Raw genomic sequence first — 72,089 nt, forward strand, 5'->3', positions numbered from 1 at the left:
TTGGCACCAGGAAACTAAAGACCAGGCTGTTTTCATTGGCCATCAGTGCAGTACGGAAGGTTCCAGTTTTATGGTTTTGGTACTTGCTCAAGATCGGTCAACATGTTTTCATCCAAAAATACATTCTATTTGGTTGGGTTGTTTTGCCCTTACACTAGTATTAAGTCAAATTTATTAGTATTGTGCTTTTTACTATTGCTGTTGTCACAAAGCAGCTTTACAGAATCAGTAAGAGGACAAGAGATCAACAAAACATTAAAACCTAAAACCCCCGGTAATCAAGCCAAAAGTGACATTTGCAAGGAAAAACTCTCGCAGAGCTGGAGGAAGAAACCAAAGCTCACAAGGGGGACCCTCTGGTCAGAAAATTATATTTAAATGATTCATAAAAAGCACTGTACCACCAAGACTCTTCTACTGCTCAGATGTACTGATATAATAATAATACAATATAATTAATATAATCATAGTAGAGATGGTAAGAATAATGAATGTAATAGTGGTAATAATAATGATAGTGGCAGATAATTAGAGTCCATGTACATTTTAACATGCTCGTTAGGCAGTTAGAAGTGGCAGGAGGGTGGGCAGCTGGTCTGACACAGGTGCAGGGGAGCCAAGCAGTCCATCTTCCAACAGGTCAGGATGTTTAAATGGGCAGTCATTAACTCAGAAAGGGGTGGGGTGACTGCTCCAGTATCTCAGTTTACCACAATTACCTGTGTCCAAGAACCCCTGCATCTGCAATCTGTATCTAAAAGGGAAACATTAATTACTGAAAAGCTAAACTAAACATAGAATTTTTCAGCCTAGACTTGATGATTGAGACTTTTGTCTGAGCCCTGGAAGGTTATTCCAGAGTTAGAGGGCTAAGAAGCCAGTACCCTGTGATCTAAGTAATCATGGTGGTTCATAATAGGTAATGAGATCTTGCAGGTACTCAGGAGCGAGACCATGTAGGGTTTTCTCTGTAAATAGTAGAATTTAATAGTCAGTATGGAATTTAACTGGAAGCCAATGCAGTGCTGATAGAACTGGACTGATATGGTTATATGTTCTAGTTTTAGTAAGGATCATGGTTGCAGCAGTTTGAACCATAGAATAGTTGACATTTATTGAGGTTCCTGTAGGAACATCCTGAAAATAGTGCATTGCAATAGTCTAACCTTGAGGTAATATAAGCATGTACTAATTTTCCTGGATCATGCATGGATAAGAAGGCATTTCATAGCCTGGCAATGTTCTAAAGATGTATTTACTTTGTTTAAGCCACGGAAGGTCATTTCAGAGTTGGAGGGCTTTAAAAGAAATTTTAAAAACTACTAATAAACCAACACCCTGTGGCCCCATGGCTAGCAGCAGTATCCATTGCTATAACTGTGTATTTCTAGTTAGGTTGAGGTAAAACATGTCGCTGTCACACAAAAAATCTTGTAATTTTATATTTGACCAATTTTGCTTTTTTTTTTAGTAATTTGAATCTGACAGCTATACATTACTGTATAGACTAGTCTACTTTTTACACAAAATTTTGAAGCATTGCTGTGGAAATTAACATTCAGCTACAAGATCTTTTCACTTTTTGACATGATTCAAATCTGGTCATTGTTCTTGTACATTGTTTCAATTCCATTATAGAGTGACCAATAGGAATGGTCCACAAAACTTGGAAAGCAATCATTTTACATTAACTTCTATTGAAACTTATTTTGTTTTTCCATCTGTAAAACTGACATTTTGAAGATGCAAGGTTTTTGCATGACAGGTATATGAATAATAAAATAAAGCAGAACATATTTGGTATGTGTTTTATTAAAAATATGTTTGTATTAAAAAAATAGAGCAAAGGAGATACATACAAATCCAGTACTGCCCAAGAACATAAAAAAGCCTTAGGCAGCCAAGCAAACATTCTTTTTCAGCAGCAAGTGTGTTTTTGACTAACAGAGTGTGTGATCTTGATATGCCGGCCTTCAAATGTCACACAAGTTCTTTGTTTTGTCCAGAACTCTCTGCATAATTATTTTTATAAAAGCACAAATTCATTTAGAGTATGACACTGCCTAGAGAGTGATGCTGGAATTATAAAAGACGTTGTCAGAGTTAGAGCCACGTTTGCGGTAATGGGCGATTTGGCGGCTTGGTCTTAAGGGGAGTTAAATATTGAAAATGTTTGACATTGACAAGGCTTAGTCATTTCAAAGATAAATCCACTGGTGTTGCATTTTATGACAGATCATTGACAGTAGATGTTGTGGTGCTCTGCATGCATTTTAGAATAGTGCTTTTCAATGCAGTGTCATTTTCATTGTGGTGCCACTGCTAGCTTTAACGAGCAGAGGACCAGGACTTTAATTCACTATCAATCATGTGTCTTATTAATCCTCTCAGCACTCGCTGGCTCTCCTCTACGTTTCCTCTAAAGACACAAATATGTTTGGATGCATTATCCCCACATTGCTGAGTGCTTCTCTCATTTACTAAAGCTTCTGTATCTCTTCATTGAATTCTCTTTCTCTATCTCTCTCTCTCTTTCTCTCTCTCTCTCTCTCTCTCTCTCTCTCTCTCTCTCTCTCTCTCTCTCTGTCTCTTGTAACTAACACCCACTCATGACTTGCAGCTGCTCCAATTCCCCATCCTCCTCGGCACTGCGTCAGAAACAGAGGGACAAAAACTGGGCTACTTCCCCTTGTGTGCTGCTCTTGCATAACATGGCAAGGCCATTTTTTTACCACAAATATTTGAGAAAAATGCAGCGCTGATCTTTAAGATACTTTAGGAGAAATGTTAAAAGCTGCTTTAGGTTGGCCTGCATAGCCTCATCTGTATATCCCTATCGCTGGTTTTATATATGGTGAAGAAAACAATTTAATCACATGGATCACAGAGAAAACAGTTCATTAATGTTAAGGATTTCTAAGGGCACAATTAAAACCCCTTACATCAGTGTCAGGTGCAATTGATTGTGCTTAACGAGAACAAATAAATTATTCAGGACTTTTATTTGTAAGTGCATGTATTCGTGCTTGTGCACAAAGGCACTTGGTAACCTTGAGTTCCTTGAAAGATACTGTGTTTTGTATTACAGTTCATTATTAGGGCCTGGATGATATCTATGAAAAACTATTGTCATTAAAAGAAGTGATTAAGCATTGCCTGAGTTAATTGCCTGATTTATCTCCCATGACATTTGGTAAGTCTTTATGCCACAAACTGTTATCGTCAAGGGTGAGTCAACCATCCCTGAGGATTCTGAGAGGCTATTCCCATTCCAAAGCATCAGGAATTCTAAACCAAATACAGATATGTTGTCAGTAGGGACACATGAAATATAATGAGTTATGAAAGTGTACAATAAACACAACCAGATGGACAGTATACAAGAGCGAGAACCAACTGGAGATAAAAAGAAAGAAAAAAACAAAAACAAAAACAAAATCATACCTTCTGATATATGACAAAATCATATTATATATAACCTGACCCCAGAATGACATTCACAACTGAAAGAGAAAATGGACTTTGAAAACAATGTCTACATAACAAAACCAAAAACATAGTGAAGTAAATCTTAAAATGTATGTATATGGAAATGTGAATACCTGCTTATGGTTATTAGTAGTCTATGTATGTCCAAATGTTTGTAGAAGCTCATGTACTCATCCAGTCTCTACAGTAGGAAGTTTGATCCTACTGTAGTTAAAGACTACTTTTTACAACAGATGTTTACATTAGAACATTGCTGTGAGGATATGATTGCATTCACCCACATGTCAGAACCAAATACTGAAGTTGGATGATTAGTTCAGGACACAAATTGCACTCCAATTCATCCCAGTGGTATTGAAAGGAGCTCCTTTATTCCAGATAACACAGTTGCATTGCTCCACAGCTCAATGCTGGGATCTTTATACCTCTCTAGTTAACTGCATGCATGGGGCATGATGACCTTAGTCTCACGTCCGACTGATCCAAAACAATAATGCTTTTCTATGGAGATTGTACACATTGTCATCAATGTATAATGAATATAGCATTTGCCAAGATCCCTGATGCAACATTCTGCTATCTGTGTAACTTGATTCAAATGTAAGTCACTGGATAAAAGTGTCAATCTAATGCTGTAAATGTAGTAAGTTCTCTTCCTCATAAAATAAAACATTTTACCTCACTGTAAGTCTTATCTCATATTTTCAGTACATCATAAAGCTGGCAGACAACAGAAACACTATTCATATTTGTTTTTCTGTCTTTCCCAATCATTTTGCTGGTGTTTGTGAAGAGAAGTTAATATCTCGGAGCCTAAACCATAGACTAGGCATATATTCTACAACAGATTAATAAACTTTTAAATCAAATCAATGAGTGCGCTGTTCTGATTTATTCATGCTGCAATATTCTAGTAGCTCATATCAGAACTGGAGGATAGCTGGAACCCCAGTCAAAGTGCCAGAGGATAGACTCTGCTCATTTCCACATAAATAAGCAAGTGATGTTGACCAAATTAACAAACAGAGACCCCGGAAATCACTTGCCGCCTCCACCCTGAAGTGAGCCACTCCACCCCTGGCTCCCGTTTCACACTCTGCCAATCTTCTGCCGTCCTCATTTTTCCTATTCCACTGATTACACAAAGCTGATGATGTCGGCACTTGCAAATATCAGATGTGAATTTCAAAGTGCCTTTTTCTGAATCCACAAATTTTCCACTGGATTCCACCGAATGCCAAAAGCTCTGCCTCAGTTGAACAGTATCAGAAGTGGAAAATCTGATTGAGATGTTGATTGAACGGAGGATGCTATTTCCATTGGAAGTATTGTTGCCATTGAAAAATGTTCTTTATTTCTCGTCATGTCATTTCCATTTTTTTAAAATAGAAAGAAGCTCAGTTTAAATGTGGTCGACTGGGATTGCGTTTTGTTTCAGTTTTTTTGTTCATGTAGTGACGCATGTAGATCCGTCATTCAGGCGTTGCTGTATGCCTCGGTGTGCGTCTGTGTGAGCTATCAGACACATGTAGGAAAAGGCAAGTTTTGTTCTACTTAAAAAATTTGAATTGAATTATCATTGGTTACCCCGGAAACTGGAAGCCTCTGCATGTTTCTCTTTAAGTGTCTTACAAAGGTCAGGACACAGTGTTCCTTTAAATAGTCGTTAATATAATAGCACAATTATCGCTTGCAATTTTGTGCATTATCTAATATTTCCAGTAGACAAAACATTAGGTTCAGTAAGAGAAACATGTCAAGAGGTGAATAGAGAAAAAGAATGTCACTGTGTTTATCAGGTTTTGTGCTTCTGCTCAAAAGCCTTGACAGCTCCAGTAGCTCACCCAGATAATTAGAGAATGTAGTTTGATAACACAACATGAGCTCTCAGTATACACTAGGTGAGGTTATTAATAACAGCCACCACTAAAATACACTTCTTTGCATGTAGAAATGTTAAGTCCTTATGGACAAGATGAGAACAATATTTGATCCTTTCTCTCAGACTTTGATGACTCTTTATTTTGGAATTTGAAACCTAAAGACTGATGAAACATTGTGAATTGAATACAAGACTAAAATTAAAGCCAGACTGGCATGTGCAGTTTTGTGTTGTCACAAGGTCTTCTGTATTTTTTACTGGTGATGGATATTTAACATTAACACGTTTAATGTTATGTTATGTTATGTTAAGTTTTTTAATCTTTCTTGCCAAGTTACATTAGCATAACTATGCTAAGAACATGTCATGGCAGGTATTATATGCTATTACGAGTTTTTGTGACATGATATTTCCAGTACTATAAGTGTTATTTGTTCGCATTGCTAGAAATTGTTCTGGCAGATGCTACAACATCCACAAATGATCACAACCACAAATTAGCATGTGACATAAACTGCCATTGCATCAAACATTTTGATGATGGTAACATGACACTGTTAAATTAATGGATATAATCTGTCATGACAATTCATGGCAGCATATCACATCTTTCAAAACATGGTAATGACCTGGTTACATCAATGTCATGTAGCTGAGTTCAAGTAAAGTGCATTTATCATTTGTTAGTTATTTGCATTATATTGGCTGATGTCTTATGCAAAACATGAGATAATTACTATAGTAAAAGCCCTTGAGATGGGTAAGTGTAGATGTTTAAACAACATTAAAGATGCAGTTGCAAAGCAATTTAATTATGTTTCACATCATTCTGAATGCACAGGGAAACATTTGGGGAGGCTTTATACACAAATGCTTAATTTTCCAGGTGTTAGTTGATAAACATCTTCTTTTCTTTTGCCAGAGCCATTTTAATATTTAGAAAGACTGAAGCAAAGACTGCAAATCAAAACATACATTCCTAATGAAAAGAAATGTAAGCAGGTTACTGAGTGGTTTCTAAGTCTCTGAATGGGCATACAGATCCATCACTGGCCAGCCAGGAAAGATGTTTCATTACATATCATTTCTTTTATTGACACTGTAGTACAAGCTGCCACATTGCTCCACAAAGCATCAATGAAAACCTCATGAAATCTTCACAGTTCAGCAGGCAGTCCATTCTGATTCACAACAAAGAATTCCCATGTCAGTAGGGAATTCCCAAATCAGAGGGATTAAATTTAGATCTTTTCTTCTCTTTTTTGAAAGAGAGGGAATATCCATGAGATTTTGAGATGTTGTTGTATGTTATTTGTAAAGTGCTGGGTTTGGGTTCTGTAGTTCAAAAGATGCTGAGTTCACCTATCAAGCTGACTGTGATCCAAACCGGTATATAAGCAAATCCATTAGGCATCTCCTATTACGAAACTCCAATCCATGGAATTTTCAGTGCTCAGCTGCTGCTGTGCATTTCCCAATGGAAAAACAGTATGGTGGGGGTGTCGCCGAAACATGAAATCCCAGAGATCATGGAGAAGATGTGAAGTCTCTGCAGCAAACATATCCATAAACCATTGACAACACTGTAGCGAAAACACATTTGAGTGTTTTGGAGAAATGAAAATAAGAGAATCATGCTGCTTGTTTAAATTACAGTGACATTTACACAGACAGTACACAGATGTTGGCACCAGTTGTACAGGTCTGAATCACATTCAAAATACCTGACTTCTCATTCAATAGAAACTTGGTGTGTTTATTAGTGAGCTATTGGTTTATAACAAACTCAACACAACTATTTTAAAGAAGAATGATGTAATACACCCAATACACAGTGATTGTGACCAATTTAATGTGTATTTCATGTTTATTTACAGGATACACATCATATAAATGGCTTGGAGTGCTGCTAATGATTAACATGAAACAATGGATAGACAGATCTCTGTTTCCTCTGCCTGATCAAAGACTCTGCTCACATAGACTACACCACATAATGATGGCTGTTTGAAAGGTCATATTCAGATGTGATTATGAAGTTTATTCCGAGGCATTAGCTGGTCTTAATGATTTGTTTACAACTTGTTAATTTATGATTGCGCACTACAGATACAAATTCTACCCTCCTCCTGACATTTCCCTAAACCTTCACATGTAGTTAAATTTCATATAGGATTCTTTGGAGCAATGCCATACAAGAACCACTTTTGGTTCCTTAAAGAAGGTTATTTAACATATCATCAAGCTTGGGATTTAAGTGGAGTGGAGAATTGGAAAGGTGCAGTGAGGGTTCTACACAGATTAACATTATTTTCTAGACATCCAAGCCAAGTATCAAAAGTGAATTTTTACTTGTAAGATACTTGTTTTTTATGCAGTTAAGTTTCATTCTACAAGGCAAGAGTTTCATCCTACAAACCTTTTGGTGATCGGGATCCTGACCCAGCATGTTGGTACACTGTAAATTATAACTAACTAAATAAGGGCAGGCCAATTTGAAATGAAATAGTAACTGATTACAGAACATCTTTAAGCTAACTCAAAAGTTCACATTTTTAATTCTGCCCTAAATTGTTTGGTGAGCAACACATTTTGAGTTGATCCATTATTAAAAGAGCCACAGCTGAATTTTTTTGTAAAATGGTAAGATTAAGCCAGTGTCCCTATGTAACACTGTGAGGTTGAAAAACACAGATTAAATATTGAAAATTTAAACCAGTTTAAACTACAGCTCATTTACTAATGTTTTACACTAAGTTGAGTTAACTCAAATATGATCTGTCATCAGTTACTTTATCATTTAAATGGCCTTTACAGTGTGCAAAGCTGCAGGTCTAAAAAGCATCTTACATGTAAAATGTGAAAAAAATAAATGGATCAAGCTAAATAGCCAAGTGATCATATTATACTCCAACTCATCTTGGCCTCATCTTAACATCTTTTCAGTGGCCCAGTGTAAATATAATTGATATTATATATTTGTAATATATTTGTAATGTAAATATATTTGTGGTGTCTTTTTTGTTTGTCTTTAAATGCTGGCTTTGGTGTTAAGTGACAGGGGTGCATACTGTATTATAAATTCAACAAATTAAAGAAAATGAATTTAAGAAAAAAATCTGTCTAGACAAAGAGAATTATCGATCAAATGTAATGTACTTTAAAGCAGGAGGTCACAAGACTTTGTAGAAATGAAGGTATGTGTGGAAGATCAAAAGGAAGCACTCAAGATGGTTGAAATAAGAGAAAATAACACTCCATGTGCTTAAGAGTCTCCTGTCTTCTATGATTGTAAAAGATGGGCCACAGAAGCTGACTTGAGGATTTCTTATTACATCTTTTCCTTCTGCTAAACAAATCATCTCTCATGGAATGAAGAAAGAGGTTGGTATTTATTGAGCGCTTAAATGGCATTGTTGTATGCAATTTAGTGCTCAGTAGGCTAATTAGTACATGTCCTGGCATTGTTTCTTAGACATGCTAAGTAGGCACAGTTATGGCACATGATGTGTGGAAACAGTTCTGTTTTCCTTGAATACACAACAAGACTAACAGAGGGATAACAGAAATAAGCTCACATTTATTAAGCAAAAATAAACCCAAAATCAAATCAAACCAAACAAGCAAAACAAAAACAAACCCTGCAACAACAAAGAATGGCATGTGCATTTAAGCAAGAAGGACAATCTGCATCAAATAAAGTCAAGGAACCTCAAAGCTTAGAACATCACACAGTTAAGCAGAACTCCATTACTTATCCAGCCACAATATTTACTTAAATGCCAGTGCTGTTATGCTCATGTTTTCAGTGTCCTTGCACACATAGTATTCCAGAATGAATGCAAGCTGTACAGAGTCCAAGAAGGTTTCAAATCAAATCATTATATATGCATCTGTATGTATATATTTATATATTACACAAATATAAATTCTTCCCGAACTTTAGAGCATGTCATATTAAATTCACAGCTGGATATAAACAGAAAAAAATACAACAAAATTCATAGTAACATATGGGTGAAAGGTAGCCCATAATTCTTTGCGTCCATGTTGTGTTTTTATCATCCGGAGCATGAAAAACACAAGTCCTAGAAGTCTTATCCTCCAAGGCTTTTGAAAGAAAGTGACTCTGGTGAAGATAATTATAACATTTGGGGTGCAAATATTGGTTTTATGTAAGAGACAACTGTGCCATCCACTCCATGGAAATAGCAAGTGATTCTTTTTTTTCTTTTCTCTTGGCTTTAAGAACTGGTGGAACTGGAAAAAGAGTCACCGACTATAGCAAAATTCCCCTCACGCAGCCGCTAGCAAAAAGCAGGATAGCAAGTCCATAGCTCGTAGCTATCCTGGTACCTGGGGAAGAAATTGCAGGCGCATCAATATCTTAAAGCTGACAGAGGCAAACAGCAAACAGTGAATCATGGGTTGGTCTATCAATCACATGCAATCCAGCTTTGATCACGAATCATTGACGACATGGATTTTTGCCAGGTTTAGGTCTTGTTATAGTAACAGTAATAAATTTATCACAATCTTGTGGAATGCTGGACAGACCTGAATACTCTTACATAATCTGACTAGTGCAAAGAGGGCTTATTTAAAGATGCACATATTTTGTGTGGAGTTAATCCTGAAGCAAAATGAATGAATGTTTCCATAGGCTAATGGCATTACAAATGTAAAAAGTCTTCTTTCACTCTTGCCGTGAAGTCTTACAATGCAAAAAAGCTAACTGTCACAAACAGGAATTTATGTGAATGCTCAACACTGACCTGACCTGTCAAGTTGCTGTCTTTATCTAAACGATTTTGTGATCTATTCAATGCATTCTATATGCAGAGAAAACCAGTGCTGAAAAATCTGTCAGTAAGTCCATGGGTTAGGAACTCATCTATCTGAGTATCTAGCAATGCCTGCGCTGTAGCGGAAGGGCTTTATCTGACCGCATGAGCACATCATGCTGAATAACTTATGGTTCATTTTTAAGAATGTTTTGAAGCACTAGCCGTACTTTGAGACAACTTCAAAGAAACAGTCTTTTACATAATCCCATACTCCATTTAAAATGTCACTCCTGGTTACTCCTGGTTTGTAAAGGGGACTGAATGGAACACCCTTTCATTTTGTGTCAGCTGAGCCAAGTCAATTTCTCTTTCTTACCAACAGAAAATGCAGGTTCTACGCTTTGCATTCAATTTCGTTTGATGGTCTGTATTGTGGTTTAGCTGTCATGATGCGCAGTGCACCCTGCATTTTCTCACTGCCTCAATTTAGAGCCGGCATACTTCCCAAGGGCGATCACTGAATGAGCAAGAGCCACTACCATGCACTGCACTCTGCACCCCTGCATGGCAAAAGGGCATCGCGGGTAAACTAAGAGAAGGTATTGGGATTTGACGAATGAGTAATTGTTCTGGGAAGGCGTATTTGTGCTGTTTTTTTTTTTTCCTCAACACATTACATAAAAAAAGATGATTTATAAATGATCATGACATTTTTACATATGAGTGGGTGATAGATTTCTTTTAATGGGGCTCATAAAGTAGAGCAACCAGCAATGAATTTGCATTGGAAGAACCATCGTGAAAGTATAGGCAATTAAATTTATGCATTTATTAAGGTAGAAAGCTTGTTGACTAAGAATGAGGCCATGTTCTTGTTGGGCAATGAGCACTCTTATTTTGATCTTTGTTTTTTGGGTTGTTTTTTTTGTTTTTGTTTTTGTTTTTTTTTTGCAGTTATTTCCTCAGATTATCCAGTCTTCTTTTGAACAGTGGAATTAAAATAGGTGGCCTAAAAACATCAAAGGAGATCTCACAAACTTGTTATGAACCTGTAAAAAAAAGTATAGAAGAGAAAGTGAGAGTCAGAGAAGGGAGAGAGAGGGAACAGGAGAGGGAGAGTAAAAGAGTCAGAAGGCTGTATATTTAGCCATAAAACCCCTAATAACAAGGCAACATTGAGGAAATGGAAAATGAAATTTTCAGTAAATCACTGTGACATTTACGGGATTCTTCCGTCAGACCAAGCACAGCAGTTCTTTGAGAGGAGGGGTGTCTGGGGAGTCTCTCTCTCAGCCAAGTTCAATATCAGGAAAGTGAAGAGAAGAGGGGGAAGAAAAAAGAAAGAGAGATGGAGGCTCATGACCCTCTGCTCCTCCCTGCCAGATTTCATTTAGCCCGCAGTGATCAAGTGAACAGGAGCATCATGGAGGAGAAGCAATCGCACTGGGCTCAAGCTTCCCTGCGTCTCCTCCTCCTCTTTGTAGAGAATAATTAATCATTCCTGCGGGCTGTTTTTACTCAGGGCTGAAATGCTCTCAGAGCCCCCAATTGCACATTGCATCTATACATTTATAACCAGCTCCATCCAATTAGCTATAAGGAGAGTCGGGAGTTGTGTCAGAATGTCATGATCTGTAATTAGAGCTCACTGATCTTGGAGATGGCTTACTGTGGAGGTGTTGTTAGGTAAGAGTGCTTAAGGCACTTCAGCTGAAGAAATAAGAGTGAGTGGTAATTATGAAAATAATCTCCATTTGTGTTTGCTTTATTAATGTCGTCATGAATCGTTTTAGCCAAGCTTACCCACATTAAAGTGTTTGGAGTTTTGTATTTTTCAAGTTTTAGCAGGAAATGCAGAGACCTGGCTATCTCTCAGTCTCTCTCTGGCCTCTCTTGCTCTGACTCTGAGAGGCTATGTGTGTGCGTGAGTGAGACAGCATAGGGCTCGTCTGCCATCCCCCCATGGGACTGAGTGGGCTATCAGCTATTCTGTTGATGCAGAACTTCTCACCATGTTAGAATACAGTTCCAACTGCCCAGCCATGCCTGACAACATACAAACCAGCCCTGGCCAATCTCCCTGGCTTGTCTGAGTATTGCATCTATTACTAACACACACCACTGAAACACAGAATAGCTTCATCTAAAATGCTAAGTCACTTCACATGTGGATCAAGACTGTCTTTTGTTTGGTTTATAAGGTCTATTTTTATTAAGGTCTATTGGTTTATTCATTTTAGGGCATTTGCTCTGACAGCATGCCTCTAATCATATCCTAATGCAGTGCAAGGTCCATAAGGTCCATTCAGTCATGATTTTTTAAAAAGACTCTAAAAAGTCACCTAATAAAACAAGCCTCTAGCAACTTACTTTTACATTATGGCCCACTTGTGGGAATGGGAATGCTCACGCAAACAAGTTTCTAAAAGATTCTAATAAATTTACTATTTAGAACAGCATTATCACCACTATGCAATGCCACCTTTATTGAATTGATGAGCAGAGTTATGACTTTTACTGGCAGCAGAAACGGCCCTGTAAAGTCATTTACAGGCACTCCTATAAATTCTATTATGAGTTCTGCTGCAGTTCATATAAAGCTTATTACAAAACCTATTAAATTTCAAAAGTTACTTTCAGAATTTGACTTCTAAATCTTGGAACTAATGCGGTCTGTCATGGAAGCTCCATCTGAGAGCTTTGGAATCACTAGCTTTGAGTTAGGTCCTGTAAGAAAAAATGGACCTTCACTTTGCACCACAAAGGAAAAACTATTTTAAAAACAATTTCAGCCACAGTTTCTCTTTCTCCATTAAGTGGTAAGTGAATATTTTAATGTTATGCAATGCACAATACTGTAACAGGATCTAGAATGGGTAGTATCTCCAAATGGAATAAAGTTAAAGATGAAACATCCTTTTCAACCTTTTAAGCAAGTTTAGTGTTTTATGTTTGCTTAGTGCAATTTTAGAGAGAGGAGGACTATGCAAATGTTTGGCCACATAATTTCATAAAAATAAACACCTCTCCAACTGTTAAGCACAGTGGTGGATTGATTGTGCTTTGGGCTTGTGTTGCAGCCAGTGACATGATAAATATTTCACAGATAAAGAATGAATACAATTAAATACCATAAAATTCAGGAGGCAAAATGTGCTGTAGTATATTTTGTTGTATAGTTTAATATGTTAGTACTTTTGTACTCTGAAGTTTTTTTTATTACTTTACTATTTGCTAGTTATTCTTTTCCTATAGTAACCTTTAATTGAGTTAAAGTAGTTAGGCTACTTTACCTGCCTGTGCTCTACACAATGCTGTCTGGTTTAAAACAGGCAATCCATGTTTTTACCCATTAATATTGGAAACCAGTGAACAACATGTTCTTTCTCAGTCTGTACAGTTCTTGAGTGTAGAACACAAAAAAGTTAGAGCTCATAAAATACTACATAAACTTTAGAATTCCTGTGACAGAACGTCATGGACTTCACCAACTGCACTGCAGAAGTAAGCTGCAAAAGGGCAGGCCTAACCACAGTGTGAGCATTTTATATCCATGCTCATGTAAACAAACAACCCCAACTGATGATAAAAGCTGCAGTACAGTCATTCTTACCTGACCCTGCGCTGTGTTTCACTGTTTTTGACTGTGATGATTGGGAGGTAGAGGTGGACTGGGAACGCTGGTCTGAACTCATGCCGGTGCTGTCCTGGCCCAAAGCCGAGCTGCTCTTACGGGGCTTCTTATCCGTCAGGTGCAGGGGTGATGTCTTCTTGATGAGTCCTCTGCGGACAGTGGCATTGACCTTCAGGTAGGCCTGGGCTTTGTACTCCTTAAGTTCTCCATAGTTGGCATCTGTGACTCGGCACTCATACAAACCCTCATCACTCTTGCTCACCCGTGAGATTTGTAGTTTGTGGGAAATGTCGTTGCCTTGGACCTTGACTGTCTGTGGAGGAAATGGAAGACAAGGTTTAAGTAACATTCAATCTGCCACTCACTCACAGTACTTTGACCTTTCATCTTACAATGATGTGAGAAAATAGCTATTGGTCTTGTAATATTTAGGCAGCCTTGTCTTTTCAGTATAATGCAGCTGCCTGAAGGTAGTAAACACATCAGCACTCCAAGATTGTGTTTGACAGACATGAGTAAAGCCTTCTGCAAAACAGAATTACTTCTCCAGGTACTGTCAAATAAAGTCCAAATAATCTACATCCAAAGTATCTATACAAACAACATTCTATACCATTGTATTTGTAACTCTATATGCAACTGACATTGCAGAAATAATAGTAGATAAAAAATATTCTTAAATATTTTGAGTATACTTACACTTATTTTAGTTCCTTCATCGTCCGGATCAGGCTCTGGTATCAGCTCCATCTAGAATTTAAGAGAAGCATAAAAAACATGAAAGACTGCCTTCAGGTTTTCATCATTTTGAAAGTTCACCACCCTTCATCTCTGGATAACTATGTTATTCTCACTTGCATGCCAACACAGCCTATAAATATTTTAAGCCCTCTATAACTTTTTTTTCATTTAAGGGAGAAGAAAAGATGGCAAGCACTTTTTCCAAGACTTTTTTTTATTTGACAGCTAAAGGAATATTACTGGTTCATTATAACAGTCAGAAGGACAGATGATACCTCAAAAGCCATTTTCTTCTGTTTAAGAAATGTAAAATATTCAGACAGTTCGACGTCAAAAAAGCATTATCAGAAAATCCATCAGACCAGAGAGGTACAAGGTATAGTGGAGCCAAAGGGCTCCTGATTTTGTACTTAGGTGGGGACTTATTGGTTAAGTTGTTCCTAAATGTGGCTGAGCTATGACATTCATTGTAGTGGAAAATTAAATGAATGCTACATGGATTGATGGCCAGTGAAGCCTTGCTGACTCCAGACTTTAACCAGGCTACGGTTGTTTTAGGGCAACTTTATGATATGAACACATTTCAAAACCAATGCAATCAGCTGCTTTGCAAAACCATGGAAATGTAAAGATGGGCTCTCTGACTGGTGGTGAACTTGATGCCATGGTTTGATTTTAAAGAAAATTGAGAATATAGAGAATTCAGCAAACAGTATTTACTGCATATTAAAGTCTGAAAGCTATAAGGTTGCATCACATACTGCAGTGAGGACAAAATCCAAATCTTACTCTCGTCCACTTCCTCTTACATGGTATACTTTATCTCCATTAGTGCCATGGAACATACCATCTACTTTCATACTATAAAATGCCACTCATTTAAACCAGGCTTCCAATAGCTGCCCACTCTGTGCAAATACAATTAACCTAATCGTGATCTAATGAATTTCCAATTGCAATCCTGATTCCAGGAATTCGACTGGGAGTTCAACACTCTCTTATTAGCCTCTCTTGTGCCGGGTTTAGAAAAAGGACTCTCCGTTCACCACTAAGCAAATTTGATTGTTTCACTTAGTGGGTATACCACAGCTTGTTACTGAAATTGTTGTTTTGTTGTTTATACATATATTGTTTATACATATATTCAGAATAAAATGATTTTTAATGCAATTTTATTGAAAAGAAATCTACCACACACTTCAGTGTAACATTACAGATGAAGTGGGAAGCAAAGCATAAGTTAAGACTCTAAGGTCTTTTTCAAACTGAAATATGCAACATCCAAATAATGACACCAAGTTTTGCTCACTAGAGAACCAATGGCCTGCATTGACATGCAAAAGCATCACAGCTCATGGAGCCAACAAACTTAAACTGAATGTCTTTAATGGAACCATTTCTGATCATTTCCTCTTTACAATAAACTCCATCATTCAGAACGCCCTGTCATTCCTTGTGCTCACTGAAATTGACTTCTTTTAAAAGCTTCCCCTGCGATTATTTTGCATAATGCATGAGGCTCAAGGGTCTCAGCACTAAATTAATGTCAAGGAAGGAGAATGGAATCATTTATGATAAAATATAGACATAGCTCCCGTGAATGGCCACGGTCATGTAGCATATGCACTTCATTATCATGAAATTTAGCTTTCCACTCTACCCGTTCTATGCTGTACTTTTAGCAAGGCCACAAAGCAGTTTGAGAAGCCTAGTATGGGCATGACCAGATGCAATGATGAATGTTAAGATATAGGCTGTGCAAAATCTGTTGAGTACGTTGTTTCATCTTTCTTAAGCTGGCTGAAGTTCAACACATTCTTCCATTGGTGCATTTCCGCCCTGTGTATGTGGAGTAGAACGTAGAGGCATTACAATGACAGTGCCAGGGGCTTAGCACTGAAACACAGCAGAAGCAGCACACAGCCGTTGCTTGAGTAGACATATGCTAAACATACTCTCCTTCCCTCTTAACGACCCTAGGGCTCTGTGTAATAAAAGAAATGTGTGTGCATCTGCAAAATTTCACAACACAAACTCGACTAATGGAAGAGGAGCAGGCTCTGGACTTACACTTTTGAGACCAGGGAGATAATAGCTAATTAAGTTCCTCCATGCACTAAAGCAGTTTTCCAAGTAATCACACATCAAGATGTATGGTTAATGACACTTATCTGGGCTGATTGCACCATAATTATCACTTGTGATCAGCATTGCACTGTTGGGCTGGTTTGTCAGCGTTAATACTTGTATCAGTATGTTTAGTCTTGTTGTGGGTTAGGTTTTGGTGTCTTAATAGGACATGATAACCCAGAATAGCTCTCCTTATTATATTTTAAAGATGCTACATGAATTACCCGTTCAATTCCCCTGCCCATGTAGCATCCAGAGACAACAGCACTAAGTAGCCTTACCCTGTTGCTGTATTCTGTTGTGCATTTTAGTTATTCCCATTCAAATGTGTTCAAGATTGTCCCAAATGACCCACAAATCAGAGGTTCCATTTACAGGAACTGAAATATTTTGCCTGAAGTTTTCTTTCACCATCTAAAATCTAAATTCTCCCCAGTTGCAAGCTTTCACTTTTTAGTAGGTCTTCAAACCATCAAACTTTTTTCGGCAGTCCTTCATAATGCTGCCAAGACCTCCACAGCAGACTGGTAAGGTTATAACTCAGAGTGTACTTCACTTTCTGAACATAATGAATTTTGTTCGGTGGCAGGCACATCCCCATTATTGTCAAGTAAGGTATGTTTTGTGTGTTTGCACAAAAAACGCTTTACTGCACTTTAGTATGTTGATGTATTGTCGAATTGTGTGAGGCAGTATACAAACAAACTCATAACGCTGAGGAAGCTTGATGAAGCTCAGAAGGATAGTGTCATATACTGCTGCACACAGACACATAGAAATGTGTCATGAATTGCAAGGTCAGGCCTTGCTGCGGCATTGCGCATATGTAGGCATAATGAAAGAAATTTCTTGTTAGCAGCAATCAGCTTGCCAAGAGACAGAACAACAACAAAAAAAAGCTAGACATATATTTTCACATATATCACATATTCAAACCACTGCAGATATGCTTACAGTATTGGAACATCTCATTCATTGTTTCTCCTGAAATTAAAAAAAGAGTTTATCCTGCATTTGTTGGAGTCACTGTCTCTACTTCCAGGGAATGTTTTCTACTAGATTTTGGAGCATTGCTGTAAGGATCTGATTGTTTTCAGTGACAAGAACGTTGTGAGGTCAGGACATTGAATGAACACCATCCCACATCATGTCCAACGCAACCCGAAAGTATTGGACATCATTCCTGAAAACACAGTTCCACTGCTCCACAACTCAATGCTGAGGGGCTTTATACCCCTCTATCCCATGTCCCATCCCCTTATGTGTGCATCTGCATGTCTGTGTCAGCAATGGGTGCAACTTAAAGTAGCTGCATGCATTTATTAGAAGAGGTTTCCACAAACGTTTGGACATATAACAGTGTAGCTGTTCATTTTTTGTTTCTTCCAAAAACTAAGGTAATAATAGGGATTAATAGTCCAACTGTTGCAGTAACAGCTCCTACTCTTCAGAGAAGACTACTACTGTAGATGTTGGAACATTGCTTTAAGGATTTTGGAGGTATGCAGTACAGTGGCATGCACAATTTCTGTAATATACATAAAATATATATAACATTAAAGAGGAAACATTTCTTTTATATTTTAAGCAATACTACTTTTTTTATTTTAATATTTTACAGTTCCAAGATAAGGAAAAAAAAGGTAATTACTTAGTAATACTCTCCTTGCTATCTTGGCAACTATCTTGGGCACAGCTTGTAAACACTAGCTTTATAGCCAGCTAAAGGTGTCTTTTTATTGTTGTTTGGGGGAGTTTCCTTGTTTTGTCAATTTCTTCTTGCAAAAGTCCTCTAGTTCTGTGAGATTCTTGGGCCATCTTACATACACTGCTCCTTTGAGATCTGTTGATCTATTGGATTTTTGTATATTTAAGATCATTATCCTCCTGTAAAAGATTTTATTTATCTTTAGCCTTTTTACAAGCAGTTTGGGGTTTGCTTCTGGATTTTGCTGTGAAATGTCCCCTCATAACATTGACAGCACTATTTACTTTTATGCCTTTTGGAGATTCTTTTGGAGATTCGTTCTTCTATTTACTTGACTATTCACAGTTCAAACTTTTGTATGCCACTGTAATCGCATTTCCTCCCAAAAGGGATTCAGTGGAGCTCCCTATATCACTACAGAAAACACAGTTTTACTGCTCTATAGATCAATGCTCAGGGACTTTATAAATGTTCTAAGTAATGTTTGACACTGGTCAAAAGAGCAACCCATTCTTTTAGAAATGCTTTTCACTGGAGATTACCCAAGGTGTATGCACAATTGAAAGCCTGTGTCAGCAATGGCTGCACCTTTTGAATTTAATTCAGTAATTACAATTCCAAGATGGCGCCGCAGAGGTGGCAGCCTGTTGCAGCAGCTCCTGCTCACTTCTGAGCTTTTTCCTAACTTTTTTTTAAGTTAAGTTTTTGGTAGTTTAGTGTTGCTCTTGACTCTGGGCACAATGGACAATACTATGTGCAATGACCCCCTGTAACCTGTAAATAATATTGTTATTGCTTTTTTTAATTCTTATTTATATTGTGTGTATTTAGTGTAAATTATTTATCGACATTTTTTTTGTAGCTGAGTGTCTTGCTATCCCTTTCTGCTGTGACACTGAGAATTTCCCCACTGTGGGACTAATAAAGGATTATCTTATCTTATCTTATCTTATCTTATCTTACAAGGAGTGTGTGGATGTTGCTGGACACATAGTGAACTTAACTTCTTAACATGGCCTGCAAATCTGAAATGCTTAGATCAATGTAATGAGCATCTTTTACTTTATTTTACCCCGTTTTCTACCTAATTTGGAAGGCCCACATTACTGAATTACCCAGTCATTAGCAAAGCCCCCAACACCAGGAAGACTAGCACACCTTCACATTCATACCCAAAACTTTGTTTGTTTGTTTGTTTTAACTTGATAATCTACATAATTTAATGTGCTGCGTTCTTCAGAAAGTTAGACCTTACATTTGGTCTGGGTATGAATCTAATCGGCTTTTCATAAACAATGGAGAGTTCAAAAGGAATGCAAGAGGAATACGCTTGACTGTGTGTATCCTCTGAGGCTATAATAAGCTGCAGGAAAAGCTTCATCCTGTGGAATTTTAATAGAGGAACACTCACTTTGAATGTTAAGGGTAAAAGTAGAAGAATGTTCTTAAATACACTTTTAAAAACCCACACTACATTAGATCACAGTTTCAATTTGGCAGTGTATGTAGAAATGCTGCTGACATGGAGTTGTTCAACCAGAGCTCTTCATAATACTTTTATTATGAAGAATATCAGTGGTTCCATTCCGTGTGCCAGATGAAATGCACTTAATTTAACAAATCAAACACATATCAAGCTAATATCTAAGTTGAAGAGTGGGAAGGTGTGGGCTCTCTAAGCTGGCAGAAGAAAATGAACAAAAAAAGAATGTACTGTGCCATGTGCTGCATGTGGATCATAGTTACCAAATATGTGGGCAGTAGGGTGATCCAGAGTGGAGCCTTGACAAAATTAACTTCATATTAACATACAGTACATAATAAACCCAATTTCTGACCTATGAGACATACTGTGTCTTTTAGTCAGTTGTGTAAGTACTACAAAACCATGTATCTTATTCAATATGGTGAAATATCTGTTACGTGTGACTTAACTAGTTAGCCTACAGGTGTTAACTGCACATGGTGCAGTGGGTGCATTGTTAGCTCTACATGAGGTTATTTAGGATCAGCAGATGAGACTCAGTTTGGCGAGAGAGACACCCCATGTGATTGATGGCTTTAGCCTTGAACTAGACATCCTGTCTGCCCATGACTGACAGCCTGAAATGAATTATTTCACTCAGATTCTGAGAGGATTCGGTCTACATCCTTCCCTCTAGCACACAGCACAGTTTTTTTTTCTTTTTTTTTTTTACTTCTTTTTTGTGGGCAGTATATATGTCTTCACTGATCCCTGACCTCACTGTCTGGTCTACAGAAGCAAGTCAATATGACACAGAGCAGGGTTTCTGTAGGCCTTTGTAAAAACAAGCAAGTCAAGTTCTTTTTTAGGTTTTCCCCCAATGCTAAGTGTGTGGATTGGAATTGCCCTCCCAAACACTTTGACAAATTGACCACATCAGGGAAACGTGTCAGTCAGATCGTATGTTATGAAATATGCATAATCTCATTTATACAAAGCTCCTCTTTGTCTGCTGTGCTTCTGGAAATGTACCCACCCCATCACATAACCACAGTATAACATTTCCACCATCAAATTCAGACCTTTGCAGTTTCTGACACTGCCAACACAACACCCACACATGAGGATGAAGTTATTCACTGGCTTCTTAATGACATTTTCTGTTCCACCTTAAAAGGTGCAGAAATGAATGAACCACATGCAAAGAAAATCAGTTCTAATAATAAAAATACCACAAGATTCTTGATCTGATCTTGTCATCTTACCCCCCTTACCCCCTTATTCTGCTTATGACGTACAGCTGAGTTGCTGTGTATCGGTCACAATCTAGAACTGAAGTGCAAATGTCAGACGAACCTACTCAGCCAGAACTTACTTGTGAAAAGGGTTAAGAACATATCAATGTTATGCAATAACCATGTATCTCTAATATGGCCATTTTACAAGAGAAGGGAAACCCTTCTTTACTTTCAATGGAAGGCAATGTAAAAATGTTATCCCAAATAATTTTGGAGCATTTTCTATTGGTCCATGCAATCTGTAATGATATAAAGAAAACAGCCAGATTCAAATTCAGATAAAAAAAACAAAAAAACATTTTTTGCATGACAGAGACTATATACAATGGAGTAAAAGTCAATATTGTGAATAATCCTGCACATATAAAAGCAGAAATATTTTGCTATAGATTTTGAGGCTCCTCGCCTCGTCCCTGCTGAGAACACTTATCAAGTTCTTCTGTTTTCTCTGTTTTCTGAGCTTCATTTTCTCTGAGGTTTCTCTGGCAACATAACTGGTTCAACTCAAGAGAAGCTTGACGATGACTAAAAAAGCTGAATGAGGTATGACACATTAGACTGCATTGGTGTAGCTCAGCGACGTAGTAGAAAACTATTTTGGTATCATGAAGAATCCTTTCAAAGAGGAACAGATTTACCTGTGACTAACTCATTAACTTTTCATCACAACAAGAAGACATGCCTTATTCATGAGTGCAATATCTCACAGTGGAGAGACGGGGATGTGTCAAGCCACCAAGCTCTAAAAGTTGATCTGCTTTCTTTCATATAACCTAAAGCTGGCATAGAATGCACTTACTCAGTATTAAATTCTTCTGTGTATAAATAGTAAGCAGGTGACTTTGGTTGGGGTGAGAAATATTCAGATGCGATTTTACAAGCCCATTAAAACCCTCATTTAAGCCCATTTTACCATAGAATGAAACTTTTTATGGTGGAAAAGCATACAACGTTGAGGGCTAGTTCTGAGCCTCAAAGTGGCATTATAAACATATAAATGTCTAAATATATAAATTGTTCCTCCAGTATATCTCCTGCTCTGTCTGCAGTGTACTGTTGAATCTTTAGAGCGCCACATCTGATTGGCCGACACTCATTTGTATAAAGGTCATCTAGTTCATAGAGTCATTTATAGATGTATATTATTGTTGTTTGGAGTGTTTTCTCTCATCACAAAATAGCATTTTATGATACATTCTTATTTGGTGTAAAACTTAAATCATACAGAAAATACCCCCCAAAAAATACCTTTTATTTTACACAATGGCAAAACATCTTCTTGTATCCTTGTAATACAGTCTACATTTTTTGTCATATTATATTATTTAGGCTGCCTAAACAAATTCACTTATAGCAAATAAAGCATATAAGAGTCAGCTGCCAATTTCAGACCAGAACATCTTAATCCTCTGTACAGAACTTCAAACTATCAAAATGGCAATCACAGTTTCCTGTTGATTCTGTCATTGGCTACTAATCAGAAAAAAATTGTATTACAATTTCTGCAGAGTCTCAAGAGTGCTTCTACAGTGGTCATTTTAATTGACAACTTAGCCATCTTTATTAGCAAAGTAATGCTGTTAGTAGGACAATCTTCATTTTCTTTTATTAAGTAGTTATTTGTGCTATGTGTTTATTGTGGTCTGGAAAATGCTTTTGTAATGGAAATATGCATTTTAATAAGCAGATAACCTAAACTTACTCCTGCATTTGTGGGAGTATATGCCATGTATAAAAAACATATCATGTATAGTGGTAGGATCACGAGTTATTTTTGTATGCAACATAAGTCTGTATATCGCAATTAGCATTTTTACTCTCCATATGGTAAGTCTATTCATTATATTTTGTGCATGACAATGAGGAATATCATTTATACACAGTACATAGAGCTTATCAATGATCATCAACACAGCTGTTCCAAACCCACAGACATACACAATGCATTTAATCAGCACTCAACGACTGCCACTCAGTACAATAAGCCGTTTCTATCCTCTGTAAATGACTTTCACACAATGAGACGCAGTGGCACTTAGAGCTCCAGATCGACATCCTTAATCAAAACAGTGTGGCAGTTCCATCTGAGCAGGATGTGTCAGCCGGAGCCCTCTTGAGTGACTGCATTTCATTTGGTGGCAGGAATGAAAGGAGATAGGCCCGTTGGCAGACCAGAGGGCAGAAGGCTAAACCCAGAAGGGGGTCAAAGTCATCCCACACATCAAGCGGACCCGTCTGTATTTAATCTAATCTGCCACTTTTATGTGTGGGCACTCATCTCCTTTACGGCCGCAGGCAGCCGTCCACAGGCCTCTGTTCCATAGAGTCACAACTGGCTCCTAATTCATTCCATTATAGGAGAAGGCTGAGGGCTACCCAGATACAGAGTGTGTGTTATGGTCTAGCATAGGAAACTGAGATGGCACAGATACTCTCATTGTTCCCAGGGTGGTCTCCGTATATGAGGTTGCAATGATTTAGGACTGAAAATAACAATGGAAGTTATCTATTTTGTGATCCTTGTAAAATGACACTCAAGAGCTTTTTTCAGCTAAATCAAACTTTAATAAATGCCTCTGGCATGACAGACATTGTGTCTAAGAGAAGATCTTTATTCAAAGCATATCATAATTAATATGGAATATAAGAGGAAAAAAGATCTTACAATCTCATAATGTATGCTATTTATTTCCTGCTATTTTCATAAAATATTAATTTGTGTTTATTAAAGGGGTAAATCTGCTAGCTAAGCTAATTTTCGTTATCCAAGATTCACTTAGCATGCACAGCTAGTGAGACAGGGTATAGCTTATTTAGCTTGTGTATGGAGAACAGTGAACAGTGAACAGTGAGAACAGTGGTTTGTACTTTATGAAAAAAATGTACATTATGACAGCCATAATTCTTTTATTGGAGCACATTTCCTACTTTGACTGGAGGTAAGAATGGGCCCATACACATGGCATGCAACGGTTTGGGCATCTTGATCAAATTGTTTGTGGCTCTATATAGTTAAGTGAGTAGAAGATGATTCATGTCCAAAAGACATTAAGTTGAAGATGAAATTATCTTAACATTAACATTTTAAACAAGATTAGAGTGTGATTTTGTTTCTGTATTATTTTAGCGTGAATAAAAAACACCATGCAAAAGTTTGGGCACCTTGGAAGGGCTATCACATAACTTCTATCAAGGTCTCAGACCCAGATTCTTACACTATGACTTTTTCTTAGTCATCATTAGAAAAGGCCAGGCTATTCAAATTCCACGGTCTTGTAAATACTTTTGACTCCTCAGACTTTGTCCCAACAATCAGCAGCCATGGGCTCGTCTAAGCACCTGCATAGCACTCACATAGTGGATCCACCATGCTTTGGGCTTCTTTTGCAGCCACTGGTAGAGAGAACATTTCACTGGTAGAGGGCAGAAAGGATTCAATTAAATGCCAGCATATTTTGGAAGCAAAGATCACACCATCTGTAAATAGCTCATGATGAATAGAGGATGGTTTCTACAGCAGGATAATGATCCTAAACATACCTCAAAATCCACCGTGAGAGGCACATATTAAAGGTTTTGCCATGGCCCTCACAGTCTCCTGACCTGAACATCATTAAAAAGGTCCTCAAAAGAGCAGTGTCCACTGCTGTGTGTACACATAGGCCAACATATGAAAGTTGTTATGTTGACTTCAAGTCTTTCCATTCAACATTTTGCAGGTTTTTAAGTTTCTAGAGAAAAAGGTCATCCAAAAGCAACTCTGGAATTTTACATACATTCCAAACCAATGGAAATGAATATTTTATCTATGATACAGAAGAGTGAATGAACATTTACAACAATGCATTCCACAAGGTGAGAGTCCAGCAGTGTAGGTGCATCATTGTGTCATATTCTTTTGTTAGCAAAAAAAAGTATTTCAAATAACTCAAATTAGAATTTAATAAAGTTTGACGCCTCAAATGGTCCTTCACGGGGCACATATATTTGCACCTGTTGCAAGAGCCTATTCAGACATGTTCCTGCAGGAGCTGGGGTGGATCAAATGTGAGTCATTCCCTAATTGGATGCCCTTGTGCCAAGTGTCTTCAAAGAGAACAACTTTTGTTTTGATCTAGTAAATTGAATTGGACTACGCTGCTGGCATCTTCACTGCATACTGCATGCACACTGAATCCCTCTCCCCCTCAATCGTTCTGCCCACTCATTCTCACTCTCTCTTTCTCGCTCTCTCTCTCTCTTTATCTACCAGGACCATGGGTGTTGCACAGAGCTTCCAAATTGTGTGAAGACACCAAATTCTCTTTCGGCCATAGTTTATTGGGTACCTGCCCATGAACTCTATAGACAATAATATAGAGCTGAGCAAAGCCTTCCAAGAGATTCCTGTTCTCGACAACCACCTAATTCAGGACTGCGCATGCACTCAGTTAATAAAGCACAGTTGATATTGATCCTTATTGGCTGCCTCTGGGGAAAAGTTGACTCATCAGCCATGAAATATGAGCTTCTCCACTGAGATTGCTTCCAAAACAAATCCTAGCCCTTTAGCAAACACCCCCTGCACGTCATGTTATAAAGATATCCCTGAAGGTTATTTTCCACACAGCTCAGAGAAATCTCTGAAAACTTCATGAGGTCTTCTTCATCCAATTGATTCAGGGTCTGTACTCTTACTCTTGAGTAAGACGCAGTTCCATTACCAACCCACATTTACCAAAATGGCATCCACTCAGTTACTGTAGCTCTTACATATTGTTTTAAAAAAGTGGTATTAGTCAGGAATCAAGACACTGATCTCTAGTGGTTAAGTAAGTGAAATCATCAGCACTCTTTGGATCCATCTTCCTGATGGTGAAATTATAGACCTATAAACACTTCAAATTCTGCTGTTGCAAGAAGAGTTGACTGCTTTCACTGTCTGATAGGTCTTTTTAACGAGCTCCCATGAGTTTATCAGTCACTGCCTGTTAGCTAGTTAGCACTGTTAGCTGCAGTCATCCAGCATTGCTAATATTTTTTTAACCCAAAGTTTTACTTTACTCATCTCTCTAAGAGACAAATATTTGTCATCTTGATTGATTATTTATAGTCTTTCACAAACAGTTGCATTTGCATTTGTGTTTACGTACCTGCCCAGAAGAAACATCACTAATTCTGTATCGATATTCATCCCCCTCACATGTCATCATTTTCTGCATTTTAAAAAGCTCATCCAGTATTAACTCTTATTATAGATTCAGAGTGCTTGCCACTTGCCACTGATTCTGGCATGTATTTCTAGCAAAATAGAGGGAGATGGGGGTGGAGTAATGGGAGGTTGAAAAGATACGGGTGGAGTAATGGGGCGGTGAGGAGATGGGGTTAGGAAATGGGGCGTTAAAGAGTGTCTAATAAAGTGACAGGAGGTCAGTGTAAACAGAGACAAGGCTCCAGTCCTTACGTTTCAGGCACCTTATACACATGTGCGGATGCCATTGATAATCTTTTTTATGTTCTACATATTTCACAGCTTATTTGAATTGGTAACAAAAAGGATGAAAACATTGACTAATGGGCCTTTAATGAGCATCTAATGGTTAGATAGTAATAGATTTCTGCCATTTTGTAGCTCATGAGAGACAGCAGAGCTTTATCTGTTATTATGGGTGCCATGTTGTCTGTGAAAATGACGCTTTAATGTCAGTGCTCTTTTTGACGTGCAGACATGCACCAGCACGTGTTTGACAGGCAGGACAAACATTTGCTCTGTCATGCTGGCACAGTCTCTGATTACTAAGGCCAAACGTCATGACATTTTGGAGGTGTCTGCAATGCCTCATAATCTACATCTATTTTGACTGCCGAAACCCAATCAGTCATGCAGAATGCTTTAGCAATGCAGAACAAGAGTTCAGTAGAATGGGTCAGCATAGAAACAGCAAAATAATACACCACCCCTGGCACCTGCACAATGGGCCAGATGTGCGGCAATGTATTTATTTCCACTGTAACCTCACCATGGCGGTGCTCTGTGCAGGGCCCTCTTTCTCTCTGCTCAGTGCCTGTTTGGATGCCAAAAACAAAACTAAATCAACTAAAAGCTCATAGAATCCACTCATCAGAGCAGTGGATCCTAATGGTATATTAATACAGATTGTATCAGCTTGGTATCAAATGTAACAATAACTACCTGCTGCAGATATACTGTTTTACATGGACTCAATTTACATGGACTGCATGTTTACTGAGTTGACAAGCTATTATTCTTTTAACCCATAAATGCAGAAAGGCTTAACACACAATAATATTCAGTAACTACAGGGACTTCTGTAAAAACTGTTGGGGCCATTCTTTGGTATAGAAGTTTGTAATAACACTTCGGGCCCTTCTGTGGGCAATAGACTTTTTATAGGTGGTAGAATTGCATCTTTTCTCAATCAATATCTGTTTTTCTATCTATTTAAATAAACCATGTTCAAAATTTTTACATTATTGGGCTTTAAAATAATTCACAAAAAGGACAGACTTAACCCTTTAAGCATACTAAGATTTAAAAAAGGAAATATAGAAAATATTAAATGCCCATAAGCCTCAAACAGGATTTGCCACTGTGGTAGGCTTATTTTGTAGGCAAATTTGCCAGTGTTAAATCAACACTGTTAGTGTTAGATTCACACTATGAATGTTACATTTTAACACCCATAATGTTTATTTATCTCTAACAGTGTTGCTTTAACACTGGCAAATTTGCTGTATAATAATATATGCAAATGAGGCAAAAGAGCAGTAATGCCTGGTTTCACACAAACAGTAAAACACATCAGTAATCAAGTATGAATAAGCAAAAGTGTTACCGTGACATTATTGGCTCTTAATATTACGGTAAATCTGATTGCATTTTATGACTTTGACCCCATCAAAAAGTCTAAAAGTTTGTACATCCATTCTTATCCAACGTTTCTTCCTAAATCAAGGACATTAATATAGTATATAATACTCCCCCGCCCTTTTTTTGCTGCAATAACAGCCTCTACTCTTCTGGGAAGGCTTCACATTTGATGTAAGAACATTGCTGTGAGGATGTGCATTCAGCCGCAAGAGCTGTAGTGAGGTCAGGTACTGATGCTGAATGATCACAAACACCTCTCCAACACATCTCGAAGGCTTTAGATGCACCTTCAATAGAGAAATGCAATTCCCCTGTTACACATCCCAAAGCTGAGGGGCTTTAAACTCTTCTAGTCAACATTTTGCATTGGGAATGGTTATCTTACGCTCATGGGCAGCTGCTCCAGAGCCTCCCATTCTACTGGTAATGCCTCTCTATAGAGATTACACAAGATTTGTGTGTGAAATTGAAAAGTTTAAAGAACCTCACTGTCAATATTTAAATACATGCTATTAACAAATGTCCAATTGCCAGTTTTTTAAGGTGTTGATAAACCATAAATATTAAGTGTGTTACTTCTGTTGGGGTGAAAAATGCTGGAATATGGTTTCACAAGCATATTCTACTAGGTAAAGCAGCCTATAATGAAATAGGCTTCCAGAAGACACTAGGACTATCCTAGCCTAGCCTGGCCTAGCCTAAAATAGCTTTTAATAGATTTATTAATAATTATTACCAAGTCTGGTTAGTATGTTGTAACTGGGGGGCCTCAAGGTAGCCCATGACATGTGTATTTGTGATGGTAGGAGGAAGTTAAATATCTCTACAATCATGCAACATTAATAAAATAATAAAATCAGGTAAAGTCAAACTGATTTATTTTTAATTAACATTTCTGTTCAGGTTGTGGTGGGGAGCAGTTTGACCAATGATTGCTAGATTCAGGTACATGTAGAACAATAGTGGCAGTAAAATGGTGGGACTTAAGAAGATGTATTTAAAATTGTAAAAATGTGTGGCAACTATAGAAGCAAATGCTGAAGTGAAATCAAGGCAAAATCACAGACATTTCATACAATTAAGAAATCCTGGCCTGGTGCATTTTCCAAATCCCAAAAAGAGGACATGTTGCTGTCCTCTCTGGAACCACTCTGTGTCCAGTTGGCATGGTGTGCAATTAGCTAGCAAAAATATGTAGTATGGTCTGATAGGGTTAGCTTTTAGTCTAATATTGCCCTTCTAGCTTCTTCCTCCATCAATGTGTGAATACCTGCAGCAGAGATTTCTCCCGTCAGCCCTTCTCTGAGAGGCACTTCACTGTGTTGTTAGCTTTTAGAATTTGTAATTCATTCGTTTTACAGCTCTGTTTTACTTGAATGGGTTTTTGCTTTTGAAAGAGGTGACAACAGTGTATGGGGATCATGGTATGCTACTTTTCACTTCTATGTTTAACATACAATAACAATTTTCTCTACACATTTCAGAGCACAAATTTATATATATTTTTTGGAATTGAACAGTTAAAAAAAATGCCATTACTTTTTACATGCCACGATCAAACATTTTTCATAAAATATCAAATTAAGTAGATAAACAGTAATTAAGTCTAGGAAAAATAATTGGAAGACTTATTTACACAAAATCTGACTTCACATAAAACTGTGTATGCTAGTCCAACTTTTCCAAAAATGTAAACATGCTAAAAGGAAACACATAGGTCCTAATCAATGGCTCCTTACTGTCTTTTTGCCTTCCCTTACTTTTATGTATTCCAGAGTTATAAGCTGAATCATATCTGTGTCTGCAAATCACCGCTCCTACTAAGAGCAGTCCTTAGTTCAAATTCTGTTAACAGCCATTTTTAAAGAGCATGACATCCATTCCATTACAAATGTCCATTGGGAACAAAGAACACTCCAAGTATTTATAACTAATGGAAAACTGAGCTTGAGCCAATACCAACGTATCCTATTCGTGTAGTCGTAAAGTCTCCAGTGGCTGCATGCATTATATGAATGAATATCAGTTAGTTCAAACAGGATTAGAATGGGTTTGTGTGGAATATAAAGATGAAACGCTAAGTGGAAAAATCATAAACAGCTACCATTACTATTCTATTCTATTTTTTAGATATGTTTGCAAACTGAATTAGTTTCCAAATGTTTGTTTGTTACCCGCTTAAAACTGGTTCTTCAGTAGTAGTAAAGGCAGTGGTTCTGTAAGGAACTACGACAACTCAAAGAATATTAGAATGCTTTAATGTTTCTTTGCCTGGTTAAAGGTTCTTCACATTAGTGAAAAATCATTTGTAGATGTTTTTTTTTTTTTTTTTATAGTATATAGAACCTTTTATAAAATGGTTGTATATAGCACCAAAAAGGGTCCACTGTTGGTATTAACTGCAGTCAATATGTAAATAATATTAGCTCTGCGTTTTTAAAAGATTGAAAGCTTGATGAATACATATTTAAGTACTAGTTTAGCAGTTAGTGTATTCATTTTAATTTCTGAATACTACGCTTTAGAAACAATGAGTCTTAATTTCTGTTCAAATCAATGTATAGAACTGAATTGCTTATTTTTCTTTTTTGCAGCATTTTCACAAAGGCATTTATTCTGCAAAACATTTTGGTGACTGTAGTTGAATTGCTTCACTATTGTCATTGAAACCACAGAAAGACAGAAGTAGATCTATGCTCAGCTAAGATTGGTTGTATGGTTTCTACTGTAATGCTCTGGATTGCAATTACAGAAGACAAAACTGGTCCTAGATCAGCTTTAAAGGCCAATTTCTATCCAGACCCAATACTCGTCCTCAGGTAACAGAATGATCAGGGTAATGTCACACTGATTGTCAATGTGTCTTCTTAATGAGGAGCTGGTCGATGGAAGCAGTTATCAGAGCCAAGTGTTTTCATTGAGCTCCTATCCTTTTTGTCTTCAGCTGTCCGGTGGAGGGAACTTGTTCGAAAATTGGGCAGTGACTAGGCTGAATGAGAAAGCTAGAAAGATGGATTTTGCATTTACTTGTGATTGTGAAGGTCTTGCCGGCTAAATCAAATGGCCACGATCTTGGTAAATGGGGAATATTAAAATGTCATTTTCAATCATTTTCCATTATGTAACTTAGTTCATCTTCAGTAGCTTGAGGCTGGCACAGTGCTCCTTTCATGGGCAAATTACAACAATGTCTGACAAATAGCAACACAACATTGAACACCTTTTCACGATTATTCATCCACAAACTAGAACACGACACTTTCAATTTCAACCCATACACAATATGTTCATATGTTTGTGGACACCCTTTCTAACGAATGCATTCAGGTATACATTAAGTCACACCCATTGCTGACACAGATGTGCAGATGCACACACAGCTTGTCTAGTCCCTGGGGGAAGTATTGCCAATGGAATAGGACTCTCCGGAACAGATCAACATGAACCTATTGGCACCATGCCTAATGTCAGGCGTGGATTAGAAGGGTATAAAGCCAACCGGCATTGAGCTGTGGAGCAGTGGAACTGTGCCTCTGGAATGATGGATCTCCATCCAGTACTTTTGGGATTAACTAGGGAGTTGGGGATGAGGTGGGGTGGCGATCAACCAGCATTCTAACCTTACTTTTGTCTTTTGTCGCTGAAACCAATCAAATCCCATATCCTCAGAGATATGTAGGAAATCTAGCCTTTGCTGGGCAGTAGAGACAGTTACTTCAACAAAAGCAGGATAAACGGTTTTAATACCCTCAAATTCAGAAGAAACAATGAAGGAGCATGTGTCCATATAGTATAGTATAGTGTAGTATAATACTTTTGTCAATATAGTGTACCTTTATGCATGCTGGTGTAAGACTGATTACATTTACCTTAGAATAAACATATTACCTTGGGAAGAATTCACTTCAAGTATAATTCAAATTCCATCTTTTTCAAATTATTCTGGTTAACCACACACTGCAGTTACAATTCCTAGATACCAGCTTTTTCTCTTCTCTCAAACCCACTGCTTATAAAAATTTCCAGCCCATTTTAATGATTGACCACATGGCATCGTCTAGTGGTAGAACATGCTTGGAGGGCAATTGCGCAAGTTTGTAGATGCCCGGCTGCATGGTGTGTCATCTGCTTTGCCCTTTCCAAGAATGAACCTACATTCCTGCCCATTTGGCACCATGGAGAGCATGAACCTGAATCTCACTACTGTAATACAGTTGGGACTATAAGCCTAAGGCTTGCTTGCACTGCTACACTGAGCTTTATACTGTACAGGTACTCTACTCAATCACAACACTACAATCAGTGTTTTCCAACTGCTATCGTTCTAGTAGTACAATCCAACTATTACATCCTTCCGACTTGGGCTTGATCGAGGTCGGTCCTACATGATCTAATTAAAAATGAGATTCCTCTGGATTCCCCAGTATTGTTAATTTTTAAACTTTAAATACTTTACGAAGCAGCTTTGAAAAAATGCATGCTTAATTTGTATTTGTTTCCTGAAAAGCTTTATACCTGCTAAACATCCAAAGGGAGTTAACTCTGCCCTGAAGATGAGTCTGTGCCTATATATCTCACAGAAAAAGAAAGAAAAGAAACTGTCTACTGATAAGTAATCTTAAGGCAGGATTCACAATGCGCTTGGTTCTATAATGCTTCTGGGAACCTTAGTCCTTATCTATAATGCGAGGCTTCTGCTGTATAATCTTACCATGTGAATAGTGCCCAAGCAGCATGTTCAAATTAATGTGCTGTTCACTTAGCGTGGTTCACTGGGATTACTCCTGTTTCTTGGTCTGACCTTTGGCTATAATGTGTATTAATGCATGTCATGAATACACTGATGGGCCATTCCTGCCCAAGTAACCGGGAGAGCAGCTTTGTGTCAAAACATTTTACTACTAAGGAAAAATAAAAAAAAAATAATAGAAATGAATAAAAGAAAAAGGGTGTAGGGGAGTATTTAAATAAATACTGGCTCAAATGAAGAAGTACTCTCTGGTGTGTTCTTCTAGATGGATGAAAACTAACTTCTTGAGACAACAGTCGCCTCAATGGTATTCTCCATGAGGTTCCATAAGCATTGTAGCAGAGGCATTATCTAGAGACACTAGAGTGGGTTTTCCTTTGAACATATATGAATAATCTAAGGGGCAGAGCCGACACTGCTTATATACACTAGCATTTAAGATGAACTTAACACTAAGACGCTTTAGGGAATCATCTCGCCCAGTTCTGCTGGGTGGATCTGCAATTATCTGGGTGGATCTGCTGCTACATACATACATGGGTAGCATTTTAGTTAAGCCTTAGATGTTTTCTCCAGAGTTAATAACAGCTGTGAAGGTCATTGTATGGAACAAGTGATTTGACCAAAGATGATGGAAGAAATTATCTGAGACGTAGCAAACAGATCCTTTGCTTGAAGGTGAGTGAATACTTTATGTTCATGGTTAGAAAGACTAATATGTGAATATTTCATTGTTCATAATTATAAATAGCACTGAGAGGCCAGAGGGGTCTCCACTTCTATTTTAGACATAATGATCAGCAATAGTGCTGGTTGAAATAAATCGATGACTGCAGAATCTGGGTGTATGGATGAGACCCATTACACATTATGTCATGACACATCGACGCTAGCACTGCAGTCCACCTCTCCTTTTCCCACTGTGCTCAACAGAAATTCATATTCCTGTATTCTTAATGGGTACCCTTCAGAGGTGAGTGCCTTTGGTGTAACGTATCAGAGCCCATTTGAAATAGTCACCCATCTTATTACGCTGACTTGTCAAGGATGTATCTTTTTATAGGATATCTCTTCAATCCTTGTTTTTGTCAGACCCCCAGTTCACCAGGGACCCAGCTGCCTGTCATCCGAAGCGTGCTACTCAGGAAAGAATGAGTTTCAATGAACGCCGCCACACGCTGCACAGCAGCCATTGTCATTCCACATTCGAAATTGATAGAAGCTGTGGATCAAAGGCTTGGCAATATGTGCATGATGAGTGACAACAATAGTGCAGTAATAGTGGTATTAAACCCAAGCAGATTTTTCTAGGGGCTGTGGGGGGGGGAGGGGGGGGGGGGCATCGGGCCTCCTTCTCCTTATTGTGCCGACTGGATGAAGGAAAACACATCAAAGGAAAGATGTCTGCATTTAATGTCAGCAATGACAAACTGCCAAATGCCCCCAAAAGCATACCAATTGACTGAGCGCTTATCATGGGCAAGTGCTTGTATAACTGTAGTGCCACCGACTGCAATTTTCACCGTCATAAAAAAAGTCTTTGATGACTTAAAGGAATGTCACAACAAGCCACGGCATTCACTCAAAGTGATTATGCGGCAATGTGACAAGGTTAAGTACCTCCGTGCCTTGCTAGGAAAGATGCATGCTATGACTCAGTCTCAGACATGATGTGGCATAACTCTGACAACAGATTCAAAATCGCCTTATTAATAAACATGTAACATGTCGCACGCTACATCACTCGAGCGCCTAGGCTTGCTGTTCCGTTGTCACCAGTGTGTCAGAAGCGACTTCTTCGAGAAGAACACCATGATGCAGGCGGTCAGATACAAACTTGTTGTCATTCAGTCAATGCCATCACTAATAAGCATGCTCCGAGTCTAAGATGCCATCTCCAGATATGCCTCTGTCCAACGTCCTGTCCTTCAAAATCAGACCAGCAGCCTCAGAGCTGGTGTGTCACAGCAATTCTCAAGACCAGGCAAGTCCTAAATCCCAAGATGCATGGATGTTGTCACAGTGTTATTATATATATATATATATATATATATATATATATATATATATATATATAGGTGTGATTGGGTTTTCCAGCAATACAGAATGCAGCAGGCTAGTAGAGCAGGCACTGCCAACCAGAAGATAGATAATAAAATAAAGCAATAAGACATGGTTCAGCATAAAAGATGCCAAGCTTATTTATATGTTTAGGAGCATTTCCTTACAACGGATGTACAAGTGAAATTCTACAAACCTGGGTACCAAGCTAACCAGTAACTCCCTTTAAACAAATCGGTCAATTACTGCAACTCTATATGTGAACAAGCACCTAATCTGCCTGATTTATTGATTCATCAGCAGGCTAATATCCTGTGAAAAGCCTTACAACCACTTCATTACAGCACTCTGCAAAATTAAATACAGGTTTAATAAGAGGCAGGCAATTTTAGTCACTAGAGGTATAGGCTGTGTATATAGATGTCCATTTATTCCATATATTGGCTCAATAATTCCAATAAAGAAATATATATATATATATATATATATATATATATATATATATATATATATATATAGTTAGATTAGCTCTTATATAGCACAGCATATTCAGCACTGCTGCAGTACAGAACTCTGTGGGTTGGGTTATGGACAGGAACACACTGACCACCAATAGAGCTCTTTTTTTTTTCTTTACTGAAAACGTAATTACCTCCGTTTCTTCCTCGTCCTCCTCGCTCGTACTCGGTTCCTCAGCAGCTCGTATGAACCACCACTGAATCTCCAAGTAAACAGAAGATGTCCCACTTTGAAAGGCACAAGCCATTTCAATGTTTTGTCCCTCTCTCGCAGTAATGTTGGAAGGCAGATCCGTAAACTTTCCTGTGAAGCAGAGGTGGGTGATAAATTACCAGCTATCCAAAGTGTGGAGCACAAACTACACTTTAACATGCTGTTGCGCCGGTGCTCTTCTCTGATCAGTTAAAAAAGCAGACACATAACCTACAGTTAGATATTCACCGACACAAAACCCAGAATTTAAAACACTTAGAGAGTCGATGGGAAATGATTAATTGTGGTTTGCTTTCTGGGGAAGGACGGGTTGATTTTTGAATATTTTGCGTTTGAGCTCTCTGAGATCTCAGAGCTTATCGTGGAGAGCTTGGCGTGTACGACCATCGTGATTGTGCTGAGGCTTGGTGGGTTGGTGCTGTCCGCGGTGCTGAACAAAAAGCCCTGCAGTAGCATCGAGCCCGAGCGAAGCCCCGATTCTGCAGCTCCGCCACTTGAAATGCAGGTCGCGCAGCTCGTCCCCTTCAAAGTTATCCCCTTACGTTTAATGTCGAGGAGTTGGGCAAGGGGGAAAAAAACAAGCAAGCCTCACGCGCGTTTATTAACGAAACGAGGGGACGACATCAAGTCTGACTGACCCAAGTTCTCCTAGATCAACAGTTGTATCCTAATTCTTGATTACGGAGGCAGGCAAAGAAAAGTGCGGCTACAATCACCGTGCGTAAAAATGCTATAGCTTCTGCACCCCAGATCACAGCGTCATAACATCATTAGAGCTCGTGAGGGAGGACTTGCACCGGCTCGTTGTGTAGAAGGGAAAAGCTCCGTTTCAAACGTCGCACTTACCTTGCAGAGAAAATCCGATCTGGATGGACAAACAGGAAAAGAAAACCAATCCAGCACTGTCGTGTAAGGTCCACATCGTTCCACAGAGCGCGAGGATCTCGCATTAGCTGAGAAACGGCGTTTTTCCAATCAAAGGAACCCCCCAAAAACCTGCTCAACGCATTTAATTCAAAGCCGAGCAAAAGGGATTGGAGCGCAATTGCCAAACGCGGAGCATGCTGTAAGTCTGGCACGCGCACACGCACACAAACGCACGCACACACACACACGCACGCACGCACGCGCGCAAAACACGCTGAGAGACTCCAGTGAAAGTTGTGCACAGGTGCTACAGGCACGCGGTGAGCTGGACTCGACGCTGGGCTGCGTCTGCGAGCTGCTGTGATGGATGTAATAGCAGGCTCCGTTCCTCTCCCCCCTCTCTCTCTCTCTCTCTCTCTCTCTCTCTCTCTCTCTCTCTCTCTTTCTCTCCCCCTCTCTCTTTTGCGCTCTCTCTCTCTCTCTCTCTCTCTCTCTCTTTCTCTCTCTCTCTCTTTCTCTCCCCCTCTCTCTTTTGCGCGCTCTCTCTCTCTCTCTCTCTCTCTCTCTCTCTCTCTCTCTTTCTCTCCCCCTCTCTCTCTCACTCTCGCGCGCTCTCTCTCTCTCTCTTCCTGTCTCCTCTCGACGCGTGGCTTCTGCTGCTGCTGCTGCTGAAACGTCAATGCGTGGCTCCTTCAGACCAGTCTGCATTTCTGCGCTCAGCGAACAGACCCCCTCAAAAAGCCCACGAGGCTTGCTGTAATTGGCCCGGACACGAGCACTAGTTGCAGGTCATACCTGTGTCCGTTGTGCAACTTTGGCCAAGATGTATTTGGGCCAGATGATCCACTGCAGCACTGAAGCATACATGTTTTTTTTTTTTTTTTTTTTTTTTTTTTTGTGTGTGTGTGTGTGTGTGTGTGTGCGTTTAAAATATGCTGTGCACGCGGTAGCCGACTTAACGCGCGTGCTTAACGACTTTCCGTGATAAATGCGTGTGTGTATGTGTGTGTTGGGGGGTAAGCAGGGGGGGCTTGCAGATTTATGCGCACTGACAGGGGCTTCTGTACACAACTATGTGGCGTTACGGGGGCCAAACGGGCACGTGGACACATGTTTGTGTGTGTGTGTGTGTGTGTGTGTGTGGATGGCTGTCGTGCTTAACTACACTGCAGAAATGAAGCTGCTCAGTGGATGCTTGTGCCCACCTTCTCAAACGAGCTTGCTAACACATCTGTCACTGCTTGAAAAGATTAGACTGTCTAAAGGACATGACGCCATATATTTGTGTTGCGTAGGTAAGCAGCTACACAATGAGCAGTGTGGCCTACCCACAGGCAGTGCAGGTCTTTATTTACCAGTTTCATATCACACATTACACACTTTTACACCCAAGACTCATGAACGCTCTAAACCTAACGGTGCTGCAAATGGTTTTTTGAGCAATGCTATAGAAGGGCCTCGTTCTCCAATATCTTGCCAAGATTTTTCTCACATTTGTTCATTTAAGGAGAGTCCTGGTTAAAAGTCTTTGTCAGATTCATTATGTATTTAAATGCAGAATTGTTCACTGCTCTGCTCTTATAATGATAATGGATCCCATTGTTCTCGTAAACTGAATCTAACCGAATGTCAGAATCTTGGGTTTCTGGGGTTTTAATAAGAACTTCCTACCTAAGGGTTGGTGAATGAGGCCCCATGTTTGTAATAGAGCTGTGTAAGTGTGACGAACCAATCAAGTGAAGGCTATTTAGACTTTCGAAATGTTCTTCACACACCTCTATTACAAACATGGTTCTTAATGGAGCCAAGAGTGACTCTTCTATGGGTATCTCATGAGCCCGCAGAATCATGTCCATGTTTGTAGACACCTTGTGCGACATTGTTTCCTATGTTAGACCATAAAAGAGCCACGTTTGGCTCCATTAAGAACCATTAAGAACAAGCGTCCAGGCTTTTTTCTGTCCTGCACCAAAGTGGTGGAACGAGCTTCCCCTGGGTGTCTGAATGGCCGAGTCGCTCGCTGTCTTCAAACGCAGACTGAAGACCCACCTCTTCTGAGAGTACTTGGGCGAATAGCAGAGTGGTCTCCTTACTGACTTGTGTTTAGTAGAGTCTAAACTTAGAGGTATCTTTAAATTATTAGTCTGTTTAAACTAGCTGAGGTCTTTCTTGAGTAAATAGCAAAGCACTTTGTGGATAAGAGCGTCTGCTAAATGCCTTAAAGGTAAATGTAAATGTAAATGTTTCTTCTAAATCTCCTGAAACCAAGAGAATTAATCAGAATTTTGTCCCACATTTGCTGCAGCCACAGCCTCAACTCCTCTGGAAAGACTTTTTTTTTAGTAGATGTTGGAAATTTGCTGTGAGGACATGATTGCATTGCGCTGCAAAAGATTTGATGAGGTGAGGTACCTTGCTGTGATGGCTAAGAGGACTCAAGATCCAGTGGGAGTTTTCAATCCATCTCTTATGCGGTGTAACACCTCCACAAATAATCCCCTCACAGCAATCATTGTAGGTTGCTGTGGCACAGTGGGTAGCAACACTGCCTTCCCTGTGGCTGACTATGGTTTAATTCCCAAGCTGGGCAAGCACACTACACTACACCAAAAAGAGTCCTTGGGCAAGACTCTTAACACTACGTTCTCCTACCTGTGTGACATGATTCACATGTAGTTCACTCTGGATGAGAGCATCAGCCACATGTAATAACTGTTCTGTGCCGTTAACACCACTACGACTCACAACAAAGGGATTGGATTGAGATCTATTACCAGGGTACACAGTTCCACTTGTCTACCCCTTTTGCCATTGGGCATGGTGACCTTTCGCCTTATATGTGACTGCTTCAGAGAATCACATTCCATTGGTAATGGTTTACTATGCAGATTATGCAAATTGTGATGTGTCAGCACTGTAGTATACCCTAAAATAGCCAATGAGCTAATTAGAAGCAATGTCTGGAAACTTTAGTGGATAGAAAAGCTAACTGGTTTATGCTGACACCTAAAAGTCTTATATCTCCAAAATGGCAAATTTACAGAATGAGGAAAACACCTTTATTAATTAATAATATTCCAAGTCATTTTGGAGTATTTTCTATTGGTCAATTCATCATTCAATTATCATACAGCATAAAAAACTATTCACATTACGTCCAACAGTGAAAAACAGCAGATTTTTGCTGTTTTTGCAAATAAATAAATAAATAAACTGGCATATAAGTAATATATATATATATATAACAATTGCATGACTAAAATGATGATGATGATGATGATGATATACATGTGCTTAACCTCCTTTATGTGTACTACAGATAGAGCAAACCATCCTACTACTGCATCCACTCACGCTCAGCACATTTTGTATGACCCATTCTGTTGGCATGCTGAGCTGTAGATTGCTTTTCAGCTACATTTTGCTGTGAATAGATCTTAGGGTGATCACAGAGGGCAGCAGATGATTGCAGTGGCGTTATGGGAATGATATTATAATGAGTGGTAGTTTTTTCATTTGAAAAAATTGAACTTGTGGCTCTGTTTCTCATTTCATTGAATGAGAAAATACATACGCTGTTTTATTTATTTTTCAACTGCGGCCAAACCAGTTGGCTTTCCACTTCTTAATAAGACACCCTAATCTAATCAGTAGTGTTTTACAGTATGCCAGTTACATGCTTCCTTTTCTCAGCACAAGGGCGCTGAGATCAAGCTCTTATTTGCATACAGGCCTGAGGGCAGAGGAAGGAGTTGACAGAGAGTACATTCCTTGGGGTTAAGCGCTTTGCTAAAGGGCACAGCTTCACTGGTCATAGGACAGAGACCTTACAGCCTGTATTCATGTAGCAATATAGTATCAGTCTTGACTTTCTGCTTGTTGCACAGATGAAGTTTAGTGTTAAAGCATTTAGCATCATGCTGTTAATGACTTGTGCTGCTTGACTTGTGCTGCGTGGCAGTTCAAAAGCTGGTTTTGAGTTGTTCTGACCTGGTCAAGGGTCAAGCCGTAACAGAATGAGTGTAGTGTATATGAGTGAAGTGGATGTAACAAAGACGTGTATTGATATTATTATTGAATTATTCAAAATTAAACAGATGTACAGAGGGCCTAATAGATTTTTTCATTCTGAAACTGAAATGTACACTAGATACAGTACATTTACAACCATTCATCTCTGCAGTAGGAGTGCTTTTGCTTCCAGAATCACCACACCACTACAAGAGATTCAAGTCAACATAAGTACAGTAACAAGAAACAAAAGTTATTCATTTTGCGGAAAGTAGTTGAGATTTTGTGAGGTAGTTTGAGGAACAAAGCTTGGTTCCAGTTTTCTCCTGGACGCCTCCAGCCAGGGCGTGGATAATTAAATTCCATCATAAGCCCATCTGATTTAACATCATTAAGCACTGATTTACTAAACCAGGTGTCGGATGATAATTATAAATAATACTAGGAGAGGAGAGCTTTAGAGATGTTCTAATGAACATAGGGATGTAGAATCTCTGCTTTCTATATAAGTGTTATTAGTATTTATTATAAAATCAGTGTTTACTGAGTAAATAAACACATACCGCCCAAAGAAGAAGCTTCGTGTTTCTAAATTAGTAAAATGAATTCAATTAAGATTCTGAAAATGTGTGACATTGACCGTGTTGCCTTTCTGCCAAAAGTCAGATTGTTTTTTTAAGTCTTACCCCTTCCAGTCAACTCTCAGGAGAATCTGATCTGCTCATCAGAGGCTTAAGCACAAACTTGTGGAGTCCATGCAGCTCGAGTGCAAGCTGTCATTAAAGCAAAAGGGGGCACCCTACCAAATACTTAGAATTTAAAAAATTCATGATACAATTTCAAATACTCTTTCAAATTGTTATGCTAATAATATTATTTGTAGTGCAAAAAAATGCATTGAATTAGTGTGACATGGAGGCTTAGCAGGTCGTATGTGTGTGAGTATGTGAGTGTGTGTGTCTGTGTGTGTCACACAGCTCCAGGGACCTAAAGTTGTGAGTTTGATCCTTGCTCTGGTCTCTGTCTGTGAGGTGTTTGGTGAACTGGCTATGGTAAATTACCTCCTAGGTGTGAGTATAGGTGTGTGTGGTACCCTGTGATGGGCTGGCACTCTCTCCAGGGGGTATTCCTGCCTTGTTTTGATTCTGTGTAGGCTTCAGACCCACTGCAACCCTGACTAAGCTAAGAAGTGAATAAGAAACCCTATGGATGTATTAAATAAATATATTCCCATAAAATATTCCAAAATGGAAGCATTTCCCTAGTGGTCTCTGACATTTGGACCATACTGTATAATATACAAATGAACATGCTAAACTGATATCCTTACAAACTAAACACAGAAACCAAACCACAATCTCAACCAATTGGCCAACTACACCCACTGAGGCTGTGTTAATAAAATATTTGAAGGGGAATAGAATTTTCAAGGTCAACTAATGACGCAATGTTAGCAACAGGCCAAACAGTGAATGAGAATATCAATGGGGAAGCACAAGCAAACGTAAAAGGATCGAGATGAAGCTGTTGGTCTAGCCTTGGCAGCATTAGTTGTTTTTTTTTTTTCTACTTGGTGAATCAACAGTAGGATAGTTGAATTTACTGGAAGATGTGAAAGAGATTCTATACCAGAGTTCATAGAAGACCAGGATGAGTAGCTGGAACACAATATAGACTAGAAAACCTCACCGAACAGTTTGAACATATTAAGGAAGGAGGAGGGAGACTGAAAACTGCTCTCACTGACAACTACATTTTAGTGTGCAGCTTTATGAACCACCTGGAATCTAATTTGTCAGATATTTTATTTGCCTGCAGACCAAACATAGTTATCACAATTTTCAGTGCCATTTCATTTAGCCTCATCCTTGTTGGACAATGAATATAGATTTGCCAAATATGCAGGCATCGCTAATAACACATGCTTTAGGCAAATGAGAGAAATGAGCCAGAGGAAACTTACTTAATCTATCATACCTTAGAAATTTAATTATAACCCATGGTGCAGCGTTTAATGCCCAGTGTCCCCTGCCCAAGAGGGCATTCAAGTAATTCCCCCTCTGTGAGAAATGTAAGGGCTTTGATAGCAATTTTAACACACACACACACACACACACACATATATATATATATATATATATATATATATATACATACATATATATATATATATATATATATATATATATATATATATATATATATATATATAAGAATATGGTATATTTTTACAATATTGTGATAAAAAAATAATAAATCATTGGGTGTGCTGAAATACATTATCTTCTATGTGCAAACTATGGACTTAAACGGGTTAATTTCACTTTGTTAATTGCTATGTTGCATCATGGCAGAACACTTAACATAGTTCTCATAATTTTCTATACATGAACACTATGTTTCTATTTTTTTTTATAGCATAGCCCAGCGTAAGGGTTGGTCTGTCAAGAGAACATATGGGCACTTGGGATTGGCTGGTTAGGCCAGCTCTTGCTTAAATACTCTACCAGGTAATATGCAGACAGTGTTTGGGTGGTATTCATACAGTGGGGAGAACAAGTATTTGATACACTGCTGATTTTTCAGGTTTTCCCACTTGCAAAGCATGTAGAAGACTGTAATTTTTATCATAGGTACTCTTCAACTGTGAGTGATGGAATCTAAAACAAAAATCCAGAAAAATACATTGTATGATTTTTAAATAATTAATTTCCATTTTATTGTGGGAAATAAGTATTTGATACACCAGAAAAAGAAACTAATATTTGGTACAGAAACCTTTGTTTGCAATTACAGAGATGAGACGTTTCCTGTAGTTCTTGACAAGGTTTGCACACACTGCAGCAGGGATTTTGGCCCACTCCTCCATACAGATCTCCTCCAGAGCCTTCAGGTTTCGTGGCTGTCGCTGGGCCACACGGACTTTAAGCTCCCTCCAAAGATTTTCTATTGGATTCAGGTCTGGAGACTGGCTAGGCCACTCCAGGACCTTAAGATGTTTCCTACGGAGCCACTCTTTAGTTGCCCTGGCTGTGTGTTTTGGGTCGTTATCATGCTGGAAAACCCAGCCACGACCCATCTTCAGTGCTCTTACTGAGGGAAGGAGGTTGTTGGCCAAAATCTCACAATACATGGCCCCATCCATCCTTCCCACAATACGGTGCAGTCGTCCTGTCCCCTTTGCAGAAAAGCATCCCCAAAGAATGATGTTTCCACCGCCATGCTTCACGGTTGGGATGGTGTTCTTGGGGTTGTACACATCATTCTTCTTCCTCCAAACATGACGAGTGGAGTTTAAACCAAAAAGTTCTATTTTTGTCTCATCAGACCACATGACCTTCTCCCATTCCTCCTCTGGATCATTCAGATGGTCATTTGCAAACTTCAGACGGGCTTTGACATGCGTTGGCTTGAGGAAGGGCACCTTGCGTGCACTGCAGGATTTTAATCCTTGACGGCGTAGAGTGTTACTGATTGTTTTCTTTGAGACTGTGGTCCCAGCTCTATTCAGGTCATTGACCAGGTCCTGCCGTGTAATTCTGGGCTCATTCCTCACCTTCCTCAAGATCATTGATGCTCCACGAGGTGAGATCTTGCATGGCGCCCCAGACCGAGGGAGATTATCCGTTATTTTGCATTTCTTCCATTTTCTAATAATTGCACCAACAGTTGTTGCCTTCTCACCAAGCTGCTTGCCTATTGTCCTGTAGCCCATCCCAGCCTTGTGCAGGTCTACAATTTTATCCCTGATGTCCTTACAAAGCTCTCTGGTCTTGGGCATTGTGGAGCTGCTGGAGTCTGACTGATTGAGTGTGTGGACAGGTGTCTTTTATACAGGTAACGAGTTCAAACAGGTGCAGTTAATACAGGTAATGAGTGGAGAACAGGAGGGCTTCTTAAAGAAGAAGTAACATGTCTGTGAGAGCCAAAATTCTTACTGGTTGATAGATGATCAAATACTTATTTCCCACAATAAAATGGAAATTAATTATTTAAAAATCATACAATGTATTTTTCTGGATTTTTGTTTTAGATTCCATCACTCACAGTTGAAGAGTACCTATGATAAAAATTACAGTCTTCTACATGCTTTGCAAGTGGGAAAACCTGAAAAATCAGCAGTGTATCAAATACTTGTTCTCCCCACTGTATGTGATGACTGAATGAACATGTACCCACTTAACTGCATTGTTTATTAACTGTAGTGATTAAAAGCACTGCTAATAATGCTCTCCTACCTAATATTTATTAATATTATTAACATATTTATTTTCTTGGTATGTAGCCTGGAAAACACCATACTGTTTGGACACTCAAAACCCAACTAAACTAAACTAATCTGTTTAGTTTGTGCATCTTGTCAAAAATCCTTTCAGTGCTCATTTTACTTTTTCTCTCGGCCTTCCCTTTTCTTTCTATCTACCTGTATTCAACAACCGCCAAAATGATGGTAAACAGGTTCCAATTTTGCTGACTGTTCGGAGTGTAATTGCAGAGCATGCAATTCCCATTATGCTTGACAAGTGAGTCATGAAGCCCCTTGTTGCATAGGACAAAATGACAGAGGATTTGCATGGCTTTTGAATATTGGCTCATCTCAAAGCTAAATATTTGGCTGAAAAGCATGGCAGACAAAAGTGTGATAAAGTGGGTAGATTTCATAAACTTAGTTGTACATTGTAATCATAAAAAATGTGCTTGTGGCAAGAGGAAAGGGATCTGGAAATCAGTGTTTTTTTTTAAAAAAAGCAAAGAGAACACTAAACTGATAGACAACATCCAGCTAGCAAATAAATTACAAAACAGATCAATGAGAATCTTATATAACTAGTCCTTAATTACAGAAAGCACTGAATTATTGAATATATTTCCTAATAACTCACTTACTATCTTAACCAGAGCAAATTCTTCTTCAAGTTGTAAAAAATTCCATAAATGCTGATTAGATGATGTGAAAATCATATATTAAAGCCATCAAGAAACCCCTGCTCTGGGCTATCTTTTTTTGAGATATTGATTTGTGAATGTGGAGCGAATGCCTTTAACATATGGCAAAACCTCCATGAGAAATGTTCTATAAAGGTTTACCTTTTCCAATTTCCAGATTTGTGAATGGTAATATTCTTAAATGTAGAGATGAATAAATAAATTCATTGTTTATTTGAAAGTGTTGCTTAAGTTTTAGATATGTGACTTCTCATTTGAAAAGCTTGTATTACAGTAGGTAACAGTAGGTACAGTAAGTGTTACGTTTATACAGTGCATTTAAGGCTATTAGATACATTCTAGAGAGTCCCAGAGTACCACTCGATCAACATATTTTTTATATGGAAACTGATAACCTTCAGATCTGGAGCCTGTCAATGCTTGTGCTGTATAGTAGCAGCCCTAGTTTCCGCTTGTTGTCATGCATTATGCACCATTCTGAACATATTTATTTATTATTTGTCTTTTAGGATCAAAATGAATACCAAAAAATTCCCAGCATGAGTATTGTGGTGTAGACACCAGGATAAAAGCATGTGAAGCTTAACAAGAAGTGCATCTTTCTGTTTCCTTAAAAATGGGAACAGATAAAAAAATTATTAAAAATGAAGCACATGCAACGTTAGGGCTGAGTGAGTGTGTTTTTGCTTAAGCATGACCAGCACACAATTCTAAGCCTGTGACTAAGCCAATGTTGAACTGCAGCAATGGCCTATATTTCAGTTCTTTTTATTTGAGGTTAGAGGTTTTCTAAGGGGTTTAACATTAGAACTCTTTATTTCATCACCACTTTTATGTTTGAATTCCTGTTGAGATACAGATGTGTTTGTTGCAGTATCTTCACTGGAAAGTCACTTAAAAAGGAAACTTTTGATGAATCATCAAAGCATGGCTTAGTACTTTTGAAGCACTGTGCAAAACATTTTTTCCAGTGATGCAGTCCTCAGAAAACTTATTTATAAAGCCTATTAGTTGCAATCCTCTCCAAGTGATTCACTTGATCTTTTACTTGTTTGTGAAACACAGTCATCCTGTACAAGTAGATGTTTGGGGATATTTGGAAGTAGTTATTAATTTTTTAGAATTGATGCCAATGTATATTACCTTTGAATTTAATCCAGCAGTGCAAGTAAGGATTAATCCTGATACAGTGTTTTGAGCTCTACAAAGATGACTTCTTGTCATTTTAATGAGATATCGGAAGGCCAAGTGCAGTTAAAACTACAGATAATCAAAGGCTATATGATACTGTTGACCTGGCGGGGTGCTAAAAACAGGGGACCTTACAGGGGCCTTAGACTGTGATATCACATAGAAATATCTGTATTGATTTAATTCCACAAATACAACCTGTTTGGTAGTTTTTACCCACTCATGATAGCACGGTTGAGCAAAAAACCTGTTTGTGATGTACTTAAAGAAGAATTGAAAAACCAGCACTGATAGATAATGTTGTAGGTCACAATCCTGCTGTTTACAAACTATTTAAAGAAATAGATTAATGGATATCAATGGAGAAAGTACAACCTGTGAACTGACGACAGAACTGTCACAAAATAAACATTTTTTAATTCCATAAAGAATCATTTCTGTAAACGTGATATATGTGTAAAAAAGTAAGTAAATGGGAAGGTTTTTCTTAAAGTAATTTAAAGGTTATTTACACTCACATCTCATACACTCACAAAAATGGTTCTACATGGAATCAAAAATGGTTCTACTCTGACATTGCTTATTGCAAATAACCTTTTGTTTCATCATTATGGTTTAAGAGTGTATTTCCAAAATTGCAAAATGTTGCCTGCAAGTCAGTGTAAACAAAAAAAGATTCTGGAGCTTTTCTATTGGACCATTTATCATGAAATCCTGACACAAGGTAAAGGTCAGAATGACATAATGCCAAAAAGTGAAAAAAGAACAAAAATGGACATAAAAGTTTTTTGCTCAATAGCAATGATGATGTAGATGTGTGAGTATATATGTAAACTATATAGCACAACTAATAGTGCAGTAGCAAAATCATTACATTTCTAAGAAATGTTTAAATGCAATTTACAGGGTCAGTTAGAAAAATGCACTTATAACAAAATGCAGACATGTACCTATGTCAAGACAAAAGCTTTCCCTAAAATGTGGTGGTTGTTGCTCAAAAGGTCAACGAGTAAAAAAAAAAAAAAAAAAAAGTCAATTGGTTTCTTTGGGAGGATAAAGGGGTGGAAGAATGCGTGTTTAGATAGACAAGTACATCAATATGATATTAAGCCAAGAGCTCTGGGTAAACACCATAATCTTGAGCATTTTTTGCTCAAAACATCGGTAAGCAGGGGGTTTGATGGGTTTCTGTGGGATGATGGTGGGATGAAAGGAGTTCAGAATTGATAGATAAGTGTTATCATTATGAACTGCATCTTTGGTGCTTTGGAGCCACAGATCAATCTTTAGACTAAGCATAATGTTATATAATAATTCTAGCTCCGAAATATTAGGGTCATGGCAACAACAAAGTATAAGGTTGTCATGTTGTCAGCTACATGTGGATTGGGTCAACAGAATATTTCTAAGATCAAAAATGTGGTCAAATCACTGTGATGGTGGCAGAATCAAAGGACTGCTGGACCAATTTTAACTTGCTGTTAAGTGCCTTGTGGCCACAGAAAAAACATTGAACCAAGCATGATGGTTCCAGCTAAAAAAGTAAAGGATTCTGAAAGTCTATGTTTTTAGAATGATGAAAAAAATGCAGGGACAATTATCTGAATCAAGTCATATCTGAATGATTTTCAGTTCAATCTTGTTTGAGTGTGTGTCTCACAATGACTTAAGGACTTGCAGGAACAACACTTTATGTGGTGTTGGAGAGTACAGGGACATCAGTTAGACCTTAGTCTGGTAGCTCTGGCTTGACAATAGTTTCAAGCACGGATGGAACAATGCAAGAAACAACTTTAGAAAAATGAATGCTAATAAGGTCCTGCATGTGCTTTTTTAAAAAAACAAAACGTTTAATGGCTCCAGGTTGATAAATGAAGGATTAAGAAAACCAAAGGTTTCTGTTAAAGAACAGAAGGATTCAATTGAGGATATCAGAGTTAAATAGATGAGATGTTGATGTCAAAAGCAGTAATTTCCTGCGGGTCTAGATGTCTAGATAGATATATTTTGTCCTTCTATCATTTTGAAATATTTTTTTGCACAGAATTGCATAATACCTGATAAACAAATTCCACTGCATTCCATTTATATTTTGTACCGATAGCAGTATGTACTTTCAACTTTTTCTGTTTGTTTCAAAGCCATGAAATGGCAAAAATGCAGAAGTTGTTTTTTTTTTGTCCTTTCAGAAAAATAAGACTACAAGCAACAGTTACTTTTCATGAGAATTTAAATTGTAATCAAATATTCATTATTTTACACTATAAAATACATGTGCTTCCAAGGATCCTTGGAGGGATGCCATGGAAGAACCAATTTTGCTTCCATAAAGATGTGTTAGTAGTAGGGCTGTATGAGTGTGAAGAACCTTTATACAGACTAAACATTCTTCACTTGATTAAAGAATTTTATTCAGTTTAAATGTTCACACACATCTCTAATACTGGTGTTATGAGGAACAACGTGTTACCCGGCATGTTCAGCAGAATTTGGCAGAAGCAGAAGAACATCAACAACATGGAAATGTTTGTTTTGCCAAACCATCCTAGCATTCAAATAATTTTCATTCATTTCAATAATTTAGAGAATATCTATCAGTGAAAAAACATGAATGTAAACTTAAGAAGACTATTCACACTGTAGCAGGGAGACCACACACAATAAATGAAATCTACAAGTTAAAAAGCTACATGATAAAAGCATTACACACCAAACCATCACACCATGGATAGATCAATTTTATTGCAAAACGATTCCATTTATTTTTCCTTGTTATCACCATGGGGAAAAGCGTTAACTCAAATAGAAATCTGATAATCTAAAAATGATCATCTAAAGCTAGATGTTGTAAAGGGCATGGCAGTGTAATAAACATGGAAATGCTTCTACTCAAATTCAGATTGTATCGTGACATTAACAACCAATATGTTTTACATTTGATTTCAAAGCAGAAGCGTCGCCAGAAGGGTGATTTGGCACCCTGTGTCATATTCTGAAAGATCCCAAAACACTGAGCTACAAATCAATACTCAATGCAGTGTCACACAACCTGTTAGGAGAACTGTATAATAGGGTCAAATTAGATGTTTCTTCATTTTATGAATGTTGTATACATATTTATATTGACATAAAAATATTAATGAACTGAGATTATTTGGCCTTTTATGCTAATATGGCTATTTATTAGTCTTGGTAAGTGATTAAATTTTGTAGGTATCCATGAACATTATGAATATTCACCCTCACACATACACTATGCCATAGTTCTACAAGTGTTCTCTTTTTTGGGTGAAACAGAGAGTGCATGATCACAGGCTCACAGACCATGATGAGGATGACTTCTTATTTGAGGGTTATGTAAATAGAATGTAAATGTTGCATCATTTAAGGTGGGATAGAAAACTCTTTTTTTTTTTTTTTTTTTTTTAATTAGACCATACAGTGTGTGCATTTTGTGTGTAGCTATGTGTTTGGTGTTGTTTGAAATGGTCATAGTCAACATAATGCACTCTAGTTATGTAGTTATACTAACGTCAATGTATAAAAGTCAATGTATATCATTTTGGACCATTGTAAGTCTTAGTGACTTTGCTAAGATTTTGCTACAGACACATTATAGGTTTTATGGACTTAAATTCTCATTCTCATTATCATAAATTCATAATTCTATGTATGCAGTCCTAGAATCACCAATGGTGACAAAAGATGTCATGTAAATATCAATTCACTCATAGGAGGAGGTCTGTAAACATAAAAAACATAAGATGTGTATTGCTCTATATTTATGTATATTTAGTCCACAAGGTTTCTCCACTTGTTTCAATAAGCTATTTGCGGGAAATAATCAGTGCACTATGTTTTTTATAGCTAAAAACGCCATAATTTCTTAATTTCATGAAATTTGTGGAAATAACAAGGCTTCTTATTTTTGGCATTTTAAGATGAACAGAACACAATATTAATAAACAGTACAAGTTATATGATGAAATGAATACATATGGCATAAATAATGTCCATACATAGTTGTCCTGTTTTGTGTCTCACATGGCTAGGGTCAAAATGGCATGCTACAAGTAGGCTTTGTAACACTTCATGTCACTGATCAGAGAAGATTCCCGGCAGTGGAATGAGCCAGTTGCTAAATATGTTCCAGGATACTGCAAGGATGGGCAGAGTTGTTCAAGATGTTCTCCAATTTTGCTATCATCCTTTTCTATGACAGTGCATCCAGTAAGTCCTGTGATGGGGCTAGCCTTCAAGGCCAGCATGTTCAAGTGTTTGACATTCCTTGTAGTGGCATGGCTCCCCCAGCGGGCCACTGCATAAAAGGGGATGCTGGGTGTGTAGGAGATGATGGAAGAATAAAAGAAAGTAAAGCAGAGTTAGGTTGACAACATCAAAGAGCATATAGTGCGATTATATCTAAACTATATGAGTAAGTAGACATTGAAAAATAAAGTGTATGGGTTGAAAAGCTGGGAATGAGAAATAAATTATAAGGCAGAGATAGCTGTGTGAAATGATGAGTGCTTTGTATCAGTACTGACAACCTCCGCAGCAAGTTTGATGGTTTTAGCTTGAAATGTGTCAAAAAAGCAGCAGTTTGAAAAATTCACCCTGAAAAGCCGAAATCTATAGGGGGAAATGAAAAGTTATTTTTTCTGAAAAAGTTACCAGTTATACAAGTGGGCATAAGATTAAAGGTTTTGAGAGGTTAGCTGTTTAACTATACGAAACATGAAATAAAACTAAATAAAGCTTATTTCTTTAAAATGATAACCTTGAATTTAGAGAAATGATTATTTCAAATGAAGCCTATTGATCCACATGGAGTGTAGTGATAGAGTTGTAAAAATACTGAAATGCATTAGTTCACCTATATCATCTTTAAACAACATTAAGTGCAAGTCCAAGTTGATGGTGCAGCGGTTATGTTCTGACTGCTACAGTAATAAGAATAGGAAGCATTATAACTATGCTGAACCTTTTTTTTTTTTTTACATATTTCAATTTCTCAATTCTGTCATTGCCGGAAATTCCATACTAGGACTTCATCACACAATACTACCTGCTGTGCAAGGGTGATGGATGATGAAACATCATTGGAAAGTTGCACACATGTGGAGAAGAATGCTAACTGCTAATTCTGTTAGCTGCTAACTACTAGCTCCATGTCTTTTTATTTCTGACTGATCTGTAGTTGTCTTGCTCTCGAGCACTTTGAGGACATTTTCTCATTGCCACTAAGCTTCAGGCATTGTCCTTTCTAATCCAGGCTAACCAAAAGGCCAGGCCACTGGGAAATCTCCTGGTACTCCTCATGCACCCATGGGCCTCGAGCACTCACAGGCCACCACATGCCCCCATGCTCCATGAGCTCTAGTGCAACTGCCCTCCCCATGGTTTTGCCATTGGCCAGTGCCACCCATGTCACTGAAAGAAATCACCTCAAGTAAATGCAGGGAGTCTGCAATATGCATTCATGCTTCCCACTCCTTATAATAAAAATCTCCTATGTAATTGTGCATACAAATGCACTTACAGCCAATATGTTATACACCTTATGCTAAAGTGGCATGTAAATACTAACTCACTAGTGAGGGATAAAACGAGAGCTCTGTAAACAGATCAATGTGAGAATGCTCATCGTTCTGGATTGGATGTAGTGCAGGGAGTTTCCATTTACAGACAAATTGCTTGTACTTCCAAGTCATGGCTGTTGAGTACACTAATCCCAGCCTGTCTGTGGAGAATCTGATTATTATCCAATCCCCAGAGCAGATGTCACCAATACAAGAGGAACCTTAAGACACATTAAACACCCAAGTACTGTGCAATGATAAAATCTGCCACAACATATTAGCTTCACACGGTAATTAGCTTTTCATAAATTAATCTGTGTCTAGGTAGTACTTGAATCCTAGTCTTTAGAAAATCTGCGATTACAGCTGGATGTGGTTTAGAACTTGTTTTGGGCAGAGCAAAGCAGCGAGACTGTGCGCAGTATGGGTAGACAACAAAAATCGATATCACTGACACCAAGATTTAAGCTGTAGTTCCTAGAACAGGTTTCTACTTGTTGTACCCGCCACATTGCCAACAATGATATATATAAATCTGTTAGGAAAGGGGCGCTGCTTCCCAAAAGTCACCCTAGCATAGCAATCATTGTAAGATTGTAGAGCACGAATCCACTTAACAATTTGAAAAATTGGATTCTTTTTATTCTTGAAAATGCCATTGCTGCTTGCACTTTAGACACTGGTAAGGTCACATGGTTTGAATTCTCACAATGCTCGCTCAAAAGTGATGGAATGCATCCCAGAGGGTTGAGTTAATGCCAAATCTTATTCTTCTTCCTAGCCTGCTGGCCATATATTCCAATGCCACACTGGCTTATGCGGAATATTTCCAGCGTGAAGTTATTACCAGATCCGTGCTCCCTTACCTCCTGCCTCCCACTGCTGTCAGTGCAGAGCGGCATGCAAATACAGTGAGCTCTCCCATATTGAAGCATGCGTTTCTCCTCCCCAGTTTGCTCACTGCTCAGTGGGCACTCCAACAAGGTAAATACCAGACCTGTCAACGTCCACCTCTGTTTGCAGGAGTTGCTCATTTTTGACCTTTCCTTTATTAGAATTTTGTCTCACGTGGGAGCGGTTTTGTTCCACTGGCGTATTTTATTGTGTTAAGTGACGGGAATGGATTCTTTCTTGTGTGTGAAGCCAGATGTCGGGGGTGGGGGAGAACTGAGTGATGACCATCAGTGTAAATCCATTTCATTTATTTCACACAGAGTTTGTACGGTCAGACAGCTTTGGCTCATGAAGTGCGCTTAAGACAAAAAAAAAAAAAAGACTGGCTCAGTTATTTTGTGGTTTACTTCTATGAAGGCATAGATACTCTCAGCAATAACATGTGGAACTGTTTCATATGATTTCATCTTTGTTTCTAGCTTATAATATGTCTGCTGTGCCACCTCCACACATTGCCCAAATAGTACCCGAATGTGGTATGAATATGGTGATTCACATTACACAACGGCTGCATTATTTTGGTCTTTTTAATAAGCTGTAGACATCAGTACACACACAGAGAAACTTTTCTTAGCCTGAGGACTTAACGCTACAACCCACAGAATTCAGCTCTTGACGTCGTTTGTCAGTGTTTCATCATCCTGTGAGTCCTCACAGATAGCAAAGACTATGAAAGCCTATAGTTTTATATAACCTCACTATGAAAGGGAAACACGATGTACTCCAACACATCAAACTAAGGATGTACATGCTATTTTAAACACATCACAGCTGTCTTGTTGGTGTCATGGTGCTAGAGATGTCTTGCTTGCTAAGACGGTAAGGACTTAACACATGTTTCCGGCTATACATGCAAAGACACATGGTATACTAGATACTAGTCACATACAGTGGCCAAGTGGGGGAGAATGGAAATATCATGAATGTACATGTAATAAACTGACTACATGTGAAGTTTTTATGCTTTATGCAGTACTTTTTTCACATATATTATCATCTGTTATGCATTATTAGATTTCAATACACGCTTCTATACTCTAGTTTATACCCCGGAAGTGTGAAAACTTCAATAAAACCATTGTCTTAAACTACTCCAGATCATTTTTTTTATTTGACCCCACAGTAACCTATCTATCAGAACAATTTAGGCCTAATCATTCTCTCTAAGCTCTAATACACATTTCTCTTCACTGGCAAATCAACCAACTTATGTGATATACTTTTTGACACTTGGATAAATTAGATTAAAAAATCCCATATACATATTCCCATATATTCTTGTCTTTACAATCTGAAATGTTTAGAGGATGATAGACCCTAAATACAAGGGGTTGGTGAACTTACTCACTGGGTTATTTTATCATATTTTCTCTTGTACCTTATTTGTACCTAAACTTCTTCATTCTGTCCTCCTACCATATACACCCTTTTTGTGTGCCTCCAATTACTGACTACATTCCATATGTTAATATGTTGAAAGGGACCACCAGCATTAACCTGATTATTCGCATGGTGGACAATTCTCAGCACTATATGGTAGGCATAGCTGGCAAAATGTTTAGTGAGTGTGGTTTCAAGGTAGGTGTATCAGTTGTGAGACTATCTGTTTGAGGTCTTTCCGGGTAGCTAGATAGTGCTCTTTTCCCTCGTCACTTTAAGCAATGTTGGCTGCAACAGGCATCTTTCCTCTAAGCGTGCCGACTGCCTGGCAATGCCGCATCAGAGGCGGTGGCTGGCTTCGCATATATCAGTCCTTACCATCTTAGTGTCGGGAGCATTGCTAGTGCTGGGGGGAGTTACAGACAGGTGGGTTATTTGGCAGTTCAAAATGGATAACAGATGCCTGTTTCAGCAAACATTCCTCGAAATTAATAAGGGAAAAGAGCACAATCTACCCACCCAATTTAGAACACAGCCAATTGTGCTCTTTCTGACTCCAGCCGCTGATGGCCACATGAATGTGAAATGAAATCACGTTTTAAAGTGTAGTAAAGAATAGTGTGGATGAGTGTTTCTCAGTCCTGGTTATAACATAAAACCCTGTTCTACACACTTCAGAGTTTTTTTTCTGCTCCCAGCTCACCTGAATAATCACATCTGCTTATTAACAAGCTCTTCGTGAGTTTAGTACAAAGCAAAAAAAATTCTTAAACGATTACTGTAGGAAGAGAAATGACTAACAGTGGTCAAGCTATAACAGAATGCCTCTGCACTGATACACCTACCTTGAAACCACAATCACTGATCATTTTGCCAGCTATGCCTACCATATAGAGCAATGGTGGGCGATTCCTGGAGTGCACTTGTGGCACACTGGTGTATTAGGCATAATTTAGTATTTAAGAGCATTATATTAGACACAGCTAACTCGTTGCATTGTGTAGGTGCATGGTTAGGAACTGTATCTTATCTCTTCTATGTACAAATGATAAGGTGATTTCTGACTTCCAAGTCAGTTCGTGAACACAGGACAACTGTCAGCTGTATATTTATTGGGGGAAAAAAAAAAACATTAATGCTGATAAATTAGATACAGCTGTGCTAGTTCAACACAAATTAACATGCCACTGCCTGTGTTGGTATCAGTTCTGTGCTGAGAATTGTCCACAATCCAAATAATCTGGTCAGCGCTGGTAGTCTCTTTCAACATATTAACATATGCAATGTAGTCAGGCACACAAAGTATATACATGGTAGGTGCACTGGATAAAGTGTAGGTACAAAGAGGTCATGTGATCTATCAGGATCTATCTGAATTCTCTAATCAGATTGTGAAGACATATATGGAAAAAAATCTAATTTATCCAAGTGTAAAAGTCACATATGTTGGTAGTGTAAATAAATGCATATAAAAGCTAAGAGTGAAAGATTAGGTCTAAATAGTTCTTCTATGCAGTTTTCCAGAAACTGGCGACTGTGGCTAGTATCTAGATTTGTCTCAGAACATCTCCTGAAGTGATTTGAGTGATCTGATTTACACGCATTTGGGTGTATTGACACTTGCAATTTAAATGTGGCTCGGCCTCATCCAGATGTAATCCTGATAGTTAGGATGCATGAAGTGTGTACAGGGTCAAAAAGGACCAGGTGTAAACAGGGTCCTAATAAAGTCCTAATGCCATGGAAGATTATACAAAATTCTCAATAATTGTTGTAAGGAAATGCAAAAAAGTGCATTATTGCAGTTCTAAGAACCAAAAAGATTACTTTTGTCATAGATTATATATGTTTTATTTTATGCCACTAAAAAAAACAGAAACATGAAATTAGAGCTGTAGCACTGCGAAAAATCTTTCTTTGATGACATTAAGATTTTAGTAAATTGAAGAAAAACACTGCCATCACAGCATGTGGTTGATTTTGTATTGTCTAAAACCTCTTATAAGAAAATAAATAACACAATTTGAAAGAATATTACTTTTAGGTAATTCTTTTTTTCTCTGACTTAACTGAACCCTTGACTAGGATTAATTTACCTATAATCTGGCCAGCTTGTTCTCAAAAGGAATCTGCACATATGAGACTAAAACACCATTTAGGAATTTGTACAATGTGTACTAAATATATTTCTATTGTTGTGCTTTTGCCTGAAATTCCAAGGCAACCCAGACCAGCAAAAATCAAATGATTTGACCAGAGAATGTTACAAGTTTACCTGAACCTACACCTCAACCTACACCTAAACCTAAACCCAATCTTATCCCAACCCTTACCCAAACCTAACCTTAACTGTAACCTAAACGTAACCCATTCCATACCCTAAATCACAGTAGAATTTTAAATTCTCACAGTGGCAGCATCATGCTGTGAGGTTGTTTTGCTGCAGGACAGACTGGTGCACTTGACAAAATAGATGGCATCATGAGGAAAGAACATTATGTGGAAATTATGTCTTGATCTCAAGACATCAGCCAGGAAGTTAAAGCTGTGGGTCTTACAAATGGACAATGACCCAAAGCAAACTGCCAAACTGGTTACAAACTTGCTTAAGGAGAACAAAGTCAATGTTTTGGAGTGGCCATCACAAAGCCCTGATCTCAATCATATTGAAAATTTATGAGCAAAGCTGAAAAGGTATGTGCGAGCAGGTCGGCCTACAAACATGGCTCAGTTACACCAGTTCTGTCAGGAAGAATGGACCAAAATTCCTGCTAACTATTGCAAGAAGCTTGTGGAAGGATATTCAAAATGTTGGACCCAAGTCATACACGTTAAGGGCAATGGTACCAAATATTAATAAAATGTATTTAAAAGAAAGCAATAGAAATTTCATTAAAATTTCCTCTGTCATTATTCTGGCATTTAGCAAATAGAAACAATTTTGATAATCCTAATTGACCTAAAATGGGAAAAGTTCTGATTTCATGTCAGACAGTGACAAATAAAAATGCATATGTGTCTTTTTATATAGTGTATATAAACTTCTGGTTTTAACTGTAAATATGCATACAACACAACTATTTGTTTGAATGTTCCTTAGCGAGTTGCCTTTGGTAGCAATCAAACAGCATCTGTAAAAATTCTGATTTGATATATTTGACCACTCTTTTTTGACAGAATTGCTGAAGTTCAATTAACAGGTTTTATGCACAATCCACTTATTTCTGATAGGGTTGAGACCAAAGCTTTGGCAATTCCAAAAGCTTAACATTGATCTTCTTTTTTCAGTCCATAACCACCTTTGATGTGTTTGTTTTGTTGGTTCTGTTGTGGTCAAGTTTCAACCATCTAGCTGATGGTTTGAGATTATGCTGAAGAATTCTGAGGCAGTCCTCCTTCTTTATTATTCCATCTATTTTCCACCACCACCATGCTTCTTGGAGTTTCTTGGAGTAAAATGCCTCACTTTTACTTCTCCAAACATCTTTGTCTTGCCTGGCCATTAAACCCTTTCTCTAGAAGGCTTTTTCATTTTCCATGTGGTCAGCTGCAAACTATAGCCAAGCATGATGGTGTCGTTTTTGGAGAAGGTATGTTAGTTTGAAGAATGAAAGGTAAGAAGGTTTGTGAATGTATATTCAGGATTATTAAATTCTCCTTAATTTATCTATTCTTTGAAAAGAATAAAATGCTCACAACAAAGACTGCACAAATGCCCACATTCTTTTACTAGTTCATACCACAAGTTTGCTTTGCTCTTTGCTGTCAAAAAAGGGCTTATTTACAGAAAGGTCAGAACTTTCAAAAGCATGCAGTCTGCACCTAGGCTCCATGACGAAAATAAGTAAAGACCCAAATAAGAGCTGTCGGTTGGGGCAAAGGTTTTGTTATGAACATTCTCTTGCTGCAAGCTGTATTTGGAATTAGCTTGTGGAAACAGTTGTGTTCACAGCACTATTATTTATTCTTTTTAAAGGTGGATTTTTTTCTCATTACCATACATGGGAAGAATGACTGTTTTCTATAAAATAGCATCAGTTGCGTTGGTTAGTTAACCTCCAAAAAACAGTAAGGTCAGATGGAAAGCATCTCAGCAAAAGGGATAGAGGAGGCCAAGCAGTGTTTGTACAGTACATTACAGTGTAAGCACAGGCTGTAGGTGATTCAGACTGGCTGCGTGAGCCTCTGCCCCCTGATACATATTCTAGCACACAGAACAGTGGGAGGGAAGAAAGAGACAGAATTGGGACATGTAGTGACTGAAGCCCTGGAGTAGGACTTCATGAACTGGTGGAAAATCACACATGCATGCATGCTTGTTCTCACACACAAATACACACACACTGTCTCGCACAAAAGAAAATGAAGATATTTACGTGTGAATATAGCCCTTCAGGCTAAGATGCCATGTCTAATTCGTGAAAGAGCATGGCGGCATGCCGAGCACAATCAGAGACAAGAACCTGAATGTTATGGTTGTACCGGTGTTTGTTTTCCATGTTCTATTACAGCATGATGTGTAACAAACCACACACTCTGCCTAAATGTACTGTGTACAGTATGTTTTATAGAATAGAGATTTTAACAGGAGGGATACTCAAGAGTTATTGATCAGTTTTCTGAATGTTCTGGAAGTGTCACTGGGTTCAATGAATATGATCTGTAATTGGCTTTTTTTCAGAGATAATCTTGGTTAAATAACATGAAGTCACTTAATGATTCGAAGCAAGAAACAAAAAATATTGTGCCCACTTCATTGTGTACTTACACATTAATAATCTATACAATAACAATATAACTACTGGTGATGTTGGAGCTGTTACAGATTGATTATAGTAGTGCAACATGTGTTAATACATGTGTATCAACTTTAATTTTGACTCCATGTGCCTCAACGGCTGTAACACCATTCTGTTGTTTGTATTGTATTTGTGTATTTGTATAGATGTATTTATTTGTGTATTTGTATAGATGCATTTACAATACATGTGTAATAAGAGGAGGATATTTGTATTTCGTCACTGTCCCAGAAAAACCTTGCATATGCATATGTGACAGTCAACACATTAGTTACCATTACTTACATTGTTACTGCATAGGTTGTTAATGTGCAACTATACAGTTACAACAGACACTTAATAACAAGTCAGAGTGCAATACCTACACTACAGAAGGCACTTGCAGTCCTACTCTCAGTTTCACTGTGTGTATCACATTCCACAAGGCAGCAAGAGTGAGATTAGTCCCCTATTTAAGAGAATGAGATTCTAGATAGAACATAATATCTAGCCATTTATTTCAGTGCAGATGAATTTCAGTCCCCTATTATTGCAGTTAAAATTCATTGAACCTGAAATTTATCATACTGAATAAGGTCTGCCCAGACATCAAATTTATTTCAATGCGGTATTTTTTACTTGTGTAAGTTGCAAGGAAATTACAATTAATTTATGGCCGAATAAAGAGTAGTTACATGGTTCAGAATATGGAAATAAGACTTGTTACTTTTATATAATTACATATTGGAATTTCAAAATGTCTGTGTGAATTTCAAGCAGTTTTTACAAACCATCTCAAATAAGCCAATTCTATAGGTTGACATTATAGTCTAGATATAATCCCATCATACTTACCTATAATCACATAATATTGTCTACAATTTTATTAAAGTGTATCAGCCTTAGATGAAAATGTTGATGTTTATGCAATCAGTGCACATTGGCCAAGTTTAAAAATACTTGTACATCTTTTAAAGTACACTTTATTTTAACTAAATTATTCTACACATTTCCCTGTAATTACACAACATTTTCCATGTTGGTATATGTACTAGTCTTCAGAATAAAACATAAGTTAATCATGAGCTAAATTGTTGGTCATTTAAACTTAATTTCCTTCATTGTTTTATTTATAATTACAACAAACATTCTAATGTGTAAGATGTATCATATGACTAATCAGTTAAATACAGGTTTCTAATATGATTTTCAGTACCAATATCAGGACTGTAGACTTATACTTTTGATAGCTCTGATTGCCACAAATGTGCAACTGACAGGAACCCCTGTCCTTTCTGTTTATGATTCTTTTATAACCAAAAACAATTTGTCACTGTCACACAAAAAAATGTGTATATCCAAACTGCAATGTAAGCCAATGTAAAAATATTTCTATAGAAAATGTCTTTCTATTAGTCCATTCATCCTGAAATTCTGGCTAAATGTAAAGAACATCCTCTAGTTTCATAGTATGCCAAAAGGTCAATATCGACAAGAATTAAGATACTACAGAGGAGTATTAATACAGAAGAGCCCATTTAAACTCTCTGTACCAGACCTATGTGACCAACAGTATACAGACACCTGCTGATCCAGCATTACTTCTGAAATCAAGGGTATTAACGATCTACTCTTCTGGAAAGGCTTTACGCAAGAGGATTTGCTTGCATTCAGCCATGAGAGCAGAAGTGAGGTCAGGTGCAGATACTGGTTAATGTCAGTTCTGGATCATAGACGCCACTCTAAAGGTACTGCATGGCACTCCATCACTCTGGAGAATGCAGTTTTACTGCTCTACAGCCCAGTGCTGTGGGGCCTTATCCCCCTCTTGCTAAAACTTGCTATTGGAGAATTTACATATGGTGATTATATAAGCTATGTGTGCAACTTAAAGCCTTTAGCAGTAGGTGCTCTGTAGACAGTATCTAAATTCACCAATTAAAATTATATTCTTGATATTTTTGGACATTTTAAATATTTAGAAAATATTTTCCTGAGCAGTGTCCTGATAAACCTATCCAGTGCCCAGCAAAACCTATGGAATCTAATGTTATCCAATAGAAATTCAATAGTCTTCTGATACTGTATGTCAATACACAAATGTAACTAGATTATATAATAGTTCTTGTTCCCATATTTCAAACCATGTAACTACTCATTACTCAGCAATGGATGCATTGTAATTACATTACTCCTGCACTGTATTAAGAGCTCTGTAAAATAAAATGTAACAGAAACGAGAAAGCAATCTGACTAGACCAAATACACAGGCTAGAGCATGCAGCATTTGATATATGGGAAATATTGCCATTTTTATCAATTATGCAACATCAACAAGCAATATGCTGAGTTGTCTCTGCTAGCATTTCTGTCTGTAGGGGACCACATTTGTTCCTGTCACTTCTTCCCTGCTTGGTTTCACATGACCATAACTTATCTAACATTACAAATAACTGAACACTGAATTTAATTTTCCTTCCTTCCCTGCCATTTAATGCACTTTCTATCAAATGAAAATGGCTGCCATCCAGAATCAATCTTTGGTTTCTAAATGTTAAAGACTGATGGGAAAGTTAGCCAAAGCTCAAATTAATTGCTCTGGAACGTCCTTGAGAAATGTTCTCCATCCATGCCAAGTGTTTTTTTTTTTTGTTTTTTTTTCATGTCTCTCTCTCTTTCTCTCTCTCTCTCTCTCTCTCTCTCTCTCTCTCTCTTTCTCTCTCTCTCTCTCTCTCCCTCCCTCCCTCTGACACTCTGTCACATTCCTCCTTCACTCTCTGGTCTGTCTTTCATTCTCTGACATTTATCTTCTCCCATATTGTCTCCAACACATCTCCAGTAATCAAAAGGTGCAATGATCTGAGCTTTGTGAAGCTGTTCTGCTATTAGACCACTGCTGAATGCTGGAACTCGGTGTGCACTCACACTGATCATGGTCAACATGGAGAAGAATCTCAAGTCTATTCATAAGCTCTTGCTTGTTACGCAGTTTCACATGCTCAAAGCGGTCCCTTGTGCTTCAACGCAACACACGCAAGTGCCGAAACACAGTGTGCAGCATCTGAGTAGGGTCATCCCGACATCCTTTGATTATCCTTCCACAGACCACGCATGCACACACACACACACACACACACACACACACACACACACACACACACACACACATGCACCATTTGTTCCACAAGGTTTGACGTGGGCTGTGTTTTGCTGAGGAGCGAGTGAGTTGTAAACAGACTGACACTCTGGCAAACATAGGGTGTTAAATTAGCTCTGCAGGACTCCTTGCTGCCAAGAAGAAGAGAGAGCATTCACGCTCGTTTCCTCTTTCACTTCTCTCTTGACACCCTTTCCAGCAAGCTCTTGCTTCTGCTCTCTTGCTCGCTTCCACTTGTTCCCTCATTTAGCATATCACTCTTTCTCTCTCGCTCTGTCTGTCTCTCTTTCTCTCTCTCTGTCTCTCACGAAAAAGTGTGTGGGAGCTTAATGAGCCTTTGACATTTCACAAATGGAAAGCGATGATGGTTCTCATTGCTGGGGAATATAGCAGGGAAGTTCCTGAATTTAAGATTTTGTCTGTGAATGACTGCCAATAATTCAGATACTAGACCAAGCCTAATGCTAATTTTACTTTCCATCTCATGATTGAGCCTATACATCATCAAAGTTCAGCTTTATCAAAGTCGACATTAATATTAATTAATATTGTATTCGCTTTCTATTGTGTGACATATATGGACTGTTTTGATGTTTTAGATAATGTAACTAAACAAGTAGATTTAATAATTAATTTGTAAAAGAACCTTAAGTCTTAAGTCTTAATTAAGCCTCAGTCATTTAGTTTCATTTGTTTTTGATTGTTGAAGTGAGGGGTGAAGATCACCACCATGGTGAGATCTAAACAGGCCTTCAGAAAGAAGAGTCTGGGAAGGGATTTTAAAAAGATTTCTCAATCAGCTGTCCCACTGCCCACTATTTTTATTTTATTTCTCAAAAAATAACTCCCAACATGTCCAGGTCAGGCCATCCTAGCGAGGTTATACTAGCCTCAGGGAAGACCACAAGTCTCCAACAATGCTAAAATGTCATTACAGGACCTACAAGTAGCTCTCACCACAGCTGATTTTAAAGTACAGCATCTACCAGCAGAGAGAGACCAAACAAGACAAGATTTACATACTAGAAGGTGTGCAAGGAGGAAACCCTTAATGTCAAAATCAACATGTTGCCAAAAACAATTAGTAAAACCTGCAGGAGCATAATTCTAATTCATAATTAATATAGATTCTTAATACTGTATTTTTGTATAATAGTTCTGTATTTTGGTGTTCAGCAAATTTTAATATGTGACAAATATGACAATATATCACTGAGCCTGGTCTTAATATTTTAATACATATGCATCACATATTCAAGTCTGAATTTTAGTCACATCTTGATTCTAAAAGATCTAAAATCCATTGAGGTGGCACACAGAGGCAGGATTACAAAAATCATATCACAGTCCAAATACTTGTGGGCCTGACTATATAAATGATACACCAGCCACATAGTTTCACACTGAAAACCTCACTATTTAAATGGTTATGTTTTAGGCAGTTGTTTAGATTCCCCTGTGCTTGTTAACATCAGTCACAGTTTGGTTAGTCTGGTTTTAAACCTTTTATTTCTAAGAGTTATGGATATTGGTAGAACCTATTTTAGTTTGTGTTCTTTGTCGGATTCAGACATGTAAATTAGGCTTAGTATAAAGCACTGTGCCATATCTGAAACTAAACTGGGTTGTCAGTTTGATGCAGGAGCTGTCAATCACAAGGTTGATGAATATGCAATCTGGTGGGGTTCACACCCACACAGCAAAATGTAAAAAGATAGACTGAAATACATTAGTAGGAATGTTATTTTCCTTCTCCTGAAAAGCTTCTGTTTTACATTTGAATTTAAGTTCTTTTTTCTCGCAACTATGTGTGAATATATTATATCTAGTGTGAATTTATTAAGGTGTGCATAATCCCCACCTAAACAAAATACTCTATTACATTTAAACTGTATTGATGTCATATATTGTTGCTGATACAAGGCAAAACCCTTGTATCTATAAAATAACTTCTTAACATTTAATGGAAGTCATCCATTCATCAATCATCAATGCAAATATGTTATTATGTTTGATTATTTAATATTATTATTATCTATATTATTATATAGATATATGTTGTTGTTGTTGTTGTTGTTTTTGTTTTGTAACAGGGACAATATCTTACTCATACTCAGTACCTCACTGTGTTTGTATTTCCATTGAGAAAATTAGATCCTTCACTTTTTTCAGTGCTCTTGACTTGTGGATAACACTACAGTGTCCTTAATTAACTCAGTCTCTTATTCAACCTTTTTAAAATGTTAATCATAATGTTTCCCTCTTATTTCAGACTCACTTCTCCACTTTTAAACTTCAGGCTCACTTATGAAGACACTCTCTGAACTAAAAGCAGCACACTTACAATACATCAGTGCCCTATTTATTTTTAACGCAGCTCATTTAGCTGTTAAGCAATATGCACTCATTTCATGCAGGCCTCACATGGCACAGAGAGCCCAAGCGTGTCCCCAAAGACACTGCGTTGCATAAAGTGTTTTGTAGTCAGTTAGTTTCGCTCCTGCCTGCATCCTTCATTCATTTGCATACTCCAAGTCCTGATCTGAGCCCCTTCTGCCATAAGCTTTAATCTGCTTTCTCTGAGACTCTGCATTCTCCAAATGCCCTTGTTTGAGAACACTTGCATCCCGGATTTCCCACTGCTCATTTGCTTTTGTTTTATTCTTTTAAATGATACGTGTTTTTCATTTACTCTGAGCATTTCCTGGAATGAAAGCCAGAGCAGGGACTATAAATTAACTCCAGCTTTGTTATGGTCTGAAGGTAAGGGCCTTTTTAGTTCAAAGCATGGCAGAGATTGGCAAAACTCTCATGTGTGCATCTGAGGAAGGTGAATGAAAGACGACTTGACTTTTAAATGTTGGGTAAAAAAGGAGATGAAAGGTTCTTGCAGTTTTTCATTACGACTTTCTGAGCTTGAAATCTAAACATCCACAATAAAAATGTTTGCTCTGAAGAAGAAACACTGATGGCAAAAGCACTCACCTAAATGAACTGATAGAGTGTCTTTTAATTGCATTCTTGGGAATTTTACCTGAGTGATAAAGAGGCTTTTGAGAGGAACACATAATATGCCTTTAATTGCAGATTATTATAGTCCGATTACTTTTTTGAATAATATTCAACGGCAGTAAACTAAAATATGAATTAAAATAGCCAGCTGCACTTCATTTGAAATAATTCCTACTGTTAGTGTTGGTGTCTTCTGTAGCACTTACAGTATTATATACGCTATTGCATCATTTTGTACAAAATACCTTAAGGACCATTATGTCTCAAAATGCTATGTATCAGTTATTAAAAAAATAATAATTCGTTATTACATCAAAGGAATATTTTCGGGGGCATAGTGTATTATTATGTTTCTCCACAGCAACAAACAGAGCTGTGGAAGTCTGCCATGACTTAAATGAAGAGGGGGGAGAAGCAAAACAAAAAAGAAACCCCGAACACGTCATTAGACAACAGTGTTGCAGCATCTGACCAGAGACTTTAAGAAGAAGAGCAATCCAAAAACAGTGAGACTTACGAGATTGACCAAAGTTCAGCTTCCAAGTAATACCAAACGCTGTCAATGTTTTTGTTAGTTGGGACCATGCCATCAGTTTATGATTTGGGAGAAGATGAAGACTGTAAGAGAGTTGGGAGGACCCACAGAACTTTGGGCTAGAGTTATCTTTTCAGAACATGATGAGGAAGGAAGCAAGAGTCTAGACCTTCATCACAGTCAATAACATTAGCAGAGATTCTCACAAGAGAAAAGTAGATTAAGAAAATAAACTAGGAAAAGACAATAACTAAAAACAGAGCAGGATCAAGCTTAACAGAATTGAACGAACAGTCCCAAGGGCGAAATGAAACAAAGCCAAGCCAAAGACATGAGGGTATAGAGCTGGGGTGGAGAACATGGCCCAGAGTCCAGCACAGTTTGATGATTTTCCTACTCTAACAGACCTACTAAACCTGGCAATTAACAGGTGAGTTAAATTGAGTGTGTTTGAGCAGAGAAAGCACCAAACTGTGCATGAATCCCATCCTCCAGGACCGAAATTGCCCACGCCTGATATGGGGAAAGACAAACAAGGAACACCTGAGATAAGACAAGGAGGTGGAACTTAGGAGGAGACAAGGAGGAGCAGGAAAAATAAGACAAGAGACTGAAGGTAAACAAGAAGGAAAAACAGACAAAGGCGAGGACAGTGCAGGGCTGGATCTTACATTTTCTCAGTAAGAGCTTCTTGATCAGCTCCACATCCTTTCAGACCCACAGTTCTGAGTCGTCTTCTCACAGAAGAAGATGGACAGAAACACCTGTGTTTTTTCAGATCTGAAGGAAGAGTGGAGCTTGATGTTATCCTCTCTCTGGAAGATGAAAGCTTTAAGTGCTGGTTATCAGATGTGGGCAGTTTTTGTTGTCTATCAGCCTTCGTGTGGTTGTTAGAGTCTTATTCTCTTTGTGGCTTTTAATTACTTTTGAACATTTTTAAATTACTTTCAGCTTCCTTAGACACAGGGATTATCTTATATAAAGACAAAAGTATTGGGACACTTGCTCATTGATTTTTTTTTTTTTTTCTGAAATCAAGGGTATTAAAAAGTGTATCTTGCTTTTGTTGGTGTAACTGCTGTTACTGTCCAGGGAAGGCTTTCGACTAGATTTTGGAGCATTGCTGTAAGGATTTGTTAGATTCAGCAACAAGAGCGTTAGTGAGGTCAGGATGTTAGATGATCTCCACCCCACCTCACCCCCAACTCCCCAATTCATTCCAAAAGTATTGGATGGAGCACCATCATTTTAGTTCCACTGCTTCACAGCTCAATGCTCGGGGGCTTTATACCCCTCCAGCCCCTGCCTTAGACATTAGGTTCATGTTTTTTTTTTTTCGCCCCAGAGAGTCCTGTTCTATTGGCAGTACTTCTCCACATGGACTAGACGAGCTGTATGTGTGCACTTTAGCATGTGTGTCAGCAATGGATGCAACTTACAGTAGCTGAATGGATTCCTTAAAAGGGGTGTCCTTAAACATTTGGACATATAGTGCAGCTATTATCCATACTTGCAGAGCAGTGTGAGTCGTTCTCCCAATAGTTTGTAGGTCAAACTGGTAAACATTGGTCAGATTTTATTCTGAAGGTTAATATAAGTTATATAAGTTTAGGAGTGCAACTTAAAGCATGCATTGATTAGAAGGGGTCTGCACAAACATTTGGACAGGTGGCATATGACATAAGTCTTCTCTAAACTTGTTTAGAAAGCTAACAATGAATTTCATTGATATTTGTTTTAATATACTGAATATGTATTTTTTTTTTTTTTACACAGTAAATATCATTTTAAGTGTCTGCCTGTCCCTGTCCATCAGCTTCATCTTTCAGGAACTGTTACTCCTTCCTCAGGCCCTGTCTGAAATATGGCATCACGATTTGTGACATTCTCCCCTTGACATTTCTACAGTATGTGTCACTGACAGACATGTCTGCAACTTTGGTACCAGTTTCCTGATCTCTTTTGTAAAATGTCTAGATGCCTTATTAGAAATGCTTTCACTGAAACATGAGCAAAAGTGCCACGTGTCATTTTAATGGAGAATTGTGTTCACGACTACAAACCAGGACTCACAACTGCATAGGTGTACACAGTCATTTCTCTTTATAAAAATCATTAGCAACAAAAAAATTGAGAACTTTACCATAACAACATTTATGTTAAAAATGGGATAACACAGCATATTCGTTTCGACGGCCCTTAAGGGACAAGGATAACCTCGGTTATGTACATTGCTGAGTGTGCTCAGCTGGCAAGGTAGCAAGATGCTCAAGGAGAGATGAGGAGCCAAGCCTCAAAGAGTGCTGATCTAGTGACAGGCTGCTGGGTTTAAAAGGCAGCTGTCCATGGTGCACATCTTGAAGCTTAACTGTGTACTGTTGACTGCAGTCCACCTGTCACAGTGACACTCTGCTGTGGCTTTATTTAGCACTATAATTTAAAATTGCTGTAATTCTGTGATTTTAAAGCTTAAGCTACAAATATGCATTATACAGTAGGCAAGATGACAACACTAAGCCTTAGAAATTGAATGTAAGCTGAGAAATAGTGGCCTCAGTGGCCTACTTATAATTAAATATTACATTTTGAATTAACTCAGTGTTTATGTAGGATAAACACATTTAAAAATTGTATATGCTCATTTGACTTTACCACAGTTGTTCAGTTAAATGTATCCACAGTAGCCAGATATAGTAAACAACTCATAATTAAGCATTACACAAGTTGAGGGGCATGGCTCACCACTAAACAGATTCAAGTATATTACACTTTTAGGACACACTCTTTATAATTCATATCTAACATCCTCTTTACACTATCCTGATTCTGGGTATGGCACAGATTACACAATATGTATTAACCATTCTTTTGAAATTCTGGTCTATTTTGACATGATTGCATCACACTGTAGCACCTTCATGCTGTAAACCTCTTGTTATCATGCTGAAAGTATCAATTAAATGATGGGTAAATTGTTGCCATGAAGTGATACGCATGGTCAGCAACAATACTCAAATAGGCTGTGACATTCAAGTGGTGATTGTTTGGCAGGCTGAAAGTGGACCCAACTAATTCCTCACACCATTACACCACCTCCACCAGCCTGGACTGTTGACAAAAGCAAGTGGGTCCATGAATTCATGCTGTTGGTGGCAATTTGTGACCCATCCATCTGTGTGCCTTAGTAGAAACTGAGACTCAACAGATCAGGCTGTGTTTTAACTGTTCAGTTTTGGCGAGCTTTTGCCCACTGCAGCCTCAGCTTTCTGTTCTTGGCAGGCAGAAGTGGAACCCAACACACTCTTCTGCTGTTGTAGCCCATCTGCCTGAAGGTTAAACATGTTGTCCATTCTGAGATGCTGCTCTTCTCATCACACTTGTAATGAGACTCTAGAGACAGCTGCTGATGAAAATCCCAAGAGATCAGTAGTTATGGAGATATTAAAATGCAGATATGGCATTTTTCCCCCATACTGATGGTTGATGTAAACATCCCTAAAGCTGATAGCCTGTCTGTGTGCATTGCACTGCTGCCATACAATTGGCTGATTTGGTAATTGCATGAGTAGATGTTTGCATAAGTTTAGTGCTTGCTAAATGTAAGCCACAAAGTTGGAATTTTGCAACAAAACTGTGCATTTTGCTTGTATAAAAATGAAATCTATTTAAATAAATAAATAAATAAGTAAATAAATAAATATATATTATCATATTATTCAGTAATAAAACACATTGCTTAGTAAGCAGCCAAGGTCACAGCAATAGCAGACTGTGAATTTAAGCCACAGGTTTTCTGTATTCTTCTATATGTTTCACCACATTAAGGCTGCATGATTCATCAAAACATAATAGACAGGATAACATTTCTTAAAAAACAACCGGCCATAATGATGACAACCCTTGTCATATGCGCAGAAAATAGACAATGATCAGTAAAGAAGGCTTGTTTGTATGAAGGTTACAGACACAATGATAACCTGATTAAACCAGTTCCAAATACATATATCTCTGCATCTCAATAACACCAAGAGATGGCTTCAGTAAAATTCAACAGCATTTAATATTATTGAAACACTGTGGAAGAATGAAGGTTAAATTGCAGACTGGAAGTTATTGATTGATATTCTAGTGACACAACGTATACAGCTGCCCATTATAGTTTTAGAACCTGGCTAATGGCAGGTTATTTTTCAGGCCAAATTGCTGATTTGGCACCTTTCAACATTGGACAACAGCTGTTCATTATGCTGAAAAATGTGTCAATCACCTAGACAATCAATACACATTACAAAAGTGTGTAGAGTAGATGGACAATTACTGTGTGGAAATGTAGGGCTTATACTGATGAATATACTCTGTTGCTTTCCATGGTTGAGAATTTACAACAAAATAAGAACATTACTCTGTGAGGTTTAATCATTCTTGCAATGTTTTGTTTTTTTGTTTTAGGTTTTGCTTAAGTTGAACATGAACATTAATTTCAGAACATGTGGACATCATACTCAGTAATCCTTGTTTTAGGGTGAAGGAAGACAGACCGTGTGCTCTATTTTAATGTTGAGGCCTGGTGGAGTGGTGGCACATTTAAACATATGAGTCATGGCCCTTTATTATGATTCACACTCAAATGCTACAAACAGCATGAGTTACAAACTGGGGCAGTACTCTTTAATACACAACTTATACAACCTCATATTTAACTTTTACCCCCTGTTCTTAAATAGAGTAGCTAATTAAATAAAGGGAATTAAAGATGATGAAAGAAAAAACTTTACCACTCAAGTAGAATTCACAGTTTGTCAGTGCACTGACTTTGTCCGTTACTGACCTTTCTGTACACTGTAAACATGTTTTGTCAATTCAACATAAAACAAAAATCACATATAAAAATAAGGTGAATTAGTTTAATTGAACTATGTATTAAATATGTTGAAATTAAACAATACAGATTAAAAATTAAGTGATATGAATTAAATAAATATTGTTAAGTAGCTTTTAATAGTGAATGTTATTTGCATTCTGACTACTGTCACATAAAGATGTTGAACAAATTGCCTCTCAGTTTTCTCTTTCTTTCTTTTTTTTTTTTTTTTTTTACAGGACAATGGAAATGAGATTTTCCATGCACTGTTACAAGGAATGATTGGATGAAATGAAAGCACTTCTTTAATTCATCACATGTAAAGTATCACTCAGTTAGGCTAATCACTTAAAGTGTAAATTTCAGTGATTCAGCGCTGTTAAAGTCATTAAAATGTAGATATGATAAACTAAGGACATAGGGTAAGGTGACACTTTTTATGAGGCAGTTTTGTGAACACAGTGGATTTCTTCTCATAATAGCGTAGCATGTTCTTTCACTACTTTCTCCAACAATCTCCCAACATTACCCATGATCTTGGGAACAGATCACACTGCATTAGTGTTGCACAGGGGTTAGGTAGTTGTGTTGTTGTTGTTGTTAGTGGTGGTGGATGTGATTCTGCCTAAGATTCTAATCAAGGCAAAAGGTAAATGGCCACAAGGTAGACAGGAGTGTAGATTCAAACAGACTTCGGGCTAGAAGACGTTACATCAGGATCACATTACATCAGTCTGTATATTGTTTAGTCCCTCATCAAGACTATGCTGTCTCAAGACTACTGCAGCTCCCCCTAGGCTGGTCTTTCTATGCGAACCATCAAACTTTTGCAACTGATCCAGAATGTGGCAGCATGGCTTGTCTTCAGTCTTCCTATGTTAAACCAAGTAACTCCCGTGCTGTATTTTCTTTACTAGCTTTCTTGCATCAGATTTAAAACTCTGGCCAAAACGGACCTGTCTTTCCAGACCTGATGGCTGAAATATACTGAAATATACTACAGAAAATACTGAATTTACTGTGTCTTGGCACCAAGATGATTGAATTAACTTTCTTTGGGTGTCTGAACAGCATGGTCACTAACTGTCTTCAAACATCCACTGATGACCCATCTCTTTCAAGAGAACTAAATGCCATAAATGTAAAGGTAAGTATAAACGTGTGGCAATCCAGGTTTTCATCTCTGACCAAATTATGAAGAATGTGGATACTTTAATTTCACCTCAAACCCACATTTGTTTCCTGAATTGCACCAAAAATGGAAAC

The 72,089-nt window shown here is 38.0% G+C and overlaps 1 protein-coding gene across 1 annotated transcript; it reads right to left on the minus strand.

Annotated features, from left to right (window-relative positions):
- Positions 1–8,931: 8,931 nt before the first annotated feature.
- Positions 8,932–36,805, minus strand: vstm2a (V-set and transmembrane domain containing 2A). Its single transcript, XM_072679386.1, has 5 exons — positions 36,395–36,805; positions 35,469–35,638; positions 14,492–14,542; positions 13,772–14,105; positions 8,932–9,727 (listed from the first exon to the last, which is right to left on the minus strand). The coding sequence occupies exons 1-5, from the start codon at positions 36,468–36,470 to the stop codon at positions 9,651–9,653; spliced, it is 708 nt and encodes a 235-aa protein (XP_072535487.1). The 5' UTR covers positions 36,471–36,805; the 3' UTR covers positions 8,932–9,650.
- Between the last annotated feature and the right edge of the window lie 35,284 nt (positions 36,806–72,089).

Source organism: Salminus brasiliensis, chromosome 5, assembly GCF_030463535.1.
Source record: "Salminus brasiliensis chromosome 5, fSalBra1.hap2, whole genome shotgun sequence".
NCBI lineage: Eukaryota > Metazoa > Chordata > Actinopteri > Characiformes > Bryconidae > Salminus > Salminus brasiliensis.

What these genes read in the sequence shown, in the direction of transcription:
- vstm2a (XM_072679386.1), bottom strand. Translation starts at nt 36,470, where the DNA reads ATGTGGACCTTACACGACAGTGCTGGATTGGTTTTCTTTTCCTGTTTG. An exon ending in GATCGGATTTTCTCTGCAAG is followed by an intron (nt 35,639 to 36,394) that starts GTAAGTGCGACG and finishes TCTGCTTCACAG; the next exon opens with GAAAGTTTACGGATCTGCCT. An exon ending in AGGACGAGGAAGAAACGGAG is followed by an intron (nt 14,543 to 35,468) that starts GTAATTACGTTT and finishes CTTAAATTCTAG; the next exon opens with ATGGAGCTGATACCAGAGCC.